This window comes from Euleptes europaea, chromosome 1 (genome assembly GCF_029931775.1).
Source record: "Euleptes europaea isolate rEulEur1 chromosome 1, rEulEur1.hap1, whole genome shotgun sequence".
NCBI classification, from domain to species: Eukaryota; Metazoa; Chordata; class Lepidosauria; order Squamata; family Sphaerodactylidae; genus Euleptes; species Euleptes europaea.
In genome coordinates this window covers 12030209-12101882 of record NC_079312.1, presented here as the reverse complement: position 1 = coordinate 12101882, position 71674 = coordinate 12030209, and the positions used below count along the sequence as shown (strand labels likewise).

Below are 71674 nucleotides of genomic sequence, written 5' to 3'. Positions count from 1 at the left end.
ACAGTACATGTGAAAGAGATCTGGGAGTCTTAGTGGACCACAAACTGAACATGAGTCAACAGTGTGATATGGCGGCTAAGAAGGCCAATGCAATTCTGGGCTGCATCAATAGGAGTATTGTGTCTAGATCAAGGGAAGTAATACTACCACTGTATTCTGCATTGGTCAGACCTCACTTGGAATACTGTGTCCAGTTTTGGGCTCCACAATTTAAGAAGGATGTTGACAAGTTGGAGCGTGTCCAGAGGAGGGCGACCAGAATGGTCAAAGGTCTGGAATCCATGCCCTATGAGGAGAGACTTAGGGAGTTGGGTTTGTTTAGTTTGGAGAAGAGAAGGTTGAGGGGAGACATGATAGCCATGTTTAAATATTTGAAGGGATGTCATTCTGATGAGGGAACTAGCTTGTTCTCTGTTGCTCCAGAGACTAGGACATGGAGTAATGGATTTAAACTAATAGAAAAGCGATTCCACCTAAACATTGGGAAGAACTTTCTGACGGTGAGGGCTGTTCGATGGTGGAATATGCTTCTTCGGAGGGTGGTGGAGTCCCCGTCTTTGGTCTTTAAGCAGAGGCCATCTGTCGGGAGTGCTTTGATTGTGGGATCCTGCATTGTGGGGGGTTGGGGTCACTGGGGATGTGGGGGGAGGTAGTTGTTAATTTCCTGCATTGTGCAGGGGGTTGGACTAGATGACCCTGGTGATCCCTTCCAACTCTATGATTCTATGAAAGAACCCACAGAGCTGAAAACCCTTTTTAATGCTCAGAGTGTAGAAAGATATTCACTCAGAGTTGCCATCTTCAACATCAAGTGCAGTGATCTTCAACAGCATCAAAGAGCCCACAAGGGAGAGACCTTTTGAATGCTCAGACTGTGGGAAGAGCTTCAAATTGAGTGGCAACCTTCAATGGCATCAAAGAATCCACATGAGGAGAAACCACATGGCTGTGAAACGTGACAAGAGCTCATCTCATCTTTCATTACATTGGCAGCAAGCATAGAGTCCATGCAGAGGTGAAACTATTAAAACTTTTGAAAGAGCTTGTATCTGCACAGAAGCTCTGTCCTCCTTAAGCACTGACTGACTTCATAAATCTCTGCAAGAGCTTGAGGCAGAGAGCAGACAAAAGTTCCTCAGAGAATTCACACAAGGGTACAACTTTCCCCTTGAACCACAGTATGGTTGGTTCTCTGGTGGCTCTTCTTCAGGTTTGGCAGGCTCAGGCTGCTGTGCGCAGGGTCTCACGAGTTGGATTAGTTCAGATTCAAAGGAAAACTCAGTATGTTCAAAGGTTTTCAGAACAGTATCCAGTGTCCTAGAATTGGCAGGTGGGTATCCTTGGATTTTGGAAGTAAATGTTTTGAAATATGAATCCCTCTTGGTTTTTGTAGTGTCCTGAATGCCGGCAGACCTGAGGGCCAGAGGCGGGTAGCATAGCCAAATAGCGGTTTGAGGGTCAGTACTGGGCTGTTTCAGGTCTGGGTCCAAAGTCACTATCAGAAGCAAAGTACAAATTCTAAGTCAAAGTCCATTCCAAGGTCAAGGCCACAAGAGTATTAGGAGATATCAGAGACCAAAGGGAACACAGAGTGATAGTAACACTGGCCTGGATGCAAGTGCCTGCTTTAATAGGCCTAGGGTGAACCAGCTGTTGCTTGTTCCTCTGACTCAGCATCCCCTGTTGGGTGAAGCTCATTTGCCTCAACACTTTCAGCAGGGAGAGCTCTTTGCTGGGCCTGCAGTCTAGCACTCCTTTTATGCTCATGTAGGAGTACTCTGAACCTTTGGTGCCTTTGGTGCCTCTTCTCCGGCAGCTTTGGGAGGCTCTCTGGTTACACTGTCTGTGGCTGGCTGTCAAGAAAGGAAAGCCATTTTTGTGCTTGACCAAAGTTTTGTTCTCCATTTTGAAATGTTAAGTGTTTGCTTCAGTGATTTTCCAGTGAAATGCACCTGCAGCTTATTAGGCTAGCAGATAGCTGCTCAAGGACACCTACATTCCAGCTGAATTGGATGGCACCATGCATCTGTGAGAAAGTTGGGAGTGGGGATGAGATCATTCCTCTGTGCTTGAGAAGAGTGCCAGTCAGAACCGGTCTGATCCATCTAGAGGTTTCTCCCTGACTAATATCCTGATTGGGAGAGAAGGGTAATCTGACCTGGGTTCAGAAATCTGCAAGTGCAATTAGGCCTTACGGTGGTTTCCTTCCTTTGTTTTCTTCTTGCTTGGGACAAAGATATTCAGCACCTCAATGTAACACGTAGACTCTGCAATGCTTTGTGCCCAGCCTGCCGGGCTGAGACCAGAACCAGCTTAAGCAGTGAATTAGAACACCTGCTAAGAAACAGTAAGTATTCTGATTAAGGAAAACAAAACAATGGCCCACAGACTGGAAACAATCAGTTTACATCCCAATTCCCAAGAAAGGAGATGTCAAAGATTGCAGCAACTATCGAACCATCGCATTAATTTTTCATGCAAGTAAAGTGATGCTCAAAATCCTACAACAAAGACTGTTACCATTTATGGAACAAGAAATGCCTGATGTTCAAGCTGGATTCAGAAGAGCAAGAGTCACTAGATCATATTGCAAAGATACGCTGGTTACTGGAGCATATGAGAGAATTTCAGAAGAAAATCAGCTTGTGTTTCATAGATTACAGCAAAGCTTTTGACTGTGTGGATCATGAAAAAGCTATGGCTGGTTTTAAAGGAAATGGGTGTGCCACACCATCTGATCGTTTTGATGCCCAACCAGTATTCTGGACAAGAGGCCACAGTTAGGACAGAATATGGAGAAACAGAATGGTTTCCAATTGGCAAAGGTGTTAGACAACGATTTATCTTATCTCCCTACCTCTTCAATCTATATGCAGAATATATCATTAGGAAAGCTGGATTAGTTTTAGAGGAAGGTGGAGTGAACATTGGGGGGAGGAACATTAACAATTTGAGATATGCCCATGATACTACATTACTGGCAGAAAATAGCGAGGATTTGAAACGACTACTGCTGAAAGTTAAAAGAGAAAGTATCATGGGCAGGGCTACAGCTGAATATCAAGAAGACAAAAGTAATGACTACAGGAGAATAACACAACTTTAAGGTTGACAATGAGGAAATTGAAATTGTTGAAGACTTTTTATTCCTTGGTTCCATCATCAACCAAAAGGGAGACTGCAGCCAAGAAATCAGAAGGAGATTGAGACTGGGAAGGGCAGCCATGAAGGAGCTAGAAAAGATTCTGAAGTGTAAGGATGTGTCACTGGCAACCAAGATCAGGTTAATTCATGCCATCCTATTCCCTATTACTATGTATGGATGTGAGAGCTGGACAATGAAGAAAGCTGATAGGAAGAAAGTAGATTCCTTTGAAATGTGGTGTTGGAGGAGAGTGTTACAGATACCCTGGACCACCAAAAAAACAAATCAGTGGGTTTTAGATCAAATCAAGCCTGAACTGACCTTAGAAGCTAAAATGATTAAACTGAGGCTGTCGTACTTAGGACATATTATGAGAAGACAAGAGTCACTGGAAAAGACAATCATGCTAGGAAAAGTTGAAGGCAGCAGGAAAAGAGGAAGACCCAACAAGAGATGGATTGACTCTATAAATGAAGCCACGGCCCTCAATTTGCAAGAGCTGAGCAAGGCTGTTAAGGATAGGACACTTTGGAGGACATTGATTCATAGGGTTGCCATGAGTCGGAAACGACTTGACGGCACTTAACGCGCACACACACACACACACACACACACACACACACACAGGCCCCTGCCCCTGGAGCCCATCTATGCTCTTTTCCTCCCGGACGGAAAGTGGAAAGCTAGTGGCAGTTAGGCATGCAGGGATCCCCCAGGCGGCTCCCTGACTCAGCCCAGCACACCAGCTGTCAATCACTCAGGGGCAGCCACACTCCTGCTATTTCCCAGCACATGGAACTGTCACTTAGTGGGGAGGGAGAGGGACGCTCTGCACCTCTGCCCTGCGCCTCAGCACCTTGTGAGCTCCCTGCCCATCGGGGCCCCACGCAAGTTCTCTTGGCTGGTGCCAGGCACTTCATGGAGCGAGCTGGAGGTGACAAAATGCATGCAGCTAATGCACCTGGAGCTGTTGCTCAGCAGGGATGGGGGGAGGAATCCCGTGCCTCTGCCCTGCACCTCAGCGTGCTGCTTTGTGAGCTTCCCCCCCATGCCTACCCCCACCCCCCAGGCTCTCCTGGTTGTTGCCAGGCACTACACATTTTGGACAGGGCATTTGCAGCTGCTCTACCTTTCATGTGAAACTCACTTCCCACACAGTTTCATTTGGTGCCAAGCTTGCTGGGGTTCAGTTGCGTGGTAAAATCACTGCTACTTCTCCCAGGCTTTTTATTTATTTCTGCTGTCATTGTCCTTCTTCTGACCTTGTATATATATTTGGTGCCCTGAATAACTATTGTTTTTACTTTTATTTTAAGCAGTTTTCTAGTTTATTTTGTGCTACTTTTAGATGAACTGATTTTTATACTGCTTTCAATGAACTGGATTTGATGTTGCTTGTATGTCTTTAATCTGGGATGTACTAAAATGAATGACAGGATTGCTCATTAGAAACAGTGGGAGAGGATGAACAGCCCATTGAAGATAATGGGAGCCAGGATTGCCAAATGACATTCATGGGCTCCTTTGAAATACATTAAAGCACAAAAAGTGTTGCAAAGAAAATGTGTTATAGATTTTCCATTAAGGCCATCTGCCAGCAACGCCGATTCTATGACCTTAGGCAGTTCATGAGAGGGAGGGCATCTTGGCCATCTTCTCGGCATGTGTCACTGGGGGTGTGTGGGGGAGGTAGTTGTTAAAAATTGGACTTGATGACCCTGATGGTCCCTTCAAACTTTATGATTCTATGATTGTTTCTCAAGGGGACTCTCACAGAGAGTCGGGGCCTAGGAGGACCTGAACTCTACACCTCAGCTCCCAAAGACACACACAGAATCCTTTTTGGTTGAGAGATTGTATGCATTCCTAAATCTTATGTTATATCTTTAATTATTGGGGGGGGGGAACCATAATGACTATCTAAGCGCCTCCAGCCAATGAGTGGAATGGGGACACTGGCACAGCGAGACACACACACGGAAACCTTTCTAGTTGACAGATCATGTGCCTTCTGAAATGTTAGGTTACATGTTTATTTAAATGGTGGGGGAGCAGTAATGGTTAGCTAAGCCCCCTCAAGGTCCCTATCTGGGACACATAGGAGTGTTCTTTGGGTTCTGCTTCCGCATTGTTTCCAGTTTCTGTTCCACTTCCTTAGAGTGGGTCTCCCTCTTCCCAAAGGCTGCCTTTTGCAGCTCAGAAGGGACCAAGGTGACCACCTCACTTGGAGTCACTTGGAGTCCCGTTTGGGGCACCACAATTCAAGGATGCTGAAAAGCTAAAATGTGTTCAGAGGAGGGTAATGAAGATGGTGAGGGGTCTGGAGACCAAATGGTATGAGGAAAGGTTGAAGGAGCTGGGTATGTTTAGCCAGGAGAGGAGACGACTGAGATGTGATATGAAAAACTTCTTCAAGTATTTGAAGGGCTGTCGTATAAAGGATGATGCAGAGTTGTTTTTGGTTATCCCAGAAGGTTAGACCAGAACCAGTGGGCTGAAATTAAAAGAATTTTTGGCTGCACAGCCCACTCACTGCAATAGATATTGTCTTGCCTTGAAGGGTTGTTGTATATTGCACAAAACAGTGTACATAAGAGCCTCTGAATGCTGTTAAGGCTCAGAATTATTAATCTGAAACAAAATGTGTGCTTTTGTTCTTTATAGATTATAAACAGGTATTGGATTTATTGTGCAAACACCAATTTTTAAATTTTTTGATCTGCCTTTACTTTGGCCACCACATTTAAAGAAGGCTCCATTTCCCAATGTGACAATTTTATTATTTTTTAAAAAAACTAACAAATGTGTTTTTAACCACGTATAAAGTACAATTTCTAAAGGATACAGAAACGAGCTCTATATTCAAAGTAAACACATTTACACATAGACCACTGGAGGCAAACAGGTAATTGAGCCTTCTACAAAATTTATGTAGAACATAAACAGAATTTGTACGTTGTAGACTCTGCGTTCAACAAACATCGGAAGAGCTTGATTCTTTTACCGGTGAAGACATCATCCCTGAGGTCAAGGGGGTTTGCAAAGAGGACAAACTTCACACATATAAGGTGAAAGTTTATCTCCCTAGCATCTCACGTGAAAGTGTCTCAGGATGTAGCTGTTGAGAAAAGACCCTTTCTTTGCCCAAAAAATTATTTTTCATGAGCCATTACCTCTTTATACAGTAAATAACTGCCATATAGCATTAATCATGGTGATGGTTGATATCTTTAGGGGGGGAGGTTAACCACTGGAGTGAATTTATTTTGTATTAGGAGGAAACCTCAATAACGACCATTAGCCATAACAACAAAGTGGAGCCTCCATGTTAAAGGACAGTCTACCTTCGAACATCAAGATGCTGGGGACAAATACAGAGGAAGGCGTTTGTCTCCCTGTCCTTCTCTGCGAGCTTTCCAGAAGCATCCGGCTGGCCATGGGTGGAAACAGGATGCTGGATGAGATGGGTCTTTGATCCGATCCAGCCAGGCAGTTTGGAGTTTGTTCATTCCTCCGTGCAGACAACAATCTGAAGGCACAGGATAAATTCCCCCTGAAACTATCACTTGGGAGTTCCATGTAGCAGAAGGCTGTAGTGGTTAGGGTGGCCAACTACGGTCTGGGAAAACCAAGGTTCAACTCCCCATTTAACCATGACGCTTGCAGGGGAAGGGCTGTGGCTCAACGGAAGAGCCTCTGCCTGGCATGCAGAAGGTCCCAGGTTCAATCCCCAGCACCTCCAGTAAAGAAAGAAAGAAAGGATCACACAGTAGGTGATGTGAAAGACCTCCACCAGTGACGCTGGAGAGATGCTGCCAAGCTCAGAAGACAAGGCCAACGTTGACAGATCCAGGGTCTGACTCTGTACAAGGCAGCTTCATGTGGTCACCCCTGAACCAATCCTCTTTCTTTAGCCTAGCTTCCCTCACAGGGTTGTTGTGGGGAGCATCATGTATGCCCCATTGTGCTCCTTGGAAAACATAAGAAGAGCCCTGCTGGATCAGACCAGTGGTCCATCTAGTCCAGCATCCTGTCTCACACAGAGCAGCCAACCAGTTCCTCTAGCAGATTGGCTGTTAATGGAGTAATACATTTTGCAATTAGGGAAATACAGGGTTGTTCTAATACCCAACATTTGCCTTCATTTATCTTCATTTTTTTCCCTGCATCTTACATACATGAGTGCCGTCAAGTCACAATCAACTTATGGCAGCCCTGGCAAGTGGCTTTCAAAGCAAGTGAGGAGCAGAGGTGGTTTGCCCTTGCCTTCCTCTGCAGTGTCTTCTTTGACAGTGTCCAATCCCAATTACTGACCTGCTTAGCTTCTGAGTATGGGCCAGTTCTGCATACCTTTCTGCATATTGGCTCTTCTTAATTTTTACTGCTATGATTGAGCAAGCATGGTGTAGTGGTTAAGAGCTGTGGTTTGGAGCAGTGGACTCTGATCTGGAGAACCGGGTTTGATTCCCCACTCCTCCACATGAGCGGCAGAGGCTAATCTGGTGAACTGGATTTGTTTCCTCACTCCTACGCATGAAGCCTGCTGGGTGACCTTGGGCTAGACACACTCTCTCAGCCCCACCTGCCTCACAGGGTGTCTCTTGTGGAGAGGGCAAGGGAAGGTGATTGTAAGCTGGTTTGAGTCTCCCTTATGTGGTACAGAAAGTCAGCATCTAAATACCAGCTCTTCTTCAAGCCCTGACCTGGGTGGCCCAGGCCAGCCTGATCCCATCAAATCTCGGAAGCTAAGCAGGGTGGGCCCTGGTTAGTTCTTGCATGGGAGACCACAAAGGAAGTCCAGGGTTGCTACACAGAGGCAGGCAATGGGCAAACCACCTCTGTTAGTCTCTTGCCTTGAAAACCCTACTGGGTTGCCATACGTTAGCTGTAACTTGATGGCACTTTACATACAAACACACACATACACAATTGAGCAAAACGGGACTCTGTTCTTTTCCCTCGAGTCATACATACCTTTTCTTAATGGATTTTGTGAAGCCTACTGAGTCTGCATTTATCAGTTTATTTCCATAGCTGGGCCATATTTTTGTGTATGGCCATTTTACAGCTAAGAGAAGGTGTCAACTAGATCAGACTATCTGCTCGGGGGATCTGCAGTTATCTTTACTTGCAGTTGCTGCCCTCCCCCCAGAACTGGTGCTCAGAGGTAGTTTGGGGAGGGATCAAGACTCAGCCCTGCAGAATAGGGGGCATGATGGTTTGAAAGAAGAAAGAAGAAAGTCATCTCTTCAGGAAGGCACCTTCCCACAACTGCAGGAGGGCTGTATATATACTGCCTTCCTGCACCCTTCCTTATGCCCCATGGATCAATGCATGAAGAAACAGAAACTGCCAGGATAACCTTCAACTGTAGAGTGAACTTTATTGTGGGGATGGGCAGTGATTCCATAACCCCCGATCAAGGCAGTGAGGGTTATGCCATACCTCACAGGGCCTTGTTGCCAGCTCCAAAGGGCTTGGTGAGGAATGCTAGGAACAGGAAAGAAGGCATTCCCTCATATTGTGCTTCTGGGTAATTTATCAAGGTATACAATACAGCTAAAACCCTGCTACAATGAGAACACGCCTACCATTTCTCTACTGTGCGAATTCTCTGATGCCCAAGCAAGCTTGGGACCAGACTGTTGGTTTCACCACAGTCTGAGTAGTAGTGTGTTTTCTCTTCTGGGTGAACATCCTGATTTCTTTTAAGATCAGGTTTACCATGTAAGGATTCCACACGGTCTGGGCATTTGTGTGGCGCTGCACCAGTGTGAACCCTTCGGTGTCTAATGAGGGTGGAGCTCTGACTGAAGCTTTCGCCACAGTCCAGGCATGTATAGGGCTTCTCTCCTGTGTGGATTCTCTGATGCCTAATACGGCTCGACTTATCACGGAAGCTCACACCACAGTCTGCACACTGGTACGGTTTCTCTCCTGTGTGGATTCTCTGGTGCCTGATGTGGCTTGACTTGTCCCGAAAGCTTTCGCCGCAATCTGAGCACCGATACGGTTTCTCTCCTGTGTGGATCCGCTGGTGCGAGATTAGGATCGTACGCTGGTTGAAGCTTTCCCCACAATCAAAGCACTGGTATGGTTTCTCACCCGTGTGGATCCTTTGATGCCGGATAAGTGTTGAGTTCACACTGAAACTTTTCCCACACGTGAAACATTTATATGGTTTTTCCCCCGTGTGGATTCTCTGGTGAACAATAAGGCTAGCTCTCCGAGTGAATTTTTCGCCACAGTGTGGGCATTTATGTGGGTTCTCCGCTGTGTGTGCTACCTGATGTCTATTAAGGCTTGATTTGCAGGTGAAGCATTTTCCACAGACACTGCATGAAAAATATATTCTTTTTCCTTCGTGTAACCTCTGCTTGACTTTAAATTCAGTGGGAAATATATTAGATTTCTCCTTCCACTTCTCTGCTTTGTTCTTCTGTTGCCTTTTCGGTCCATCAAGTTTCCCAACATATTCTTCTGTATCTTGAAGCTTGCTTCTTTCCAGCAATGATCCATGTGGGTCCCCATCAATTGCTCTCTCATAGCCACTGCCTAATGGGATAAAGAGAAAATCCTGATTGGAAAAAGAAGATTTGAGAACTGTCAAATACAGAACAAACAAAATTAACTGTTGTGGAGGATGACAGAGTCAGAACAGCCATTCTGTATAAGGCCATGGCTCAGTAGAAGAACATCTGTTTGGCATGAAATAAAAGGTCTCAGGTTCAGTCCTTTGGCAGCTCCAGCTGAAAAGAGCAGGTAATGTCAGATTAAAAGGGGATTAATCTGTCTTTACCTGCTCTTTTAAAATGAAAGCTGGGACTTTAGAGGAACTACCATCATGGCAACAGATTGTTTGTGTCATTTTGGGTGCTTCAATAAATGGTATTACATTATCCCCCCATTTCTGTATTTGTGTGGGCCAACACAGCTGTTTACACAACTTCTTAAGATACTTATTTATTTCACGTACACCCCACCTTTCTCCTCAGTGGTGACCCTAGGTGGCTTATATAATTCTCCTCCATTTTATCCTCACAACAACCCTGCGACATAAGTCAAGCTGAGAGTGTGCAGCTAGCCCAAGATCACCCAGGAAGTTTCCACAGAAGAGTGGGGATTCGAACCTGGGATGTTCAAGATCCTAGTCTGACACTCTAACCACTACACATATTGCCAGGGTCAGCGAGGGACTCCTTCCCCCCCACTGCCTGTGCCCATATTCAGATCCAGCAGAGAGCCTTCCCCACATCCCAATTCCAACATGCCTGCATGCCATTTCATTCATAGATGTTGGATTCGTCCGTCTCCCGACATTTTTTGTTTTGTCTGGCATACCCTGAATAGTGGTTACTGGCCCTCCTTCCATTTTTGTTTGCTTACGTGTTTTTTTAATAAAATTATTTTATAATTTTAATCCTATTATTAAATAATATTTAATCTTATTTTTAAATAATAATAATATGCTGCACTTATGTTTTCGGGATAATTATGTCTTAGAGCTAGGGTTTCCAGGTCCTCCCTAGCCACTAGTGGGGATGGGGAGGTTAGGTTGCCAGATCCAGGTTGGGAAACTCCTGGAGATTTGGGGTGGAGCCTGGGGAGAACAAGGCCCCAGTGTGGTACAGTGCCATAGAGTCCACCCTCCAAAGCATCCGTTTTCTCCGGGAGAAGTGATCTCTGTCGTCTGGAAACAAGTTGTACTTCTAGTGGATTCCCACGTCCCACCGAAAGGCTGGCATCCCTACTTAGAGCCAAACTAAACATAACGGAACTGCTGGCCACTCGCTCATAAATCACTTGCAAGAATGCCGATTCTTAAAAAGCAGCATGTGCGCACCACAAATATATAAAGAGGTTGAACTAATATGCCCCCCTTTCTCACACACACACAGACACACACATGTCCCAGATTTCTGGCATCAGAGAGAAAGAGAGAAGCAAATGGAAACTGAGGAGCCAAGAAAAGCCATCTTTACCCAGCAAGGCATCATCCCCATCATTTTCCTGCTTGATCTCTCGGCAGGGATATCTCTCCACAGCATCCGACAACATCCGGTCTGCTTCAAAGACGCTCACTGCAACCTCCTCCAATGTTCCCAGAGCCTGAAACAGTGACCAAGGTTCCCATGTAGGGCAGAGGGGAGAGGATCAGGAGCTAAAACTTGCAAGTTAAGTTCTACAGATAATTACTTGGAAGCTGCAGCCAAAACAGGCCAAGGTACTGGATTAAGACTGAAGCCCCCAAACTAGGATTGTAGGTCCCCCCTAGCTGCTGGTGGGGGGGGGGTAGGGTTGCCAGTTCCAGGTTAGGAAACTCCTGGAGGTTTGGTGGTGGAGCCTGGGGAGGACAGGGGCCTCAGCAGGATACAATGCCATAGAGTTCAACCTCCAAAGCATCCATTTTCTCCAGGAAACTGATTTCTGCAGTCTGGGGATGAGCTGCAATTCCAGGGGATCCCTGGGTCCCACCTGGAGGCTGGCATCCCTAACCGCAACCCAGATAACACCACAGGGATATAATTAATAAGGTTTATTAAAAGAAATGTGCAAAAGTATACAAATATAGAAGCAGTCCAAAGCAGAGAAGAATAAAGACGAATAAAACTAAATAAAGAATAAAGAAGAATAAAACTAAGTAACTGTCCTAGAATATTTATTCAGGCTTTAGTCCTCTGACCCATGCATTAACCTGGTCAGACTGAAAGTACAAAGTCCAGATAAAACTCCAAAATTCAAAATCTAAGAAGCAGGTATCCCAGCAGCACAAGGCCTAACCTACAGTCAAAACGATGGCGGTAATGGAGAAAGGGCCAAAGGAAGGTGCAAACTAGAATGAGTGCTTTATGCCAGACTGCCTGCAGCTGGCCTGATCCTGCTTGGCCAATCAGTAGGGCTGCCAATCTCCAGGTGGAGGCTGGAGATCTCACAGAATCATAGAGTTGGAAGGGGCCATACAGGCCATCTAGTCCAACCCCCTGCTCAATGCAGGACCGGCCTAGACTCAGAGCATCCCTGACAAGTGTTTGTCCGGCCTCTGCTTAAAGACTGCCAGTGAGGGGGAGCTCGCCTCCTCAACCGCCTCTTCTCCAGACTAAACATTCCTGATTCCCTCAGCCTTTCCTCATGGTCTGGCAGGACGTTTTGGGCACAAATCTCCTGAGATTACAACTGATCTCCAAGCAACTAAATATATTTTAAAAACAAATGCTCCCACCTGCTGCTCTGGCCTCCTGGACGCGCATCGCCTCAGCAGGAAATCCTCAGCCAGGGCCACTGCCTGAGCGCAGGTCTCCGGCCTGCCTTCCCGGACCCAGTCCTGGCTCTCCGGTGGCAGGATGGCCAGGAACTGTTCCAGAATGACCAGCTCTAGAATCTGCTCCTTGGTGTGTTTCTCCGGCTTCAGCCACAAATGGCAGAGATACCACAGCCGGCTGCAGATCTCGCGGGGTCCCCTGGCCTCCTGGTAGCACAACTGCCGGAAGCGTTGGCGTTGGGCCTCGTTGCCAAGAAACCCCTCTCTAGGGGTCTCATCCTTTGCTTCCCCGCAAGCTTGGGGGTCTGGGGTGACAGAGGTCTGGAGGGCTCCGTTTTGGTGGCTCGGTAGGAGTCCGGCCAAACCCTGCCCTTCCGAGCATCCAGAGACCTCGGCTGCCTCTTCAGATTTGGCCTCACGTTCTTTATTGGCCTCCGAGGACTTAGCCTGTGGCGACTGGAGAGCCTTGAGGACTTCTGGCCACCGGGCTTCCCGCAGCTGTTCGTCTGGTTCCTGCTTAATGCAGTCAGGTTTCGCCCAGCTCTGAAATTCTCCCAGGGTTGTCCCAACCTTGGACAACGTAGCCTCGACAAAAGAACCCCAGGTGGGAACAACGCGGTGACCCTTTATGGAACTTTCTGTCCCCTCGTCACTTGGTACAAGGCCTGTCAGCTCTGGTGCCTCCATTTTGATTATGAGACTTTTGCCGGTATCGACTACGGCCTCAAGCTGGGGAACCTCGGCTGCTGTCGCTCCCTGATCGGCTGCCATCCCCTCTGGCGGGAGAGGGCAATAACTCAGCCCCTGTTATGCACACACTTTCCGTGGATCAGGCAGGCTTCAGAGTTACCAGCTGTTTGGGTGAGCCAGAGACTATACTGGAGCAGAGGGAGTTGTCCTCGATTCAGAAAGTGCTCTCTCCTGAAGAGAAAGGGAGGGAAGGAGAGAGATAGGGAGTTAACAGTTGGGCAACAGCTACATTGGCTCCCCGTCAGTTTCCAAGTTCAATTCAAAGTGCTGGTTATGACCTTTGAAGCCCTTCATGACCGTTTTGGTGGCTCGGTAGGAGTCCAGTATTTGATTAACCTTCTCCTATATGTCCCTGCGGGCCAACTATGGTTATCAGGCAGCTGTCTGTTGGCTTTCCCACCACTTAGAGTGGCCCGTCTGGCATCAACCAGGGAACTCGGAATCATAGTCTGTTTATCTTCGCAACAACCCTGTGAGGTAGGCTGCAATGTCAGCAGACGGCCCGGAGTTACCCAGCGAGTTTCACACCAGAGTGGGGAGTTGAACCCAGGTCTGGTACTCTAACCACGACAACCATGCTGACCCAAGAGAAACAGGATGGAGACAACAAGCCCCTCCTGTTGTCTGCCTGGAAACCACAGACAGAGAAACTCCCATTTTCAGAAGCACTCTATCTTCTCCCCCACCCCGCCCATCTGTCAGGGTCCTGACTGTCTCATACCTGGTTATGTCATGTGGCAAGTCATGAATTATGCTTCTCTCAGTTCACGTGTGTCATGTGGGTTCTCTGGGTGGCGTCAAGCAGTCAAACAGGCTCTTGACATGAGTTAGGCCCACTGCTGTTCTCACGTCTCTTTTAGGTTTCGTTTCCTTTAACTGTTCAAGCAGCCCTTTCTCTCATTCTCCCTCCCTGCACCGACCTTGAGCCCTTAGATGGCCTCTCTGTATTGTGGCTAGCTCACTCCCCCGCTCCCTACCAGGCGTCCTTATCTGTTAGTTCCCAAGCCGCTGTGCTTTGCACCTGGGATGGTGTCATGCTTAAAGTTATGCTTTGTCGTTTAGCCCGCCATTAGCAGCTTTGACTCCGTGGATTGCTTACGCTGTATACCTTCATGCACCTCAATAAAGATTTACCGGAAACCCTCCTGTCCTGAAAACCTCCAGACTAACAAAGACTACAGTCAACAATAGCCATGCAGATTAGCTTTGGATTTCACACATTAACAGATCACTTCAGGATACAATGGTTCCATATTAACATACCACACCCTCATTAGAACATTATCTGGATACTTACAGGACAATGATTAGCACATTACCTTGGATACTTTTTGCAGGACAATGACTCAGCTCAAACCCAACCCCCTTCTGACTATATATTACTCTTCCTACACACTTGACACTGAGAGACGCCGTCCTTCAGTGTGACTCCTCTGAAGATACCTGCCACAGCTGCGGGCGAAACGTCGGGAAATAAAATACCAAGACCGCGGCCACACAGCCCGGATAACCAAAAGAACCAAAGATTTACCTGCTTCTGATTCTACCTGTCTGAGCAAGTGACTTTTTGGGATTGCTGAGGGCAGCTGAAGAACTCCACATTATCGGCTTAATTAACCACAGATCAGAGAATCGCTTTGTTGGAGTGGACCAAACTGTAGCCCGATCAGATGCCCCCACTGGTGGGGAAACACACACACAGCCATCCTCCCTCGCTTGCCCGACCCCCAGCCCCAGCATGGAAGCAAAAAGAAAAATCCTCCCCCCTCTTGCTCTTTTGCAAAATCGCCCCCCAAATGCCCCCCTCCCCCCTTTGACTCACTGCTTTCCCACTTGCTGTTTCCACCAGCCCAACTTCTTCTGGCCAAAGCCACTGCACAGCTCCAGCATGGGAGGACCCAGCTTCTCCCCGGACTTCCCCCTCCTCCTCCTCCTCCTCTTCCTCCTCCAAGCCCTCACCCATTCATTCCCAAGCCTTTCCAGACTCTGTTGGTTTTAACCCCTTCGGTGGCCAACAAGCATTCTTTGTTCCCATTCTCTCTCTTTCCCCTCATTGGCACTGATTCTTTTTAACTAACATAAGTGAAACGGGAGCGAAAGAATTACAAACCATTCAAGAGGAAAAGTTGGTTCCCACCCTCAGAAAAACACAGAGGCTGTGATATCGGGGGATCAACAACCAAATAATATTTGTAAATTCATTTCCTTGTCCTTTGCTTCCTTTTGAGGTATACAAAAATGCTACGCCTTCCAGTGTTACAGAGCATCGTCGCTGCTTTAATTTCAGTGGGCTGAAAGTAGGGTTGCCAACCTCCAGGTGGGGCCTCCTAGAATCCTAGAGTTGGAAGGGACCACCAGGGTCATCTAGTCCAACCCCCTGCATAATGCAGGAAATTTACAACTACCCTCCCCCACACCCCCAGTGACCCCTACTCCATGCCCAGAAGATGACCAAGATATGTTCCATCTCATCATCTGTTTAAAGTTATAGAATCAGCATTGCTGACAGATGGCCATCTAACCTCTTCTTAAAAACCTCCAGGGAAGGAGCGCTTACCACCTTCTGAGGAAGCCTGTTCCACTGAGGAACCGCTGTAACTGTTAGAAAATTCTTCCTAATATCTAGATGGAAACTCTTTTGATTTAATTTTAACCCGTTAGTTCTGGCCCAACCTTCTGGGGCAACACAAAAACACTCGGCACCCTCCTCTATGTGACAGCCCTTCAAGTACTTCAAGATGGTTATCATATCCCCTCTCAGTCTTCTCCTCTTAAAGATAAATGTACCCACACACATACATACACATACCTTTATTGGCATAATTACAATACATAAGAACATAAGAAAGGCCCTGCTGGGTCAGACCCAGGCCCATCAAGTCCAGCAGTCTGTTCACACAGTGGCCAACCAGGTGCCTCTAGGAAGCCCCCAAACAAGACGACGGCAGCAGCACCGTCCTGCCTGTGTTCCACCACACCCAATATAATAGGCATGCTCCTCTGATACTAGAGAGAATAGGTATGCAGCATAACTAGTATCCATTCTAACTAATAGCCATGAATACCCCTCTCCTCCATGAATATGTCCACTCCCCTCTTAAAGCCCTCCAAGCTGGCAGCCATCACCACATCCTGGGGCAGGGAGTTCCACAAATTAACTATGCGTTGTGTGAAAAAATCCTTCCTTTTATCTGTTTTGAATCTCTCACCCTCCAGCTTCAGCAGATGACCCCGCGTTCTAGTATTATGGGAGAAGATTTTCTCCCTGTCCACTTTCTCCATACCATGCATAATTTTATAGACCTCTATCATGTCTCCCCTTAGCCGCCTTCTTTCCAAGCTAAACAGCCCTAAGCATCTTAACCGCTCCCCATAGGACAGTTGCTCTAGTCCCCTAATCATTTCGGTTGCTCTTTTCTGCACCTTCTCAAGCTCTGTAATAGCCTTTTTTAGGTGTGGTGACCAGAACTGTACACAGTATTCCAAGTGTGGTCTCACCATAGATTTGTACAAGGGCAGTATGATATCAGCAGTTTTATTCTCTATTCCTCATCTAATTACAGCCAGCATGGAATTTGCCTTTTTTACAGCAGCCGCACACTGGGTTGACATCTTCATCGAGCTATCCACTACCACCCCAAAATCCCTTTCTTGGTCTGTTGCTGCCAACAGATCCCATCAGTGTATATGTGAAGTTGGGATTTTTTGCCCCAATATGCATCACTTTACACTTACTCATATTGAATCTCATTTGCCATTTTAGTGCCCATTCTTCCAGTAAGTAGAGATCCTTTTGGAGCTCTTCACAGTCCGATTTTGTTTTCACCATCCTAAATAATTTGGTGTCATCTGCAAACTTGGCTACTTTGCTGTTCAACCTCAACTCCAGGTAATTAATGAACAGGTTGAAAAGCATTGGTCCCAACACAGATCCCTGAGGCACCCCACTGATCACATCCCGCCATTGGGAGAACTGACCATTGACTCCTACTCTCTGCTTCCTATTTTTCAGCCAACTCACAATCCATAAGGACTCGTCCTCTTATCCCATGACTATGAAGTTTGCTTAGCAGTCTTTGGTGGGGGACTTTGTCAAAAGCTTTTTGGAAATCCAAATACACAATATCCACAGGCTCATTCCTTTGCTAAACATACACAGCTCCTTCAACCTTTCCTCATATGATTTGATCTCCAGACTGCAGAGATCAGTTCCACCAGAGGAAATGGCAGCTTGTGAGGGTGTGTTACAGCATTCCCACGAACATGTGAACATACATTCAGGTTAACATGGGGAATTAGCTTACGTGTTTGTGCGTTGCAGCAAACTGGGATCTTTTACCTAAAGAGGTGGCTGTGAGTAGCAAGTCTTTAGTAGGAAAAGGATGACAGAGACCTGATTTAAAAGAAATAATACAGAGTTTATTGAGGGATTTGGTACAATGGGAGGGGGGGTTACCCTATGCAAATACTAGCCTTACTAAATCAAGGCACAAACACATTCCTTATCCCAATTAATATAACAATTTATGAATGTTTAGCAGAGCTACTCCAAGCTGGATCAGGAGTTAATCTTTGAGCTAAATGTGTGACAAACGGGGAATAGTGGTTTGGAAAATTGGGGGGGTGTAGATCAAGGGGAGAGCAAAGATTACCTGTCCTATTCTGCAAAGAAATCAGATGAAAAAAAGAGGGATCCAGTGTGTGTTGGGAATCTATTGCAGTTCAGCTGGTATCCAGGATGAGACAGACTCTCTTTCCTGGTTCCAAAGTCTGGTTAAAAAGGTAGTCCCCTGTGCAAGCACCGGGTCATTCCTGACCCATGGGGTGATGTCACATCCCGACGTTTTCTAAGCAGACTTTGTTTGCTGGGTGGTTTGCAAGTGCCTTCCCCAGTCATCTTCCCTTTACCCCCAGCAAGCCGGGTACTCATTTTACCGACCTCGGAAGGATGGAAGGCTGAGTCAACCTTGAGCCGGCTACCTGAAACCAACTTCCATTGGGATCGAACTCAGGTCATGAGCAAAGCTTGGACTGCAGTTTACCACTCTGCACCACGGGGCTTCTCAAAGGCTGGTTAGTAATATACTTTTGGGCCCATAGCATAAAATGGGTTTATTTCAGGGATCAAAAGATTAAGACAGAGGATTAGGGAATACTTGAGAGTAATCAAGAGAAAACTATAGAACTAATTTAAAAGGCACCAGGAAGGGCAGTTTTTGATTGAATTATAATTCAGGATTACAAAAACTGGAGATATTAAGGCGAGTCATGTATTGGGCAGGAGCTTTGGGGACAATGGGAAGCTTTGAATCGGAGGTTCCAGGCTGTCACAGGGCACTTAACATCCTAATTGTGTTAATGGTCAGTGATTGCACATCAGGTAAGACAATACAGGAAGAGGCATCTTTGTCTTCTTGCCTGGTGGGGCTTAATTGCTGTTGGCAAGCCCTGATTTGTCCCAGAGAGGCATCCTTGGAAGCAGCTGCTATGGTTGTCGTCTCAGGATGTTCTGCCCTGTTCATCACTGCAGGGTTCCCTATGAGATACAAAACATGGCGGTGCTCCCCATGTTTGGTGTGTGCACCTCATGGTGTTACTCTGGCAGTACATTCATTTGGGCTGGGAGGGAGGGTGTGTAGATGAAAGGGGGGCTGGCAACAGGTGGACTCTATGGCATCACATCCTTGCTGAGCTCCAGCCCTCCCCTCCCCAGGTACCACCCCGAAATCTCCAGGAATTTCCCAAACTGCAGTTGGCAACTGCAACCTACACCACACTGGCTCCCCACTTACCTCACAAGTTGCCTGTTGTAGGGAGGGGAAGGCGACTGTAAGCCACTTTGAGACTTCTTAAAGGTAGAAAAAAGTGGGGTATGAAAAACAACCTTCTATTTTAGATTTTAGTCTTTTCTCTCATGTGAAAATGTCTCAGGATGCAGCTATTAAGACCCTTTCTTTGCCGAATAAATTATTTTTCGTGAGCCATTACCTCTTTATACACTAAATAACTGCCATATAGGATTCATCATGGTGATGGCTGATGTCTTTGGGGGTTGGGGTTAAGCAATGGAGTGAATTTATTTTTGTTAGGAAGAGACCTCTATTAGCCATAACAACAAAGTGGAGTCTCCATGTTAAAGGACAGTCTACTTTCAAATACTAAGATGCTGGGGACAGAGGAAAGCTTTTGTATCCCTGTCCTCCTCTGTGGGCTTTCTAGAAGCATCCGGTTGGCCATGGGCGGAAACAGGATGCTGGATGAGATGGGTCTTTGATCTGATCCAGCCAGGCAGTTTGGAGTTTGTTCATTCCTCCATGCAGACAACAATCAGAAGGCACAGGATAAATTCCCCCTGGTTGAAGCTAAGCAGGCCTGGCTCACAGTCTTGAAACTATCACTTGAGAGTTCCATGTAGCAGAAGGCTGTAGTGGTTACATACAGAAGTGCCATCAGGTCGCAACAAACATACGGCAGCCCCAATCCAAGTATTGACCCTGCTTAGCTTTTGAGCTCAGGCCCATTCTGCATGTTGGTTTATCTTAATTTTTACTGCTATGATTGAGCAAGCCCTGATCTGGGTGGCCCAGGCTAGCCTGATCTCGGAAGCTAAGCACGGTGGGCCCCGGTTAGTACTTTCATGGGAGGCCATAAAGAAAGTCCAGGGTTGCTACACAGAGGCAGGCAATGGGCAAACCACCTCTGTTAGTCTCTTGGCTTGAAAACCCTACCTGGTTGCCATAGGTTAGCTGTGACTCAATGGCACTTTACATACAAACACACAGAAAGGGTAACTCTATTCTTTTCCCTCGAGTCATACATCCCTTTACTTAATGGATTTTGTGAAGCCTATTGAGTGTACATTTATCAGCTTATTTCCATAGCTGGGCCATGTTGTTGTGTATGTGGCCATTTTATGGCTAAGAGAAGAAGGTTCATATAGATCAGACCATCTGCTAGGGCCTGTGGGGATCTGCAGCTATCTTTACTTGCTGTTGCTGCCCCCCCTCCCACCGCCCAGGAACTGGTGCTCAGAGGTAGTTTGGGGAGGGATCAAGACTCAGCCCTGCAGAATAGGGGGAATGATGGTTTGAAAGAACAAACAGCCCACTTTCTTCCATGAGTCACCTCTTGCAGAAGGCACCTTCCCACAACTGCAGGAGGGCTGTATATATACTGCAATTCTGCACCCTTCCTTATGCCCCGTGGATCAATGCATGAAGAAACAGAAACTGCCAGGATAACCTTCAACTGTAGAGTGAACTTTATTGTGGGGATGGGCAGTAATTCCATAACCCCCGATCAAAGCAGTGAGGGTTATTTCATACCTCACAGGGTCTTGTTGCCAGATCCAAGGGGCTTCGTGAGGAAAGCTAGGAACAGGAAGGAAGGCATTCCCTCACATTGTGCTTCTGGGTAATTTATCAAGGTATACAATACAGCTAAAACCCTGACACAATGAGAACATGGTTACTGTTTCTCTACTGTACGAATTCTCTGATGTCCAAGCAAGCTTGGGACCAGACTGTTGGTTTCATCACAGTCTGGGTAGTAGTGTGTTCTCTCTTCTTGGTGAACATCCGGATTTCTTTTAAGATCAGGTTTACCATGTAAGGATTCCACATGGTCTGGGCATTTGTGTGCCATTGCACCAGTGTGAACCCTTCGGTGTCTAATGAGGGTGGTGCTCTGACTGAAGCTTTCGCCACAGTCCAGACATTTATAGGGTTTCTCTCCAGTGTGGATTCTCTGGTGCCTGTTGTAGCTTGACTTGTCCCGAAAGCTTTCGCCGCAATCTGAGCACCAATACGGTCTCTCTCCCGTGTGGATCCGCTGGTGCGAGATCAGGATCGTTCGCTGGTTGAAGCTTTCCCCACAATCGAAGCACTGGTACGGTTTCTCACCTGTGTGGATCCTTTGATGCCGGATAAGAGTCGAGTTCAAGCCGAAACATTTCCCACACGTGAAACATTTATATGGTTTTTCCCCTGTGTGGATTCTCTGGTGGACAATAAGGCTAGCTCTCCGAGTGAATTTTTCGCCACAATGTGGGCATTTATGTGGATTTTCCTCTGTGTGAGTTACCTGATGTCTATTAAGGCTTGATTTGCTAGTGAAGCTTTTCCCACAAACACTGCATGAAAAATACCTTCCTTTTCCTTCATGTAACTTCTGCTTGACTTTAAATTCAGTGGGAAACATATTAGATTTCTCCTTCGACTTCTCTGCTTTGTTCTTCTGTTGCCTCTTCGGTCCATCAAGTTTCCCAACATATTCTTCCGTATCTTGAAGCTTGCTTCTTTCCAGCAATGCTCCATGTGGGTCCCCATCAATTGCTCTCTCACAGCCAATGCCTAATGGGATAAAGAGAAAATCCTGATTGGAAAAAGAAGACTTGAGAACTGTCAAATACAGAACAAACAAAATTAACTGTTGTGGAGGATGACAGAGTCAGAACAGCCATTTTGTATAAGGCCATGGCTCAGTAGAAGAACATCTGTTTTGCATGAAATAAAAGGTCTCAGGTTCAGTCCTTTGGCAGCTCCAGCTGAAAAGAGCAGGTAATGACAGCTTAACAGGGGATTAGACAGATTCACAGAGGATAGGTCTTTGAGTGGCAACTAGCCATGGTGACTAAAGGGAACCTCCACATTCAGAGGCAGTCAATCTCTGAATACCACTGCTGGGAGGCAACATCAGGGGAGGGCCTCGGCCTCTCTACCTTGTTGCTGGACTTCCAGAGGAACTGCTTGACCACTGTGTGAAACAGGATGCTGGACTAGACGGACCACTGGTCCGATACAGCAGGGCTCTTCTTATGTTCTTAATGGCAAAGACCTTGACCATAGACTTTGGAAAGACAGCAACAGAGTTGACAATATTGTCCTCGACAGAGCAAGGGTCTGACTTGGCATAAGGCAGCTTTATATATAAACTACTCATGCGTCCATGCCTTGAATCTGACTGGGGCCATGATGGGGCACCCTTGGGAGTTTTCCTCCAGCTGCCATTTTCCACGCACTTACCTTGCTGAGCCACCAGAGGGCTTTAAAAAAGGTAAAGATTTTTAAAGCGCAATAATGTTATAACTATCTGTTACCATGATCAACTAGCTCCTCCAAATTCCCAACATTCAGTTTTTTAAAAATACACACCTATAGGCCCTGAATAGGATAGTCCCAGGCCAGCCTTGTCAGATCTCAGAAGCTAAGTAGGGTTGACCATGGCTAGTATTTGGATGGGCGACCTCCAAGGAAAACCAGGGAGGTGACGCAGAGGCAGACAATGGCAAACCACCGCCGAAGGTCTCTTTCCTTGAAAACCTTGCGGGGTTGCTAAAAGTCAGCTGTGACTTGACGGCAAAAAGAAGAGTCCCTTGTGGAGCTATAAAGGGAAAGGGTCTCTGCACAAAGAAAGGGGAGCTAGAGACTTACTTTTTTTGAGATGAAAGCTGGGACTTCAAAGGAACTACCATCATGGCAACAGATTGTTTGTGTCATTTTGGGTGCTTCAATAAATTGTATTACATTATCCCCACATTTCTGGATTTTGTGTGGGCCGACACAGCTGTTTACACAACTTTTTATTTATTTCAGGTACACCCCACCTTTCTCCCCAGTGGTGACCCAAGGTGGCTTATATAATTCTCCTCTCCTCCATTTTATCCTCACAACAACCCTGTGACATTAGTTAAGCTCAGAGTGTGCAGCTAGCCCAAGATCACCCAGGAAGTTTCCACAAAAGAGTGGGGATTCGAACCTGGGATGTTCAAGATCCTAATCTGACACTCTAGTACACATACTGCCAGGATCAGTGAGGGACTCCTTCCCCCCACTTCCTGTGCCCAAATTCAGATCCAGCAGAGAGCCTCCCCACGATCCCAATTCCAACATGCCTGCATGCCATTCCATTCATAGATGTTGGATTCGTCCGTCTCCCTCTATCGTGTCTTTCACCAGCAGGTGTTTTGTCTGGCATACCCTGAATAGTGGTTACTGGCCCTCCTTCCATTTTTGTTTGCCTTCGTGTTTTTTAAATAACATTATTTTATAATTTTAACTGTGTTTAATTGTTTGAATGTTTGAATGTTTTTATGATTGCCACCTTGTGGGCCTAGATAGGGTGGAAAGGCAGTATTAAAATGTATAACAACAACAATAGGAGCCCCATGGCGCAGAGTGGTAAGCTGCAGTACTGCAGTCCAAGCTCTGCTCACGACCTGAGTTCAATCCCAAATGAAGTTGGTTTCAGGTAGCTGGCTCAAGGTCGACTCAGCCTTCCATCCTTCTGAGGTGAGTAAAATGAGTACCCAGCTTGCTGGGGATATAGGGAAGGTGACTGGGGAAGGCACTGGCAAACCACCCCTTAAACAAAGTCAGCCTAGTAAATGTCAGGATGTGACGTCACCCCATGGCTCAGGAATGACCCTGTGCTTGCACAGGGGACTACCTTTACTACTACTAATAATAATAATATGCTGTACTTATGTTTCCGGGATAATGATTATGACTTAGAGCTAGGGTTTCCAGGTTTTTCCTAGCCACTAGTGGGGATGGGGAGGTTAGATTGCCAGATTCAGGTTGGGAAACTCCTGGAGATTTGGGGATGGAGCCTGGGGAAGACAAGGACCTCTGTGTGGTACAATGCCATAGAGTCCACCCTCCAAAGCATCCGTTTTCTCTGGGAGAACTGATCTCTGTCATCTGGAAATGAATTGTACTTCTAGTGGATCCAGGTCCCACTTAAAAGGCTGGCATCCCTACTTACAGCCAAACTAAGCATAACAGGGAACTGCTGGCCACTCTCTCATATATTCACTTGGAGAATGCTGATTCTTAAAAAGCAGCATGTGCGCATCACAAATATATATAGAGGTTGAACAAATACGCCCCCCTTTCTCTCTCTCTCTCTCTCTCACACACACACACACACACACACACACGTCCTAGATTTCTGGCATCAGAAAGAAAGAGATAAGCAAATGGAAACTGAGGAGCCAAGAAAATATATCTTTACCTAGCACAACATCATCCCCATCATTTTCCTGCTTGATCTCTCGGCAGGGATATCTCTCCGCAGCATCCGACAACATCCGGTCTGCTTCAAAGACGCTCACTGCAACTTCCTCCAATGTTCCCAGAGCCTGAAACAGTGACCAAGGTTGACCATGTAGGGCAGAGGGGAGAGGATCAGGAATGAAAACTTTCAAGTTAAGTTCTACAGATAATTACTTGGAAGCTGCAGCCAAAACAGGCCAAGGTACTGGATTAAGACTGAAGCCCCCAAATTAGGATTGTCAGGTCCCCCCTAGCCACGGGTGGGGGGTAGGGTTGCCAGTTCCAGGTTATATACTTCTTTGAAACCCTTCCCACTCCCCAAACCTCATTCCCCTCATGCTCCATTCTCAAAATCTTCAGGTTTTTCCAAATTCTAGGGAGCTGAGACAGGGGGAGGTTTGGCCTCTGTGCCCCATTTCTGGGGATGGCCAGTGTTGGAAACAGGATGCTGGACAATATGGACCTTTGGTCTAATCCAGTATGTGAACAGGAATTTTGTGTGTATTTATTTGTTTATTCCATTTAAAACATTTATTAGCCGTATTAATTACAGGGCTCAAGGCGGCTTACGATGTAAATCAAATACATAAAAATACATAAAACCAACATTTAAAATCACAGTTCAGGACTGCTTTAATCAAATGCTGCCTCCTAAACATTGGAAGTGAGTGGGCAGGCGCTCTTCCCTGGGGAGGTTGTTCCACAAGCGTGGAGCTGCCACCGAAAAGGCCCTCTCTCATGTACACACAAAGCAAGCATCTATAATTGGTGGGACAGTTAGGAGGGCCTCTCTCCCTGTGAGCTTAATTCCCAGGCAGGAACGTATGAGAGAAGACAGTGCTTCAGATACCCTGGTCCCAAGCTATTTAAATGCGATTACCTCAGTGTGTCCCTTTGTGCTCTATAACGTGAACTGACTAAAAATATTTTAAAAACAAATGCTCCCACCTGCTGCTCTGGCCTGGACTCGCATCGCCTCAGCAGGAAATCCTCAGCCAGGGCCACTGCCTGAGCGCAGGTCTCTGGCCTGCCTTCCCGGACCCAGTCCTGGCTCTCTGGTGGCAGAATGGCCAGGAACTGTTCCAGAATGACGAGCTCTAGGATCTGCTCCTTGGTGTGTTTCTCCGGCTTCAACCACCGATGGCAGAGATACCACAGCCGGCTGCAGATCTCGTGGGGTCCCTTGGCGTCCTGGTAGCACAACTGCCGGAAGCGTTGGCGTTCGGCCTCATCGCCAAGAAACCCCTCTCTAGGGGTCTCATCCTTTGCTTTTCCGCAAGCTTGGGGGTCTGGGGTGACAGAGGTCTGGAGGGCTCCGTTTTGGTGGCTTGGTAGGAGTCCAATCAACCCCTGCCCTTCCGAGAATTCAGAGACATCGGCTGCCTCTTCAGATTTGGCCTCACATTCTTTAGTAGCCTCAAGCTGGGGAACCTCAGCTGCTGTCGCTCCCTGATCGGCTGCCATCCCCTCTGGCTGGAGAGGGCAATAACTCAGCCCCTGTTATGCACACACTTTCCGTGGATCAGGCAGACTTCAGAGTTACCAGCTGTTTGGGTGAGCCAGAGACTATACTGGAGCAGAGGGAGTTGTCCTCGATTCAGAAAGTGCTCTCTCCTGAAGAGAAAGGGAGGGAAGGAGAGAGAGAGGGAGTTAACAGTTGGGTATCAGCTACATTGGCTCCCCGTCTGTTTCCAAGTTCAATTCAAAGTGCTGGTTATGACCTTTAAAGCCCTTCATGACCTGGGACCCACATATTTGATGAACCTTCTCCTATATGACCCTGTGGGCCAACTATGGTTAACAGGCAGCTATCTGTTGGCTTTCCCACCACTTAGAGTGCCCGTCTGGCATCAACCAGGGAATTACCTAGGGTTGATATCTGTAACCACATACCAAATGCGTTTCGGTGAACTGGGCCTTCATCAGTGGTCAATTAAAACCCATGTTAAGCCGGCACACATTTACAATGTTTGAATAATTGGTAATAGATTTTGTAAGTATTTTTCAAACATCTCTTTCAAACTTATATAATGGGCTCTTTTATAGATAGAAACTAACCCACCATTATTATTCTATCTTTTCAGACAACCTATACACATGCCTGGTTTGATCTGAACTGTTTGTATATGTATTCATTTATTCATTCTGTAAATGTGTGCAGGCGTAGCATGGGTTTTAATTGACCACTGATGAAGGCCCAATTGGCCGAAATGCGTTTGGTATGTTGGTTACAAATATCAACCCTAAGTAATGCCATTGTGCTATTTTAATGTTTTAAAATATTTTTAACCTTTACATAGCACTTCGAATAAATTATATTTTCAGTGTGTGTGTGTGTGTGTGTGTGTGTGTGTGTGTGTATGTGTGTGTGTGTGTGTGTGTATATATATATACACACACACACACACACACACACTTTTATTTTCTACCCAACCTCGGGTACCCAGCCTCCGTTTTAAGGTTGGGTCTTATTCCCCTCTTTTTTCTTCCATCAACCAGAGAACTCAGAATCATAGTCTGTTTATCTTCACAACAACCCTGTGAGGCAGGCTACGACGACAGCAGACGGCCCAGAGTCACCCAGCGAGTTTCACACCAGAGTGGGGAGTTGTACCCAGGTCTGGTACTCTAACCACTACACCCATGCTGACCCAAGAGAAACAGGATGGAGACCACAAGCCCCTCCTGTTGCCTGCCTGGAAACCACAGACAGAGAAGCTCCCATCTTCAGAAGCACTCTATCTTCTCCCCCGCCCCGCCCATCTGCTTAATTAACCACGGATCAGAGAATCGCTTTGTTGGAGTGGACCAAACTGTAGCCCGATCAGATGCCCCCACTGGTGGGGAAACACACACACAGCCGTCCTCCCTCCCTCGCTTGCCCGACCCCCAGCCCCAGCATGGAAGCAGAAAGAAAAATCCTCCCCCCTCTTGCTCTTTTGCAAAATCGCCCCCCAAATGCCCCCCTCCCTCCCCCCTTTGACTCACTGCTTTCCCACGTGCTGTTCCCACCAGCCCAACTTCTTCTGGCCAAAGCCACTGCACAGCTCCAGCATGGGAGGACCCAGCTTCTCCCCGGACTTCCTCTTCCTCCTCCAAGCCCTCACCCGTTCATTCCCGAGCCTTTCCAGGATTCGCGACTCTGTTGGTTTTAACCCCTTCGGTGGCCAACAAGCCTTCTTTGCCTCATTCTCTCTCTCTCTGTAGTCAAAAAGGGCCAGAGTCCAGTAGCACCTTAAAGACTAACAAAAATATTTTCTGGTAGGGTAGGAGCTTTCGTGAGCCACAGCTCACTTCTTCAGATACAGCTAGAATGTGAATCCATCTGTCTTTTAAGTAGAGGAGAGTGAATTCAGACAAGCATCAGTATGTAAATGTTAACAGTATGTCAATGTGACTAGCAGGCGTGATGGGATGAGGTGTGGTCTGCAGAACAGATATGTGATGGATTCACATTCTAGCTGTATCTGAAGAAGTGAGCTGTGGCTCACGAAAGCTCATACCCTACCAGAAAATATTTTTGTTAGTCTTTAAGGTGCTACTGGACTCTTGCTCTTTTCTGAAGAAGGGAGCTGTGGCTCATGAAAGCTCATACCCTACCAGAAAATATGTTTGTTAGTCTTTAAGGTGCTACTGAACTCTTGCCCTTTTTGACTACTGCAAACAGACTAACACGGCTACCCACTGTGAATTATCTCTCTCTTTGGCACTGATTCTTTCTAACTTCGCATAAGTGAGTGAAAGAACTACCAGAGGAAAAGTTGGTTTCTGCCCTTACAACATACAGACAAGCACAGAGGTCGTGATCCTGGGGAATCAACAACCAAATAATATTTGTACATTCATTTCCTTGTCCTTTACTTCCTTTTGAGGGAGGGTTGTTACAGTGCACTCTAGTGCAGAGGCACTGCTTTGATTTCAGTGGCCTTAACGTAGGGTTGCCAACCTCCAGGTTCTAATGGTCGAAACAGGGAATATCCGGCACCCCGTATTATATATACGTGATCTACTATTGCCACTCGTTCTACTTAGGAGTCAATATACTCCGAACATCAGCAACAGAAGATACCTGCTATTTCCACTACCAAGTCTGGACGTTATTGAGAGTATATCCACGTCACCTTGGTGCAAGTTTGGCGAGATATTCGCACAAAGACTCTTTGAATGGGATTCAGACATTTGTAATTACAAGTTGTTTATGATTTATCCTGCATAATATTGCACAGACAATGATTATATAATTGTATGTTAACTATATGCCCAAATTGAACAAAGACATACTTTGCATTTATTGAATGCTTGTTTTTCTGCTATTTTGTATTTGCTAACCTCCAGGTTCTAGCTGGAGATCTCCTGCTATTACAACTGATCTCCAGCCGATAGAGATCAGTTCACCTAGAGAAAATGGCCGCTTTGGCAATTGGACTCTATGGCATTGAAGTCCCTCCCCAAAGCCTGCCCTCCTAAGGCTCTGCCCCCAAAACCTCCCGCCGACAGCAAAGAGGGACTTGGCAATCCTATCTTAAAGTAGGGTTGCCAACCTCCAGCTTTGCAAGTGATCCCCAGATTGCAGAGATAAGTTCCACCAGAGAAAATGGCAACTTGGTGTGTGTGTGTGTGGGTGTGTGTGTGTTACTACACTCCCGCAAACACATGAACATGTGTGTGTGTGTTAAGTGCCATCAAGTCATTTCCAACTCATGGCGACCCTATGAATCAATGTTCTCCAAAGTGTCCTATCCTTAACAGCCTTGCTCAGATCTTGCAAACTGAGGGCTGTGGCTTCCTTTATAGAGTCAATCCATCTCTACACTACACTCCTGCAAACACATGAACATACATTCAGATTAAAATGAGGAATTAGCTTGCAAGTTTGTGCAGGGGGCAGCAAACCTGGATCTTTTACCAAAAGAGGTGGCTGTGAGTAGCAAGTCTTTAGTAGGAAAAGCATGACAGAGACCTGATTTAAAAGGAATAATATAGAGTTTATTGACAGATTTGGTACAATGGGAGGGGGGGTTACCCTATGCAAATACTAGCCTTACTAAATCAAGGCACAAACACGTTCCTTATCCCAATTCATATAACAACAGTTTACGAATGTTTAGCAAAGCTACTTCAATCTGGAGAAGGAGTTAATCTTTGAGCTAAATGGGGAATAGTGGTTTGGAAAATAGGGGGGTAGATTAAGGGGTCATACTTTGGAAATATTATGAGAAGACAAGAATCACTGGAAAAGACAATCATCTAGGGAAAGTTGAAGGCAGCAGGAAAAGAGGAAGACCCAACAAGAGATGGATTGACTCTATAAAGGAAGCCACTGACCTCAGTTTGTTTGCAAGATCTGAGCAAGGTTGTTAAGGACAGGACATTTTGGAGGACATTGATTCATGGGGTCGCCATGAGTCGGAAACGACTTGACGGCACTTAACACACACAGATCAAGGGGAGAGAAAAGATTACCTGTCTTATTCTGCTAAGAAATCAGATAAAAAAAGAGGGATCCAGTGTGTGCTGGGAGTCTGTTGCAGTTCAGCTGGTATCCAGGATGAGAGAGGCTGTCTTTCCTGGTTCCAAAGTCTGGTTAGTTATACGGTTTTGGGCCCATAGCATAAAATGGGTTTGTTTCAGGAAACAAAAGATGAAGACAGAGGATAAAGGAACACTTGAGAGTAATCAAGAGAAAACTATAGAACTAACTTAAAAGGCACCAGGAAGGGCAGTTTTTGATTGAATTCTAATTCAGGATTACAAAAACTGGAGCTATTAAGGCGAGTCATGTATTGGGCAGGAGCTTTGGGGACAATGGGAAGCTTTGAATCGGAGGTTCCAGGCTGTCACAGGGTACTTAACGTCCTGATTGTGTTAATGGTCAGTGATTGCACATCAGGTAAAAGACAATACAGGAAGAGGCATCTTTGTCTTCTTGCCTTGTGGGGCTTAATTGCTGCTGGCAAGCCCTGATTTGTCCCAGAGAGGCATCCTTGGAAGCAGCTGCTGTGGTTGTCGTTTCAGGATGTTCTGCCCTGTTCACCGCTGCAAGGTTCTCTGTGAGATACAAAACATGGCGGTGCTCCCCATGTTTGGCGTGTGCACCTCATAGGACTTGCTCATGGCGTTACTCTGGCAGTACATCCATTTGAGCTGGGAGGGAGGGTGTGCAGATGAAAGGGGGGCTGGCAACAGGTGGACTATATGGCATCACATCCCTGCTGAGCTCCAGCCCTCCCTTCCCCAGGTACCACCCCGAAATCTCCAGGAATTTCCCAAACTGCAGTTGGCAACTGCAAACTCTGGAATCTCATCCAAGAAAATAGGGATCAGTTTTACACCTTAAGAAGGGAGGGATCTCCAAAAGGCTTTGGACAGAGTTCCAAACCAGACCACTGCTAGGAGAAAGCATAGTTGGGAGGTGTCTGATTCCCACAGCAGGTGGGGGCTTACATTCAGTTACAAGGATTCCCATTGTGGCAAGGGGCATATGACGGTAGAGGCCTATCAAAGAGCAGCTTCATACACAAAATACTTGGTGTCCCTGGGATCAGCCCTTTTGACACAGGAAGTAGGGATGCCAGCCTCAATGAGGGATCTGGGGATCGCTTGGAATCACAGCTCATCTCCGGTCTACAGAGGCTGGAGAAAAGGCAAGTTTGGAGACTGAACCCTATGGGTGGGTGAACATTTCAACCTTCCAGGACATTCTGTTGCAGATTTAAGAGTAGCAGTTCTCTTACAAAGGAATTTTAAAGGGAGATTGGAAAGAGAAACTGCTGAATTACAGTTGATATTCAAACTAAAGTCAATGCATTTACCTGGGCTGAATAAAGACCTTGCATTCATGGCCCATTACCAATGCTGATTTCTCCACACCCATCTCTCCCCTGGACATCACAGACTCTTCTGCATATCACACCTAATCCAATCAAGCCTGCTATTCACATTTGCATACTGTTCCTCTACTTAAAGACCGATGGATTCACATTCTAGCTGTATCAGAAGAAGTGAGCTGTGGCTCACGAAAGCTCATACCCTACCAGAAAATATTTTTGTTAGTCTTTAAGGTGCTACTGGACTCTTGCCCTTTTTGACTACTGCAAACAGACTAACACGGCTACCCACTGTGATGAACCCTATGACTGTGTACCCCACTGTCATATTGCGAGTCCTATCCTCTGCTGCCAACAGGAATAGCTCCCTGCCCTCCTCTAAGTGACAGCCCCTCCCTTTTCCCTCCCAGGGCTAGTCACCGGGCTAGTCACGGTTCTCTCCAAACTCTCTCATCCTCCCCTTGAAGAAGAGTTGGTTTTTACATGCCGACTTTCTCTACCACTTAAGGCAGAATTATACTGGCTTACAATAACCTTCCCTTCCCCTCCCCACAACAGACACCCTGTGAGGTAGATGGAACTGAGTGTGACTAGCCCAAGGTCACCCAGCTGGCTTCATTTGTAGGAGTGGGGAAACAAATCCAGTTCACCAGATTAGCCTCGGCAGCTCATGTGGAGGAGTGGGGAACAAACCCGGTTCTCCAGATCAGAGTCCACTGCTCCAAACCACCGCTCTTAACCACTACACCACGCTGACGCCCCACCTACCTCACAAGTTGCCCTTTGTGGGGAGGGGAAGGTGATTGTAAGCCACTTTCAGACTTCTTAAAGGTAGAAAAAAGTGGGGTATAAAAACTAACCTTCTATTTTATATTTTAGTCTTTTATGCGATTGTGATTGGTGTTTGCAGCCCTTCAAATGTAGCCTAGTTTTGTGTATTTTAGTAATCTACTTAAAACTAATAAGTTAAAAAGCAGTATAAGGTAGAAGAGGAAGATTTTAGTATCTGGGAGGCCCAGGTTCAAATTTCCACTCGTGCCATGGAAGTTCACTGGGTGACCTGGGACCAGTCATACTCTCTCATCCTAACCTACTTCACAGGGTGGTTGCAAGGACAAAATGGAGGAGATGAGAATTATGTATGCTGGTTTGGGTCCCCATTAGGGAGAAAGGCAGAAATGATCAGTACTAGCAGGGATTTTGCATATTTCTTTGTCTATGTACATAGACTCAGCATGTTGCCAGGGAATGTGCAGACCATCTAATTATCAGCTGCATATTTCAAACTATGTTAGCATACATAATCTCTGCTTGGAGACTGCATATTCAATGGTCAACATCTGAGGTTTATATCAGCCAACGTATCCAACTGCTGTCTTAATCATTGGCTGGAAGATCGCTTATCAGGGATTATTTGCTCTGCAAGGCCAATGGAAGACTTACTGCTGATGAATTCATAAACCATATGGCAAACCTGATGCAAAGTACACATGAACACATGAAGCTGGCTTATATTGAATCAATAGACCTACTGCCTATCAAGGTCAGTCTTGTTTACTCAGACTAGTAGCAGCTCCCCAGGGTCTCAGGTAGAGGTCTTTCTCATCACCTTCTTGCCAGGTCCCTTGAACTGGAAATGTCGGGGATTGAACCTGAGACCTTCTGCCTGCCAAGCAGATGCTCTATCACTGAGCCACAGCCCCTCCCCTCAAGTAATGCAGAGATCCATCTTCTTAGTACCTTGTGCCTAGTTATTACAGTGGTAGGGTTGCCTGCTTTTAACAGGAGATGCCGTTCTGCATGCCAAATAGATGCTCTATCATGAAGCCATGGCCCCTCCCCTCAAGTAATGCAGAGATACATCTTCTTAGTACTTTGTGCATAGTTATTACAGTGGTACGGTTGCCTGCTCGGGGTTGAGAAATTCCTCGAGGTTTGAGGGGGGGTGACACCTAAGGAGAGCAGGGTTTGGGAAGGGACCGCAGGAGGGTCTAATGCCATAGAATCCACCCTCCAAAACATCCGTTTTTTTGATATCTGGTCTGGAGATCAGTTGTAATTCTAGGAGATCTCCAGGCTCCACCTTGAGGTTGACAACCACACAAGAGGTTGACAACCCTAGAAGAGTATGGGGGCATGGGTTATAAGCACTGTGCTTTCAGTGAGGTCATACAGGAGAAAAAGCATCATTTAGTAGACATGAGGAACACTGATAGTAATTTGCTTTCATTGTATCCATTATCATTCCCGACAACTTTCACAATTACATCCCACCCCCCCATGGAAAAGCTTTTGTCTCCATTCCTTGTCTCTTGCTTCCCCTGACTCTCTTGTCCTCCCTCTCCTCTCGAACCTCTGGAACCTCTTCTCTTGCCAGATCTGTTTGGCTTTGCTGACTGGAAAGCTTTCATGTCAGTTTCTTATCACCTGGTTTCTTTTTCTGACATCCTTGAATTCTCTAACCAGGCACCAGGAAAAAATAAAATGAACTAATAATTAGGGATTTACCAGTTGGTTTGTTAGGAAATGAATGCACATCTGTAGTTACACTTCACTGTTACAAACAAGCAAGAGGATGCATCTCTAACTAAAACTGTCCTGCTATCCCAAATGTTTTACAAATGTCTCCCGCCTCACATCTGTTCATTTTTAAATAAGGCTTGAACTCCAGAGGAGGATTTTCCTGTAATGTCAGAATAAATACTGTTTCTGTCCTCTGTGTGTCCTCTCATGTTTAACAAGGTGTGCGGTCTGACGAAAGCTCTTTCCACAGGCTGAACAGGTATAGGGTTTCTCTCCCGTGTGGATTCTCTGATGTCTGAGAAGATGCGACCGGCAACTGAAGGTATAATCACAATCCAAGCACGGGTACGGCTTCTTCCCTGTGCTACTTCTCTTGTGACTATTAAGTTTGAGAGGAGGTATTTTCTCACACTTAAAGCATTTATATGCTTTCTCTCCTGGGGGTCTTCTACAGTCGGGCACCTGGCCCAGATTCTTCCCACAATCTGAACACAAAAGAGACGGTGCTTCCGGATGGTGGATTCTCTGATGTCTATTAAGGCTTGACTGGTGCATAAATATTTTCCCGCAAAAGGGACATGAATTCTTTTGTGTCCCTTCATCTTCCACTTGTGGGACAGAGATCTCAAAGAAATCACCGTTCTGGCTAGTGACAGATCTTTGCCTCCGATTCTCTGTTTGGCTTCTGTCATCCTTTTCCCGTCTACCTTGATTTACAGAGGTCTCTTCTGCCTTCAGGGATGTCCAAAGGTTTTCCCCTTCATTCTCGATCACCCATCCATCACCTGCTGGAATAAACAGATAAATTTAGTGAGGGAGCAAAGGAGAACATAGAGATGAGATACAAGAAATAAATGCCTGGGAGAACAAAGAGCAGACCAAGCAGCCCCAATCCAGCATGCTATTGAAACAATGAGGGCTGGATGTTGGTCACATGCAAAAACCTGCAGGGGGTCAGACTAGATGGCTTGTATAGCCCCTTCCAACTCTATGATTCTGTGAGGAGAAATCGTGCTCCATGAGCGGAAATCCTTGTGCCTGTATTGTCGATGTAGACAACACTGAAAGTATCAGACTGACTGGTTTGGTAAACGTGGAATTCCCTGCCAGAGACTGTATTGATGGCCACAGGCACAGATGGCTTAGTTAGACAGGAGGAGAGGTCTGTCAGTGGCTAGTAGCTATGGTGACTAAAGAGGACCACCACATTCAGAGGCAGTGTACTTCTGAATCTCAGTACCAGGAGGAAACATCAGGAGAAGCCCTCGGTCTCTCTGCCCAGTGCCAAGAGGCAACCTTACAGGGCTGTCCAGCAGAGCTCTTCTCATGTGCTTATGTTATAATAAGGCAAGACCATATGTTTCTCAGAAACACCTACAGCTCAGAGGCAGCTGGAAAGACCCTTCTCTGCCCAAAACCAAGCTTGACGGATGAAGGGCAACGCAGCTTCAGACATTCATCAAACCTGCCTCTCAATGGTGATGCAGCCACAGAAGGTCCCCAATTCCATCTCTGGCATTTCCAAGTAGGGTTGCCAGCTCCAGGTTGAGAAATATCTGGAGATTTTGGGGGTGGAGCCAAACCCCTTTGGATTTGTGGAGGGGAGAGACTTCAATGGGGTATAATACCATAGAGTCCACCTTCCAAAGTGGCCATTTTCTCCAGGTGAACTGATCTCTGTCGCCTGGAGATCAGTCGTAATAACGGGAGATCTCCAGCCACCACCTGGAGGTTGGCAAACCTAACTTCAAGGTATTCAAGTGCGGAGAAAGAAAGACCTTCCTCTGTCCTGAGGAGCTGCCAATCAGGAGGGAACAAAGCTGAGCTAGAGAAACCCACAATGTATTTTATTTACTTCATTCTTAACCCACTATTCTTCCCAAAGGGTGGCCTGATGCAGCTTCTGTTTCCCCTCCATCTCCATTTTATCCTCACAACAACACAATGAGGTAAATTAGACTGAGAGTGTGTGACAGGGCCAAAGTCAGCCAGCAAGTTTCCATGCACAGAGGGGATTTGAACCTGGGTCTCACATAGCCTTGTTAGTCACACTAACTACTACACCATGCTGGCTCATGGTGTAAGGCAGCTTTGTATGTTTATACGCCTGGCCAACACCATGAAACTGTTTTTCCATATATATTTGTGTAGTCTTAAGCTGCTCTACAATGAGAACAAGCATATCAATTTTTCAACTTTTTTCCCTTTTTACTTTCATGTACCGTACATCTTTTTTCCTTCGCACTTCCGGCTCATTCTGACGCCTCCCCTTCTTTCTCTCACCTGTGTGGATCTTCAAGTGACGGATCAGGTTCTCTCGCCGCGTGAAGCTTCGGCCACAATCTGTGCAGAGGTGTGCCCTCAACCCCGTATGGAGTGTCTGATGCCGGAAAAGGTTCGCTTTCCGGGTGAAGGACTGCCCGCACTCAGTGCATTTGTGGGGCTTCAGCCCTGCATGGATCCTCTGACGTCTACTGAGACTGAGTTTAGGGGCAAAGCGTTTCCGGAAGATGGTGTTCTCTCTTGTCCCTGGGAATGGAACAGCAGTCTCAGAGTGATCTTCCTGACTACTAGGAATCACTAAATTCCTCCATGCCTCAGCTGGGCTTTCTTCCTGCCTCTCTGGTTCGTCAGGCTCTTCAAAGTCCACATCCAGTTCTTCCCACTTGGTTCTTTCCACGCCATCCACATTCAGTAGGTCATCACCTCCTGGAATAGAGAAGGAAAGAGAAAACCATCAAAAGAGAGAATCCAACAGCCAGCCTCAAAATGTGCCATGGCACCCTGACTGGAGAACTCTTTCTCTACAGAAGCTCACCCAGCACTAAGTCTGTCGAGATCGAGCCTTCTGATGTGAGAACATTTCTCTAGTCTAGCCCGTAGGTCGATTTTGCTCTCAGTTAGCTGTTGTTTTTAAATTTCTATTATTCAATCTTAAAATCCCTTCCCTCTCACTGAATGTTAACGTAGTGTAGTGGTTAGAATCTCTGACTAGGATCTTGGAGACTCAGGTTCAAATCTCCACTCTGCTATGGAAGCTCGCTGGATGGCCTCGAGCCAGTCACGTTATCTCAGCCTAACCTAGCTAACAGGTTGGTTGAGAGGATACAATGGAAGACAGGAGAACGAGAGAGAACAATGTATAGGGCTTGGGTCCCATTGGGGAGAAGAGCGAAGTACCAATAAATAAATAAATATTGCAGAGCCTGGGACAATTATTAACTGGCTTTTTAAAAAACTATTGGTTTTCCAATTTTTCTCAGCATTTTTGTTACAGGTAGACAAAAAGAATATTTCCATCTCTCCACAACTATTTGAGGAGCTACAACACCTGCTTCGGGTGCCCCCACCTTCGGAGGTTAGAGGGGTGGCAACCTGAGAAAGGGACTTCTCGGTCATGGCCCCAAAACGATCCAGTTCCCTCCCCGTGGAGATTTTTCTGTACCCTTTTGTCACTGTCTTCCCCCAGTGGATGAAGACTTTCTTATTTCATCTGGTGTTTCCTCCATGACCTCTCCTTCCCTCCTAATGCTTTAACTGCTGTCTTAGCATTTTATAGATATATTTCAGCTTTGTTTTTTAAAGGGTTGTATGATGTATTTTGTACTGTACTCTTTTAATGGTTAGCCACTTTAGAGGCCCTTGATGGGGCAGAATGGAGGGATATTAATTTTGTAAATAATAAATATTATTAACAAAATATTATCATGTACAAAATTAAAAAATTGTAAATAAAATAATTATAAAAATGCCATGTATCGCGGGGGAGCAGAACTACATCAGGTATGTTAATTGTAGTGGTTGACTAGTCAAGTTGACTCGTGGAGATCCCTCAAGGGATTTTCAAGAGAGAAACAGAGGTGGCTTGCTATCGCCTGCCTCTGCGTGGCCACTCTGGACTTCCTTGGTGGGGTCCCATCGAAGGACTCTTAACAGAACGAAAAACCTATGCTGTAATCTGAGAGCCTCTATGAAACACAACAGCCGGCTAATCTCTAATTGTTGTAACAGTAGCAGATTCAAATAGGTCATAGAATAGATAATAACTATATAACACTAAAATAAACAATAGCAAACCAGCTCAATTGCTGGTGGGCAAAATACATCACAAGTCCACAATCTAAATAAGCGACAGGGAATAAAGTCAGCCACTGAGAAGATGCTTTCTTCTTCAAATGAAATATCTTTTCTTTCATCCACCTGAGCTGGTTTGCTATTGTTTATTTTAGTGTTATATTGTAATTAGTAATCTATTCTGTGACCTATTTGAATCTGCTACTATTACAACAATTAGAGATTAGCCAGCGCGCAGTTGTGTTTCATAGAGGCCATCGGACTCACCAGGGGACCAACCCTGCTTAGCTTCCAAGATCTGACAAGATTGGCCCATCCAGGTCAGGTGGATTGGCCCATCCAGGTGGAGTGTATGTCCTAGTTAACATACACTCCACCTGTAGATTAAATTCCTAGTTAACATACACTCCACCTGTAGATTAAATTCCCAGAGTTTGACATTCCTTTCTTTAAAAGAAAAAAAGACACTGAACCGTTGCTCACAGGTGATCTATTCTGGCCAATTTTTTAAAAATCTGTGGGTTGTCTACAGGGGGGAGGCAGAGACACCCCATCCCAAAGAAAGAACTATTTTGCTATGGGGAATTCTTACTGTTAGTTTGTTTTTAAAATAGGGATTCAGTGGACTTAGAAAGGTGTATTGCACTATATTATTTTGGGCTGTTTTTTGTGTGACTGTTCTCACCAGTTCTGAGTACTGGCATCTTTTTTCGGGGCTCTCCCAAGTCCCGATCCTCATGCACAGGCCCACCCCACTCAACCAGAGAAAGAAAGAGTGGACGGACCATTGGGAACAGCCTAGTGAGGATCCGTACAGGAAGCGGCGGGACTGGGGAAAGTCATGGCAAACTGGCACCTTTTTTAAAACAAAAAAAGCACTGTATATCGAAGGTGGAGGCAAGGATTGTCCTGTCCTCAATCTCTCTCTGGTTGAAAATTAACTTCAACCCTAATGGTCTTCTCCCACTGATCCTTTGTGACTCCTTTAGATCCAGATGGGTGATAGCCATAGATGTCAAATTAAACAACTTGGGTTTTACACCCCTAGCTTTACTTCAGTTGGGTTGGGAACAAGCTAAGTTAATTATATCCCAAACGATCAAAGACATCGAGAGACAAACAGATCTAGCAAGGGCGCCTCTATTCACTGCACCCCTCCATACTAAATACATCTTAGCACCAGCAGCCTATCTCCACTATTTAGAGATAAATAATTACAGAAGGGCCTTTACCCTGGCCAGATGTGCAGCCTTACCATCTGCTTTGCTTGAGGGGAAATATAAGAAGACACCCTGGGAAGAGAGATTCTGCCCCTGCAAATCAGGGGACTTAGAAACGGTTGAGCATGCCCTCCTGAACTGCAATTTCTATACATTACCCCGTTCAAAGTTTATTGAGCCCCTCTTATCGAGACTGAGACCTGACAGGGCAGGTGAAAAGTTTGAGATGCTCCTACAAGGGGGTAATCCTTCAACCACTCTTCAGGTTGCGAAATTTTGTTTAGCAGCAATTAAAATTCGTCGCCTTAGAACAGCACAATCGACAGATGTGTCCCAGCTGTAATTATTTTTAAAAATGTTTTTAAAATGTTTTAAGACTCAGACTGTAATTCTTTGATTGTAAGAATCTATTAGTCCGTGCTTTCCATTTTATCATGTTTTGACTGGCTAAGTGCCGCAAATAAATTATCTATCTAGCACTGTATATTTATGTGAGATATTTATATTTTAAACTAAGCAAATCAGTTTGCAGAGTCTGTCAGATCAGCCAGAGAATTCTGACATGGGAAAAGCAGGACATGAACATTTACATACACATGAAGCTGCCATACTCTGAATCTGTAGAAAAGAGCAAGAGTCCAGTAGAAGCTTAACAACTAACAAAATTTCTTGCAGGGAATGAGCTTGCGTGAGTCATGTTCATGGAGGAGAGGGGTATTCATGGCTACTAGTTAAAATAGATACTAGTCATGATGCATACCTATTCAGGATCAGAGGAGCATGCCGAATATATTAGGTGCTGTGGAACACAGGCAGGATAATGCAACTGCAGTTGTCTTGTCTGTGGGCTTCCTAGAGGCACCTGGTTGGCCACTGTGTGAACAGACTGGTGGACTTGATGGGCCTTTGGTCTGATCCAGCAGGGCTTTTCTTATGTTCTTATGAGTTACAGCTCAAATGAGCTTGCTCTTTTCTACTGCTGCAGATAGGCTAACACTGCTACCCATTGCGATTTATTCTGAATCAGACCATCAGTCCATCAAGGTCAGTATTGTCTACTCAGACTGGCATCAGCTCTCTGGGATCTCAGGTGGAGGTCTTTCACATTACCTATTGCACTGACTTTTTTAATTGGAGTGCCGGGGTACTGAACCTGGGACTTTCAACATGCCAAGCAGAAGCTCTACCACTAAGCCACCATGGCTCCCTTCCTAAATGAACCTGCCTTTTCCAGAGTTAGACCCTGCATCTAACTCATTCTTTCAACTGCAGATACCCAGGGATTGAACCCGGGACCTACTGCATGCCACACAGATGCTCTACCACTGAGTCATGGCCTCTCCCCAAATAAACCAGGTCAGCTCTTTGGCAAAGGAAAAAGGGGTTCTGTACCCAGCCAGCTGGCATTTCGGTCACCCTCGTGCTTCACCTCCCTGTACAGGTCCAGGAGAACTTGGTCCGTGCTGGACAAACCAACAGCCACCTCCATGGATGGGTCCAACACCTGGAACGGCAGAAAAGGGCGTCATTCAGGGCATAGGAAAAAACCTGTGGCTCAGAAGGGCTGCTCAAGGATCGCTGTGCTCACCTGCAGCCCCCATCCCCCAGCCTCCTGTTGCCCCATCAGGAAATCCTCAGCTCGGGCCACTGCCTGGAAGCAACTCTCTGGGTGGCCTTCTCTGACCCAGCTCTGTATCTCCGGTGGCAGGATGGCCAGGAACTGCTCCAAGACCAACAGCTCCAGGATCTGCTCCTTGGTGCGTCGCTCCGGCTGCAACCAGTGACAGCAAAGTTCCCACAGGCGAATGTAAACCTCTCTGGGACCTTCAGCCTCCTGGTAGCGGAACTGCCTGAAGTTTTGGCGTTGCACCTCTCCGATGGCAACACCCTTGTTTGGGATATCCCCCTCCACTTCTGCACCATCTCCTCTTTCCCCAGAGTCTACGCTGCTTGAGGCAGCATTTAGGGCTCCCTCACTGAGGCCTGAAGAAAGGCCGAGAGTCCCCTCTCCTCCAAGCCAGCCACCAGAACTATCCCCTGCTTCTGAAGGAACCAGAGAGGACCTGGTTACTTCCCACCGCATAGTCTTCGGCAACTCCTGGTTCCTGCAATGAGGGGCATGAACTGATTTCAGGAACTCCTGCCATTGGACTTCCCAGGTCTGGGCCAATCCCTCCTCTGACTCCTGGCTCCCCTGCTCTGAAGAGACCCAATTCACAAACTGGCTGATAGTCCCATCCTGGGCCACATGTAGGGTCCTCCCAGCTATTTTTATCCCCTCATCTTCCACAGACTCCAAGAGGAGACCCACGGTTGTCACTGCTTCCTGCTCTGTGGACATTTCTTCTTGTTGCAGACAATCTCAGTCCAATTCTGCACAAATATTTTAAAAGCCCCAATCACTTCCTGCATCCAAGCAGTGGGTGGGGGGCAGGACACTTCCCTCTCTAGGCCATAATTAGTCCATTTCAGCAGACTGGGCTCAAAGGAAGCAGGTCTGGAAGGAGTCGAGAAACCAGGGGCGACCCAGGAGCTCACAATCCATTTGCTCCACCCCAATAAAAATCCACTTCACCCTGGAAAAGAGAAAGAGGAACCAATTGAAACACACTATCCAAAATGCACCTTTTGGTTGCTTGGAAACTGCAATGGGTCCAAATCAGTCACAATGTTAAGGGGAATACGGGGGTTACCGCACTTGTATTCCCAGCAATGTATTAAGAGTTTGAAAATGTTATAAAAAGTACTGTTTGCACTTACTATGTATTCCCACCGATGTATTAAGAGTTTGAAAACGTTATAAAAAATACTGTTCACACTTTGTTTGGCCCCTTTAGCTGTGACGACGTCTTCCAACCATTTATAAGCCGTGGTATCCAAAAACCCTTTTAAAGCGATGTTTTTTATAACATTTCCAAACTCTTGATACATCGCTGGGAATACCTAGTGTGGTAACAGCCTACATCTCAAAGATCCCATCTTTTCAGTTTTTGCAAGGTCTGCTGTGGTTTTTGGAGGGGAGACACACTAGTTGCTGCAGCAGCACCCCCCCCCCCCAAAAACCCACCTGGGAATCTTGTGGCACCAAAAAGATTAGCAAGCGTTCATTGTGGCATCACTAAAATATCCCGTTTAAACAGAATAAAATAACAAACCCCAGATCCTTCCCCCTCTTAAAAGATGCCTCCCATTCAAACCCCTGCCAAAACCCTGGCATACAGGTGCCTCTTGAAGAGCTCCAAGGAAGCCCCCCACCATACACACACACTTCAGGGGTCCCAGTGCACAGAGCTGGGAGTCATGATGGAAAAGGCCCTGGCTAAGTTTATTCTAGCAACACATTTGCAGGTTGGAACCAGCATCTTGTCACATGTAATCGAAAGTGGTGGGAAAACCCTCAAAGTTGAGGTAAGCAACTCTCACCACACATCCCAAACAGCAGCACACCAAACCATTTTGATTGCGTGTGGGATTTGTTCTCCACACAAACAACCTAGGTGAATCCCAAGGGGCTAGAAAGAATGCTGGGGGCAACAGGTGTGGTTTATGCCCCTTGCATCCTCCAGCCTGGGCTGAGGTGGAGCCCTGAGTTGCTGGTGACAGCCAGCGTGGTGTAATGGCTAAGAGCAGCAGGCTCTAATCTGGAGAACCGGGTTCGATTCCCCCACTCCTCCACACGAAGCCTGCTGGGTGGCCTTGGGCCGGTCACAGTTCTCTCAGAACTCTCTCAGCCTCTCCTACCTCACAAGGTGCCTCTTGTGGGGAGAAGAGGGGAAGGCGATTGTAAGCTGCTTTGAGACTCTTCTTCTTGGTGGCATACCGCTAGGGCTTGGCACGCACCCAGTTCATCCATCCCAATACATTTTCCCACTCACCTTTTGTTCGGTAGCACTTGGACCCCAGGCCAACGTCTGCTTTTAATGGTCCATAATCCACACAGCTGATGAACCATCTCCCTCCACTGAACCCTGCTCCTTCAGTTTCTCAAGAATCCCTCCGGCCGAGCTGGGGATAGTGGCATATCTTTGTGCAGTGCCATAACATTTATGCACAGCCCCCCTCCCCCGAGAGTTTCCCTTGGGGCCCTCTAAGATGGCGTTTAGACTAACAGGCAAAGATGGACCTTTTTGTTTCATTCGACTTCTGGTGAAGCTGATCAGTACTTGTCGATTCTCACCACCTCATGATCACAGTTAACCCCAATGTGTTCTCCTGGCTTTAATGTTGTGATAGACCAGGCTAGCCCAATTTCTTCAGATCTTGGAAACTTGCAGGGGTGGCCCTTGTTAGTACCTGGACGGGAGGCCACCAAGGAAGTCCAGGGGTTGCTACGCAGAGGCAGGCAATGGCAATCCACCTCTGAACGTCTCTTGCCTTGAAAACTTTATGGTGTCGCCATAAGTTGGCTGTGACTTGACGGCACTCTCCAAGTCCCCCACCATCAGCAATTGCTATTTATTTTTAAAAAACAGGACAGCTTTTATTTTATGGTTCTGACAATCACTAGGCTTCCTTGAACAGAACTGGAAAGACAGAATGGGAATGCCTTTGATAAACAAAAACCTGCTATTTGCACTGACAGAACAATGTACTTGTACAAAGGTTTGTTTTGAAAAGATTGGTAAACCTGTAGGCAGCGCCTTGTTAAAAGATCAGTAGAGCATTTAATGATTTTTAGGTACATTACCAATGAATTGCTTTAGGCCAAGTACTAAAGAAAAACTAAGGGTGGATTTTTGGCAGGTTTTCTGGACTCATTGGTTACATTAAATACTTTTGCGCTGCCTGACAGAAAAGTGTCTCCAATTAGTCAAGTAACAGATATTGATTTTGAAAAAAAATAATACTGAAAATACTATTTTAAAAGATTCAAGTCCAGTATCACCTTATAGACCAATAAGATTTTCCAGGGTTTAAGCTTTTAAGAGTCAAAGTTTCCTTTGTCAGATAAGAGGAGAAGGAAGGTTTGACTCTTTGAAGCTTATATCCCAAAAATCTTGTTGGTCTGTGCTACTGGACTCGAATCTAGCTGTTCTACTGCAGGCCAGCACGGCTACCCACCTGAAACCGATTTAAAAAGATGTTGCCTACCTACCCTGACCCATACTGAGACGGGGGAATTAGGGGTCTAAGGAAGAAACCTTCATTTCACTCACCGCACAAAGCTTCAGTAAGGAAGACGCCGTCCGCACTGCAGAAGGAGGCGAGTTCTAGTCCACAAAGCCTTTTGTCAGAACAAAATCGGTTAATCTTTTAAGGTGCCGCACAAAAGACCCCAGCATATACCCCCTCCCCTTTATCACCTGCAGATCTAAAACAGAAGGAGAAATGCTAGGGGGAAGCTAGAGGGACCAGATTGCAAACAAATAAAAATAAATCAAGGAATCCAAACAGCTCCATATCCTCTCAGATCTAGGTGCACCCTTGGGGGACTCACTCTTGCAAGCCTGCGACCCCCCCCCCAGCCCCCCAATATCCCTGGTTTCTTATTTCTGCCGTTTTCTTGCGTAGAACTTGGTTCTCCTCCTCCACCCCACCCCAAATAATCCCCCCACCCCTTATTTTTAAAACTCACGGCTCCCACGTGGACGCCAGCCAGGATCCCTGTGCTGAGAAATTCAAAATGCAATGCCTGGGGAAGAGGAGGAGCGAGTCTATGGTCCTGGAGGCAGGAAAGGAGCGGCCCGCCTGCAATACATGCAGGAACCCTCCGCGTTTCCCACGCCCGTCTAGGAATCCCTGGAATCTCCCATTTTAACCCTTAGGGGCCCGGCTCGGCTCGAAGGAGGCTTGCATTGCCTTCCCCAAGGGAAAGCCTCCAGCGAGGGAACCCCCTTACCCCACCCCACCCCACCCCACCCCATGCAAACATTTCCTTTCCTTTCTCCTGACAACTCTTCCTTTTAAGAGGCCACAATCCTGCAGGGTTGTGTTTTGCTTCGGACCAGGGTTGCCAACCTCCAGTCGGGACCATATCACATGGCAGCGCCGTGGCTTCAAAAATAATATGCTGTGAAATATAACAACTGGAAGAGGAAACAATGTTATATAATATAATAATGCTGTTATTTTGGGGAAATCCAAAACGCAACATATATTCATAAACACTGTGTTGAAAGCCACACAGAAACCTCACTGGGTCTGAAATAACAAAAAAAATGTATATATGCAGATTGCTTTTAACAACAAAACATGAACAACATAAATTCAAGAATTTTTTCTGTGGCCTTAACTCCAGTCCAGTTGGGGACTGGAGTTCTCCCGGAATTATAACTGGAGTCCAGACTACAGAGATCAGGTTTCCTGGATGGTGATGTTGGGGGCATCCCTCTCACCTCTTCTGGGAAGCTGACTTGCCCAAGGCCGCCCAGCAAGCTTCCATGGCAGAGCAGGGATTCGAATCTGGGTCGCCCAGATTCTAATCACTACACCACTCTGGAAGGCTGGGTAAAGGCACAGCATAATTAACCACCCTCAGAGGCGGCTACCTGTTGCTTCTCTGCGAGAGTTACTGATCTGGACCTGTTTCTTCCATCCAGTGCAATGACTTGTTCAGAAAACTGACTCTTCTGTCTCAAAGGCTGAATAGCCTTTTGTTTTGTTTCCCTTTGGTGCCTCTTGAGACCAGATTTGCACCCAACACCATCTAAACCAAACAGGTCTGCAATGTGCCTCATTTTAGAGAGCTACCGATTCCAAACTACAGATATAGCCATCTTGCCTTGAAACAGCTTTCTCTTCCCCACCCATTTCTGTGCGTGTTCTGAATACCCAGCCTGATAAAGAATTCAGTGGAAATATTTTGTGGTATTTTTGTTGCACCTAATTTACCGACCAAACAACAAAAAAGATTGCACGTGTGTCATTTTTGGAACTTTAATTTGGATTTTTTTAAAATTAAAAATGCCACCACTTTCAGAAGTTTTAGGAACATCATTCTGTCATCTCTCTACTGCATGAATCCAATTGTTGAGAATGTGAGCTTTTTAAACAAAATATTCATGCAGAATCTCTTCCAGATGGATTTGCCGATGGCTTTGAAGTCTCGATTTCTGCCTGTAGCTTATCCTGCAGTATGATCAGCTGGAAGCTTTCTGTTCTGAATAGATTAGGGAGTGGCTCAAAAATTGCGGTTCCGACTGAAGCTTTTCTCACAGTGCTAACATGTGTACAGCTTCTCTCTTGTGTGGATTCTCTGGGTCAATTTCTGAGTGAAGCTTTCCCCACAAACTGGGCAGAGATTATTTCCCATCCCTTTGCATGATCTTTCAAGGTCTGTGATTTTGTAAAAATGGCCATCTGGACTGGGAACAGATTCATTCTTCTGCTTTTCTGTTTGGTTCCCCCTATGCCTCTCTGGTCCAGTTGGGTGATTGTGTGAGTCCTTTGTTAATCCTTATGGTACACATTCAATGGTAGAGTGCCTCCTCGGACAGAAGTAGGGTCGTCAGGCCCCTCTTTGCCACTGGCGGGAGGTTTTTGGGGTTGAGCCTTAGGGGGGTGGGGTTTGGGAGGGGAGGGACTTCAATGCCATAGAGTCCAATTGCCGAGGCGGCCACTTTCTCCAGGTGAACCGATCTCTATCAGCTGGAGATCAGTTGTAATAGCAGGAGATCTCCAGCTACTACCTGAAGGTTGGCAACCCTAGACAGAAGGGAAACTCAAAAAGTGAAAATGAATCCAGAAAACAAGGGAAAAGATGATGGCAAGTGGGCCCAAAGGTGGTTACAAAGAATTGGAAGATAATGTTGTTTTGTGTAAAAGATTTATGTCCTGCCTTTAACTGGGAGGGCCCTAAGAATCTGATGACAAACATGTGCCTAACCTACCTCACAGGGTTGTTGTGAGGACAAAAGGGAGCAGAGCAGAACCCTGTATGTTGCCTTGAGTTCTTCAAAGGAAGGATGGGTTAAAAACAGACAGACAATGTATGATAAATGGAATCCCCCTGATCAAATGCAGGCTACCTCAGATCTCAAGATGCTGGGGATGAAGAATAGAGGGAGTCAATCATCTTCATGCTTTGTTTTGTGTGCTTCCCAGACTCTTTTGGTTGACCACTGTCAAAATCAGGGTGCTGGGTACCACGAACCCTTGGGTGCGATTCAGCAGGGCTCTTCTTGAGCCACGTTGTTGGGCAGAAAGGCAGGATATAAAGGTTGTAAATAGATATAATAAAATAAATTCTTAGGTTCAGAAATAATAATTCAGGTGAGAATTCAATGGTACGTTCCATTTTCGTGCTAACATTATGGCCACCAACATCCAATACTCAATTGCTCTAATGTTGAGTTGGCAACTCCAAGTTGGCAAATTCCAGATATTTGGGGGGTGGATTCTGGGGGGGGGTTTCGGGAGGAAAGGGACCACAGTGGAGTAAAATATCATCTTAGTCCACCCTCCAAAGCAGCCTTTTTCTCCAGGGGAACTGATCTCTGTAGTCTGGAAATCAGTTGCAATTCCAAGAGATCTCTACTCCTCACCTGGAGGTTGGCAACGGTAAAACCAAAGCATTTGGGAACCTGGAAGAGAAGTTTCTTTGCTCTTTTGGGGCTGGGTGGGGCAACTTCCTAGAAGGGCCCCACTGCAGGAGAGACCAGCTGGAGAGATGCTGAAAAAGAGACAGTAGTAGTTGGAAGAAGAAGAGTTGGTTTTTATATGCCGACTTTCTTTACCACTTAAGGAATAATCAAACCAGCTTACACAACAGACACCTTATGAGGTAGGTGCGGCTGAGCAAGTTCAGAGAGAACTGTGATTTGCCCAAGGTCACCCAGCTGGCTTCATGTGTAGGAGTGGGGAAACCAACCCAGTTCACCTGATTAGCATCCACTGCTCATGTGGAGGAGTGGGGAATCAAACCCGGTTCTCCAGATTAGAACCCATCGCTCCAAACCACCATTCTTAACCACTACATCATGCTCTACAGTGCCAACAGTGATTACTAATCACATTATATGTTCTGGCCAAGAGTGCAGGCATAAGAAGCCATTGAAGTAGCATCTTAATGGCATTTTCCCTTAAGCTTAGTCTAATGGAAAAAGATAGGCCAGAACACAAGATAAATGTCCAAACATAGTCATATACCTCATATACCCGAGTGCCTGCTTCCATTTTCTTACATAACTTTGAGTAGAACCCCAGATAAGTACACATAGCATGTAATTCATGATCGATACATAATTAATCTAATAAACAATCATTGCCTCAAAGGGGGTCAGTTTCCTGTTAAGCTCTCCTTGTTGCAATCTTGCGATGAGTAGGTTCCAGATTTGCTTGAACTGAAAGACTGGAATTCCTTCACCGATCTCGTCAGCCACTTCCACCGCCAGGGCTTCTTCCAGAGCTGAGTTGAAGGTGACGGCTTCACTTGTGAACAGGCATCTCTGTACCTTCTTGTTTTAGAGGATGCAGACTAGCTGATCCTGGAGCATGGTGTCAAGGTTGGTGAAGTTGCAGCAGCGGGCGGCCTTTCGCAGGGCTGCAATGAACATTGCAGCGGACTTGTCTGGGCCTTGGTTTCGCTGGTAGAACGCGTGCTGCCTGGCAAGCTCCCACGGTTGCAGTGCAAAATGGTTCCTCGGGGCCTCCACGATGTTGTCATAGGGCGTCTCTTCCAGCGTGGCGGGGGACAGAAGGACCTGGGCCAGCTCGAATGTGTCTGCCCCACACACATGAGGAAGGTCGCTCGTTTCAGATCAGCATCTGTGATCTTGTTCGCTTGCAGGTAGAAAGTGAGCTGTGTCGCGTAGCTCTCCCACCTCTCTGGAGTGACCGTGTTGAATTCCTCGATGTGGCCCTGACTAGCCATAGCAAGTTGCATTGCGTCTCCCTTTTGTGGAGATTCAGAAAGGTTAGCCAGGCTGCCTACCAGCTACTGCAGTGATTTCAGCAGAGATGAGCCGGGCTGTCTACCAGCTCAGAATCCCATCCTCATCACCAATATTATGTATGCAGTCCCTCTGGCCACCTTTTTTCCCCTCCGTTCACACGTGTTTTCTCTTCTATCCCCTACTCTTGCCCACTATACAATTCTCAACTCACATCTCCTGCAGATAGGCAAAAGCCAGATTCCCCCCTCCAGCCATGGGGAGAGAGAAAGAGGCACTGCAGGAGTAGTTGGGGAAACCTTTTCAGCCCTAATCTTCAGGGTTTGTTGTGGCATTTTGTTCTCCAGCTGCAAACTACACTTTTCCAGGCATTCACATGTTAAAGGGTCTGAAAGGTTTTCCAAGAGAGGGCAAGAAAGATTCTGTATTTCTCTCCCCTTCATGTAAATGAGGAGACCTTGAGGAATGTGGGGACTGGGTTAAAGTTGGATCTAGATTATTTAAATGGATCCTTATGTATATATGATTTTTATACTGAAACAAAATAAAACCACCATCAGATTGTAGCTCATGTATTAGTCTATAGGCAGTACCACAAAGACCACACATATACCACTTCCCAGCATTGCCATGGTGCAAAAACGTAGTTCCAAAGCATAGATCTCATGGATCTTCCCTCAGTAGTTTTGCTTTGGGGTCACCCCAAATTCATGATCAAATAACATATCTTGCCCATAACCACAGTTTGCACCACAAAAATCACTGACCCACCGCTTTGTGGTGTTGCCACGGTACAAAAACATAGTTCCAACATGGATCCTCATGAATCTTCACGATTTTTCCGTTGGGTCACCTGGGGGGGGGGCTTTTCAGCAGGGTTGGGGCAACCCCCAAGAAAAGCCTGTGATTCAGCAGCCACAGTTCAAATCTTTGCAGGGGTCAGAAGACCTAAGAAATGCTTTGGTAATAAATAACTGTATTCTGCATGAGCTGTAGTTTTAAAGTCATAGAATTTGGGATGGTCACTCAGTGATATTGATGGGCAGTAGACTCAGGGCAGATACTTCTTCCCCTAAAGCAAAAATCATCTTTGAGAATTCATTGTGACAAGGAATACCAGGGTCATGATATGGAGGCAGGCAATGACAAACCACCTCTGAAGGTCTCTTGCCTTGAAAACCCTACGGGATTGCTGTGACTTGACAGCAAAACAAAACAAAAACCAGGGTCTATTAATGGTTACTAGCCATGATGTTAAAAGGAACTTAACGGGGTGTTTTCAGTGGTGACACCTGATTTTTGGAATACACCCCCTCCTGACACTTTTCTGGGGCATATATTACTTTCCTTTAGGCACCAGGCCTTTCTTTTCAAACACAGGCTTTTACTAAGGGGGTTCGATCTTATCCTTATCTGTGTTTCATGGTCTTCTTCTGACCTGAAGACCATTCTATGGATAGTATTTTACAATGCACAGAGAGAATTTTAGGCTGCTTCAAGGGCCTGTTATTTTTTTATTTGTGAGCTGCTTTCATCAGGTCTCTGGAGAGGAATATATACATTTTCTAAATACATATATATACCTCTAAATATTGGTTGCTGCAGGATGGGGTGGGGGCAAGTCAAGACATGCTATTTCTTCACATGTCCACTTAGGGGAGGGGCTGTGGCTCAATGGTAGAGCATCTGCTCAGCATGTATGAGGTCCCAGGTTCAATCCCCAGCACCTCCAGTTGAAAGGATAAGTATACCAAGAGTCTGATCCTTGAGCAGTTCCTGGCCATCCTGCTCCTGGAGATCCAGAGCTGGGTCAGGGAAGGATGTCCAGAGAATTGCTTCCAGGCGGTGGCTTAGTGGTAGCGCTTCTGCTTGGCATTCCTCTTAAAAAAGGACCAGGCAATGGGTGATGTGAAAGGCCTATGCCTGAGACCTGGAGAGCTGCTTCCAGTCTGAGTAGACAATATTGACCTTGATGGACAAGGGTCTGACTCTGTGTAAGGCAGCTTTATGTTATGTGGGGCTTTCCAGAAGCCAGCTATAATTTTACGACTGTGGGGAAAAAAGAGAGCAAATGCCTCATTAATACCCATACAGTGATCATTTAATTGGTTTCATTAAACACCACTTACCACCTCTACGCCTTAGAAGCACCAATCATTCAAACAAACATACCTCCATTTGCAGTATAAAATCCGATAACATGAATGGTGGAAAATATGATATTTTTATGCATTTTACTTACAGGAGAAACTGTTGAAGAAGATATTTCTTTCCAAGATTAAAACACACATCAACACAAAGCTGGAGGAGGGGGAGAGAGAAACCACAATGTTTAAATGTGGCACAAAGTCACAAGACAAGTTTCCACTGGACTCAACTGCATTTTTAAAAAAAAGGACTGTTTGAAGAGTTTATTCAGATATAGCATAATACATTCAAGAAGCTTCAAAAATGGGTACCCACATCAATGTGAGAGGCGAGTTCCCCATTTCTGTCCATTGTGTGGTTACTGGATTGTTGTCTCCCTTTCCCTGGGTTTTAAACACTGTGTTTCAGGGAATGCAGTTCTTTGGGAGCTTTCCAAAGGTTTCCCACTTGAGATGGAGTGACTGACAAGTGTCCCTGAACTGACCCACCACAAATTGTCATCGGTCACCATGTAGAACTCCAAGGGGCAGAGTTAGGTATGTGTCAAGATGTAGCCTACTGCTCAGATTCCAGAGAGGTCACCATTTAAAATCTAAATAGGATTCTTGCGGCATCTAAACTAACACGTCTTTATTGTTGCTTATGTCCTTGCCTGAAATATGTCCTACCAGAATTGTGGGAAGGAGGAAATTTGTTAACCACCCCTCCAAATGTTCTCCTCCAGGATCATGTAGGTCTACATTTCACATGCAAGCTGCTCTTCCCTCCTTGCTTTCCCCCCCTTAAGTTAGCTGCTCTTAACATTTCACTCCTCCTGGAGCACGCTCAGTTTTGCTTAAGACTTTTTAGTTTTCCTTTGTCTTGGTTAATGTACTAAGTCATATCCTTCTGCACACCAGAAGCCCCCGTGTTGTCTTTCGATAATCTGGTTTTGCTGCTTTTGTGAAGAAAATTAACCCCTGGAGCACAGAGGAACGCAAAATCACAAATGAGCCCAAATTGGATGGCATCAAGCTTCCTGATAAATTCTTAATGCATCAGTTTCACCCAAGATTCTCCCTTCACGGAATGTTAGGTCAGTGACATACACAACTGGTCATTAAAAATGGCAATGTTCAGAAACCTGTGGGAGAACACTGCAGGCTCACAGGATCCTTTGCTGCCGACCAAATGGCACCATTCTTCAGCAAAGGAATGTCAAAGGGTGACTCCATATGAAACTGCTGCATTAGAATTAATCCCCCCAGGGCACACTCAACACTGACCCATTCACTTTTCTTGCTAGGTGGCATGACCTGCATTTTTACTGAAATGTCTTACTTGGCCCATGGATTCAAAAGGTTTGTACATGGAAAAGAACCAAAATTTGAACTTAAGTTTTCCCTGCAATACAAACATTTTCCTTTTTGCACTGTGTATCTTTGGCTGAGACACTGCGAGCTCCAAAAGGAAGTTTTTCTGTAGCATCGGCATCTCTATTCTTTCTTCTCCTCACAGGTATGGGTCCTCTGATGTCTGATAAGGTTTGATCTCTGGCAGAAACCTTGCCCACAGTCTGTGCACTTGTGTGGCTTCTCCCCTGTGTGGATTCTCTGGTGTACAATGAGGTGTGCTCTTTGACTGAAACCTTGGCCACACTCGGAGCATATATGCGGCTTCTCCCCTGTATGGATTCTCTGGTGTACCACAAGGTGTGTTCTCTGACTGAAACTCTGGCCACAGTCCAAGCATTTGTAGGGCTTCTCGCCTGTGTGGATTCGCTGGTGTCGGATAAGGTTGGATCTCTGACTGAAGCTCTGCCCACATTCAGTGCATTTATGGGGTTTCTCTCCTGTGTGGATTCTTTGATGGATGACCAGGTGTGCTTCCCATGCAAAGCTCAGCCCACAGTCTGAACATTTAAAAGGCTTCTCTCTCATGTGGACTTTCTGGTGAGCAATGAGGTTTTTTCTCCGATTGAACTTTTCCCCACAGGTGGAGCATTTATGAGGCTCCTCACCAACATGGATTTTCTGATGCCTGATAAAGTTTGATTGCCAGTGAAAGATTTTACCACACGTGAGACATTCGTAAGGGTCCTCTCCTGTATTGATTCCCTCGTGTCTACTATGAATTGATTCCTCATGGAGTTCTTCCCCATCATCTGAAATTGTATGAGATGTCTTCCCTTCTGTATGTACCTTTTGATGTTTAATAAGGTGCGGACTCTGACGAAAGCTCTTCCCACAGTCAGAGCATTTGAAAGGTTTCTCCCCCGTGTGGATTCTCTGGTGGCTAATGAGGTTAGTTCTTTGATTGAATCTTTTCCCACAATCTGAGCATTTGTGTGGCTTCTCTCTGGTGTGGATGCTCTGATGTCTAAGTAGGTTCCCCCTTCGGGAGAATATTTTACCACACCTGAAACATGGGAATGGATTTTCTCCTGGGAGGACTCTCTCGCATCTAATATGATTTGGCATTTGATTGAATATGTTCTCCTCTGTGTGAATCCTCTGGTGTTTAATGAGGTTGGATTTCTGACCGAAGCTTTTCCCACAGTCAGAGCAGTTATACGGCTTTTCTCCCGTGTGGATTCTATGGTGTCTGACAAGGTTGGATCTCTGACTGAAGCTCTGCCCACATTCTGCACATCTGTGTGGCTTCTCTCCTGTGTGCAACCTCTTGTGTATGATGAGATGCGCTCTCCACCTGAAGCTTTTCCCACAATCTGGACATTTATAAGGTTTCTCTCCTGTGTGGATTCTCTGATGTGCATTAAGGTTTGTCCTCTGGTTGAACCGTTTCCCACATTCTGTGCATTTATGAGGTTTATCTTTTGTGTGGATGCTCTGGTGCCGGAGAAGATTGCCTCTCCGAGAAAAGATTTTCCCACACTTAAAACATGTACACGGGTTTTCTCCTGCTTGGATTCTCTCAAGTTTACTGAGGTTCAACCTCTGATTGAATTGCTTCACACAAGCTGACCGTCTGTATGGCTTGTCGCTCAAATGGACACTCTGATGTTTGATAAGGTTTGATTTCTGCGTGAATCTCTTCCCACACTCTAGGCATTTGTAAGGCTTCTCTCCCGTGTGAATCCTCTGGTGCCTGACGAGATTGGAGATCTGGCTAAAGCTCTGCCCGCAGTCTACACAGCAATGCGGTTTCTCCCCTGTGTGAATTCGCTGATGGATCATAAGGTTTGCACTCCTGCTAAAGCTCTTCCCACAATCTGTGCACAGATAAGGCTTCTCCCCAGTATGGAAACTCTGGTGTCTGATAAAGCTTGTTTCCCAGTTAAAACTTTTCCCACATTTAAAACACTGGTACTTCTTTTCTCCTGTGTGGGTCCTCTGGTGCCTATTTAAGTTTGATTTTTGGGTAAAAGCTTTTCCACACATATTGCACACGTGCCTTCTTTTTCCTTTACATATTTCGCCCAGATTGCCACTCTGGCAAAGGACAGGCTTGTTCTTTCTCTTATCAATTTGGCTCCTCTCCTCCCACCTTGGTCCCTCCAAGTTCCCAAAGTTGTCTGCCATGTCTCGAGGCTTGATTCTTTCCAATGGAACGTCAAACGAAGCTCTTTCAGTCTCACTGTCCCACCCGTCACCTGCTAGAACAGAGAGAGAGAGAAGAAGAGTTGGTTTATCTACCCCACTTTTATCTACCTTTAAGGAGTCTCAACACAGCTTACAATCGTCTTCCCTTCCCCTCCCCACAACAGACACCTTGTGAGGTAAGTGAGGCTGAGAGAGCTCTGAGAGAACTGAAACTAGCCCAAAGTCTCCCAGCAGGCTTCATATGAGGAGTGGGGAATCACACCCAATTCTCCAGATTAGAGTCCACTGCTCTTAACCACTACACCACAGATACTATCTTTCCCCCACACACCCAAAAGCACCCCAGCTGAGAGTTCTTCTAAGTTTGTGTACCCTCAAGTCACAGCTGAGTTATAGTGACCGAGTAGGATTTTCAAAGCAAGAGACATTTCAGAGGTGGTTTGCCATTGCCTGCCTCCACCTGGGATGAGAGTTCTGAGAGAACTGTGACTGGCCCAAGGTCACCCAGCAGGCTTCATGTGGAGGAGCAGGCAAACACACTTGGTTCTCCAGATAAGAGTCTGCCGCTTTTAACCACTATGCTAGAGAATATCTTGTAAGGTGTTTTTTTTTTAGGTGAAATGAAATCTGAAAATGAGAGAAAGAGCATATTTATTGCTCTGGAGAAACCATAAGAACACCAGAAGAGTCCTGCTGGATAAGACCAGGGGTCCATCTAGTCCAGCATCCCGTCTCACAAAGTGGCCGGCCGGTTCTATTGGAGGTCCAACAAACAGGGCATAGAGGCTGAGGCCTTCCTTGATGTTGCCTCCTGGAACTGCTATTCAGAGGCTGACTGCCTCTGAGATTCCCTTTAGTCACTATGACTAGTAGCCACTGACAGACCTCTCCTCCATGAATCTGTCTATTCCCCTTTAAAAGCCATATATGCCTGTAGCCATCACTACATCCTCTGGCAGCAAATTCCACATTTTAATCACTCGCTGTGTAAAGAAGTATTTCCTTTCATTCATCCTGAATCTACTGCCCATTAACTTCATTGGAAGCCAAAGCAATTCATCCTGAGTTTATTTAACATATTTATACCTCACCTCTTGCCATAACTGCTCTTGACTCAACAAGATCAATCACATTTTTATTCCCTCCAATGAGCATGGCTTACATGGATCTCTTCTCCCACTTTTTATCTTCACAACAACCCTTTGAGGTAGGCTAAGCAGAAGGAGAATGCTTAACTAGCTCAAAGTAACTCAGGGAGCTTCCTGGCCGAGTGGAGGTTTGAATGCAGTCTTCTCTAGTCCTATACTGACGTGCTAACTACTATACCACATTGTCTCTCAAAGCTTTAGCTGTGTCCTTTACCTATGACACATGCGGTCGATGCTGGATAGTTGTAATTTCCTCCATGTATCTGATCTGTTCCTCTAAAGAGCTCAGAGAAGCAAGCAATATTCTCCCCCTTTCCACTTTATTCTCACAACCACCCTGAAAGGTAGACTATGTGGGGAGGCAGTGAGAGGGGAAGGGACAGGAGGAAAGGTCCATACCCCATTCAGCCCTGACCTCAAGCCAACCTCCTCCCTTCATTCTTGAATCAGATTCTATGGGAATCAGGGGAGCACTTCACTTACAACACAGCGCACCTAACGGGATCACTGTGAGGAAAAATATGGTATAAGAACCACATGCACCACCCTGAGAAACAGTGAGATAAAAAAAAGTGATAGAGGCAAAAGATGGGATGTTAGTGCCAAATGACTTACACGGCTTTCAGATCAGGATGAGAGAAGTTTGATCTGTCACTGGCTATTGGCTAAGATAGCTGAACAGAACCTCTGTGTTCCAGCACAAAAGTTTGCTCCTCTCCTTGTGACATTTGAGTGAGTCTGGATAAAAAATGTTCTGCTACTCTGTTGCTTTTGGATCTATTCTCTCATGGACCAGCAGAGCTACCTGAGATTTTTGAGAAATGTTACTGTAGACCAGGGCTCTCCAACCTTTTTGAGCCTGCAGGCACCTTTGGGATTTTGAGAGGAATGATGAGTGCCATCCCAAAATGGCTGCCACAGTGCCACAGGAGGCAAAGCCAAGCCCAAAATGGCTGCCACAGGAGCCACAGCCAAACCCAAAATGGCTGCCACAGGAGGCACAGCCAAACCCAAAATGGCTGCCACAGGAGGCACAGCCAAACCCAAAATGGCTGCCACAGGGGTCAGAGCAAATGGAATACCTCCTTTCCTCATACCCCCCAGGAGGAAAGAAAGCCTGAATGGGGGGATGGAACTACACAATGACTAAGGAAAGACCATGTGCTCACCAGTCCTCTTGATGCACCAGTGGAAAACCCTTTCATTTGAATGAGGGCAGCCAGTAACAAGCCCTGCCTTACAATGGCCACACCCACTTTTTGAAAAGCTCAGCAGGCCCCAGGGGAAGTAGTGGTGGGCACCTTGTCGGAGAACCCCGCCACAGAACATCCAAACTTGGGATATCAAAGCATGTGAGGCACAGAGAATTCTCCTTACCTAGCAAGCTGACTTCTTCTGAGCCCTCCTGTTTGATCTCTTGGGAGGGGTTTCTGTCCACCGCGCCCGATGGAGCTTTGTCTTCTCTTGAGAAACTCATGGCCACCTCCTCAAATTCTCCCAGAACCTGCAAAACAAGAAACAAAAAGCACAGATGGTAGACACTTTCGTGGCCTGGCCCTCAGATCTCTCATAAGAACATAAGAAAGGCCCTGCTGGATCAGACCAAGGCCCATCAAGTCCAGCAGTCTGTTCACACAGTGGCCAACCAGGTGCCTCTAGGAAGCAACAAACAAGATGAGTGCAGCAGCACCATCCTGCCTGTGTTCCACCGCACCCAAAATAATAGGCATGCTCCTCTGATACTAGAGAGAATAGGTATGCAGCATGACCAGTATCCATTTTAACTAAGATGGTGTCTTTGAGCAGGAGGGCCCCGCCCCAGAAGTCTCCTGCAGCCAAAACTCACCTGAGAGGGACTCTGAGGGGGAAGTCGCTAGTCCACTTTGAGGAGAACGATAGCTCATCAGCTTAAGTTTGGCTCAGATTCTGTGGGAAAGATCACTACCACACAAGCCCAGTAGTTCATTCCCTGACTGAGGGGACAATGGGTCCAAATGGGGGCCAGCCAACAGCATGAGAACCAGCGTGGCCTACTGGATAGAGTGTCAGACTAAGACCCTGGCAAAACTGGGTCTGAATCCCCACTGCTAACATGGCCACTTGCTGGTGACCTTGGGCCCGTCACAAACTCTCAGCCTGCCTCACAGGGTTGTTGCTGTGAGAGTGGAGGAGGGGAGAACAATGTTCTAAGTCACTTACGAGTTCCAACCGGGGTGGAAAAAGGGAGGGCCATGGCTCAGTGGCAGAGCATCTGCTTGGCATGCAGAAGGTCCCAGGTTCAATCCCTGGCATCTCCAGTTAAAGGGACTAGGCAAGTAGGTGATGTGAAAGACCTCCGTCTGAGACCCTGGAGAGCCGCTGCTGGTCTGAGTAGACAATACTGACTTTGATGGACCAAGGGGGGTCTGATTTAGTATAAGGCAGCTTCATGAGTCCAACTGCAAATGCAAAGACAGTGTGCAGCCCCCTCTCCCTCAAAATGGCGCTCCAGCCTTCAAATTCTTCCAAGTTTTGGTTTAGGTACTGGGGCTCTGGGAACAAGCAAGTCCATCCCAGAATATCTGTGGGGATGAACTGAAACGTGTCAGTGGTCTTTTGCAGTACCCCACTTTGGGCCGGCCTCTGTGAAACGGGCAGAAACATCCATCCTTTCAGAGTGTTCGCCAAATATCCCGCTCACACTTTTGATAAGCATCTATGACATCACCATGTAGCAGAATCCCATTGGCTCTTTAGTGTCATCCTGCCCCCAATCTGATTGGGCTTAATTACTGCTACTCATGTTTATATCCCACCAATCCTCCAAGGAGCTCAGGGCATCACAGAATCATAGAGTTGGAAGGGACCCATACAGGCCATCTAGTCCAAACCCCCTCCTCAATGCAAGATCAGCCTATAGTATCCCTGACAGTTTGTCCAGCTGCTGCTTAAAAACTGCCAGTGAGGGGGAGCTCACCACCTCCCTAGGTAGCTGGTTCCACTGTCTTACTCTTACTGTAAAAACATTTTTCCAATACCTTTCCGCCTGCAATTTAAACTCATTATTGCAAGTCCTATCCTCTGCTGCCCCTGCTCTAAGTGACAGCCCTTCAAATACTTAAAGAGAGCAGTCATGTCCCCCCTTAGCCTCCTCCAGACTAAAATTTCCCAAATCCCTCAGCCTTTCCTCATAGGGCTTGGTCTCCTCACAGGGCTTGCAGGCTTGTCCTGGTTCATGTTCGCAGTAACCCTGCGAGGTAGGTTAGGCTGAGCGAGTGTGACTCACTCAGTTGGCAGAGTCCAGGCAGGACTCATCAGGCCAAGTTGCAGAACAAGTATGCTGTTCCAGACCACTTGTGACCTTGTCCTGAAGCCAAATTGGGATATATAGCAATAGGATCCCTGCCAACAGGATCCCTGATTGGCTGGGATCACCTAAAGAAGAATACCATTTAAGTAGATAAACTGTTGTTTCAGATCAGCAGCAGAACCAGCCACAACCAATCGTGAGTGGGGAACATAAGAAAATGGTGGGCTGTGCAACTGTTCTACCTCCTGTCTTTTTAATCTTACCTGTCCTCTGAGAAGCTCAAGTACAGTATAAATTATTATCCCCTTCTCCATGTTATCCTCACAACAACCCTGGCAGACAGTGTGTGTGTGTGTGTGTGTGTCTGGCCCAAGGTCACCCAGTAAGTATCACTGCTAGGTGATTTGCACCTCGGCCTCCACAATACAAGATTCTAACCACTGTACCACGTTGGAGCTCTTTGGCTTCCCTTTGCTCCCTCCTTAAAATGCTCAGCAGCAAACGGTTGATGCAGCGGTCAGATTCCTTTGAAACGTAGTTTTGGTCAATGCAATTTCGCTGCTGTTGCCAGAGAGATTCCTGGTTTTGCAAGCTCAGGTCACACCTGCCACTTGGTTACCTGCTTGCCCAGTCACCTCAGCTAATCCTGAGCTACAACTACTTCCTGTCTCTTCCACAGTACAACACGGCCATTTGAGGTCCCACACTGTACCCATTAGATGACACAAGGAAAGCCTCAGACTCCTGAATCTGTTCACCACCCCTCAGTTTTACATAAGAAAATCACTGCTGGATCAGAGCAGTGGCCCATCTAGGCCATCATCCTGTCTCGCACCGAGGGCAACCAGTTGCTCTGGAGGGTAAACAGGGCAAAAGAGTCCCGGGCCTTTTCCTGATATTGCCTCCTGGAACAGGGCATAGAGGCCCGAGCCTTCCCCTAATGTTGCCTCCTGGCACTGGGACTCAGAGGTTTGCTGCCTCTGTAGAGAGAGGCTCTCTTCAGTCACCATGGCTAGTAGCCACTGACGTTCTAACCCCCTTTTAAAGCTATCTATGCCTGGACATCACTACATCCTCTGGCAGCTAATTCCACATTTTAATCAGCTGTTGCATAAAGAAGTATTTCCTTTTGTCTGTCCTGAATCTACTGCCCATCAGCTTCACTGGGTGCCCTCGAGTTCTAGTAGTTTGGGAGAGGGAGAAAACATTCCATCTGTCCACTCTTTCTATCCCATGTATAATTTTATAAACCTCCATCATTTTTCCCCCTTAGCCATAGTTTTTCTAAACTGGAAAGTCCCAGACTCTTCAGCTATTCTCCAAAGAGAAGGTGCTCCAACCCCCTCGTTGTCTTGGTTGCCCTCTTCAGTACTCCTTCAGCTGCCCTCTTCAGACCCCAAATGCCCTCACCTCCTGCTTCCACTGTTCTTGCTGCTGCAGCAGGAACTCTTCCGCCAGGGCCACAGCCTGGGCACAGGTCTCCGGACTGCCTTCTCCCACCCAGCTCTGGATCTCCTCTGGCAAAATGGCGAGGAACTGCTCCAAGACGATCAGGTCCACGATCTGCTCCTTGGTGCGCGTCTCGGGCCTCAGCCACTTCAGGCAGAGCTCCTGGAGCTGGACGCAAACTTCCCGAGGCCCGTCGGCCTCCTGGTAGCAGAACCAGCGGAAGCACTGGCGCCGCATCTCTGTGCTGAGGTCCTGGTCGCCTGAGGCCTCTCCTTTCATGTCCCCGTGTTCTGCATTCTCTCCAGTCACATCGGTCTTTGGGGATCCTTCCCTCAGGCCCGAAGTAAGTCCACTCTCCACCTCCTGCGTGGACCCGTGGCAGACGCTGGTGGGCATTTCAGGGGGAACCAGGAAGGCGGCCCCTGAGAGCTGTGAGTGGCCCCACCCTGAATAAGGAGACTGGACCATCTTCAGAGATTCCTGACACGGGGCTTCCCAGCACTGCGACAACAACCTGTCACCTGTCTCCCGTTCAGCCTGCTTTGCTGTTACCCAGTTCAGATGCTCTCTGACAGTTCCAGCCTGAGAAATGTGAGGGGCCTTCCTGGATCTTCTCGGACCCCTAGATGGAGAGGGGCCAGGAGAGTCTGTAGCTTCCATTTCCACTCCTTTCTCTATAGCAGCCTCAAGGCCCACTAAGTCCACCTCTCTTTGCTTGGTGGCCATTTCTGGTTTCACTCAGTTCAAGCGCCTCGCCTTCTTAATACCACTCCCTGCCCCTTTCTGCACAGGAGGCAAAAGCGTCCATCTGCCAAGGCTTGGGCTGTTCTGACGGGTCGTTTTGAGGATGTTGCAAAGTATCAGAGGTCTTTTGACAAATCAGGAGCTACCCAAACACTGGTAGTGTTCCCTCACCTTCCCTGGATCAAGAAGATGTTTGGCTTCCTGAAAGGCAAAGACACAAACCAAATGGAAGAGTCCAGGTACAAAAACTCACAGTTCACACAGCTTGGAACCGCCTCTGCTCCAGCAATGAATTACTCCCTGTCCAATATTACAGTGGGAGAGAAGGACCAGCCAGATGGGTGCAAATGCTCAGATATCCCCCCCCATTCCCACTCCAAATACCCTGACCTGGGATTTGGTGATGAGGTAAGGCAAGAGAAGGAGCTGTGATGTGGACAGCCCTTGGCTCAAATCACAGCCACAAACCCAATCGGAGAGGCTTTAGACCAGTGGTCCCCAACATAGTGCCCATGGGCCCTATGGTGTCCACCAAACTTTTCTATCACCCACCAAATTATTTCAAAAAGTGGGCAGGGCCAGGAGGGGCTTTTGCCCAGCAGGGCTTCTGATTGGCTGTGAAGATTTTTAAAAATGTTGCTTTGGCAGCAGCTGCCACCACAACACAAGGATCTTCACTGCGTGACTGAAGAAAAGATGAGTGTAAGCAAGAAAATATTTTAAAACATGTTCTTTAAAAAGGCATGTTGTTAATAAGAGTTTCTTAGAATTTTCTTACAAGAGTTACTATTAGAATTTTGCACAACCCTGACATTTTGTAGTTAGTTCTGCCTCCTACAGCAGCCATTTTTCGGTTAGCTCCACCTCTTGAGGCAGCCATTTTTTGGTTGCGCACATCACCCTGTGTCAGAATTTCAAAGGTGCCCCCCCACAATATGCAGATAATCCTAATGGCCTACCTTACAGGAGTCCATCAAAATCTTACAGAAACGGAGTCCATCAAAATCTTGACAAGAATATGCCAACAGATATGGAAAACAAAACAATGGCCCACAGACTGGAAACAATCCATTTACATTCCAATTCCCAAGAAAGGAGACATCAAAGATTGCAACAACTATCGGACCATTGAATTAGTTTCTCATGCAAGTAAAGTGATGCTCAAAATCTTACAGCAAAGGCTGTTACCATATATGGAACGAGAAATGCCTGATGTTCAAGCTGGTTTCAGAAAAGGAAGAGGCACTAGAGATCATATTGCAAATATACGCTGGTTACTGGAGCGTACGAGAGAATTTCAGAAGAAAATCAGCTTGTGTTTCATAGATTACAGCAAAGCTTTTGACTGTGTGGATCATGAAAAGCTATGGCTGGTTTTAAAGGAAATGGGTGTGCCACTACATCTGATCGTTTTGATGCGCAACCTGTACTCTGGACAAGAGGCCTCAGTTAGAACAGAATATGGAGAAACGGAATGGTTTCCAATTGGCAAAGGTGTCAGACAAGGATGTATTTTATCTCCCTATCTCTTCAATCTATATGCAGAACATATAATTAGGAAAGCTGGATTAGATTTAGATGAAGGTGGAGTGAAAATTGGAGGGAGGAACATTAATAATTTGAGATATGCTGATGACACTACATTATTGGCAGAAAATAGTGAAGATTTGAAACAACTATTGCTGAAAGTTAAAAGAGAAAGTGCCAAAGCAGGACTACAGCTGAACATCAAGAAAACAAAAGTAATGACTACAGGAGAATTACACAACTTTAAGGTTGATAATGAGGAAATTGAAATTGTTCAAGACTTTCTATTCCTTGGCTCCACCATCAACCAAAAGGGAGACTGCAGCCAAGAAATTAGAAGGAGATTGAGACTGGGAAGGGCAGCCATGAAGGAGCTAGAAAAGATTTTGAAGTGTAAGGATGTGACTCTGGCCACCAAGACTAGATTAATTCATGCCATCATATTCCCTATTACTATGTATGGGTGTGAAAGCTGGACAGTGAAGAAAGCTGATAGGAAGAAAATAGATTCCTTTGAAATGTGGTGTTGGAGAAGAGTGTTACGGATTCCGTGGACTGCCAAAAAAACAAATCAGTGGGTTATAGATCAAATCAAGCCTGAACTGACCCTAGAAGCTAAAATGACTAAACTGAGGCTGTCGTATTTTGGTCACGTCATGAGACGACAAGAGTCACTGGAAAAGACCGTCATGATAGGAAAAGTTGAGGGCAGCAGGAAAAGAGGAAGACCCAACAAGAGATGGATTGACTCAATAAAGGAAGCCACAGCCTTCAATTTGCAAGATCTGAGCAAGGCTGTCAAAGATAGGACATTTTGGAGGACTTTCATTCATAGGGTCGCCATGAGTCGGAAGCGACTTGACAGCACTTAACACACACACACAGGAGTGTCATAAAGATTACAAGAAGAGCGTTGAAAGCACCACAAAAATGTGCACTACTGTGTGCTTTAAGAGGAAATTTTGGCAGGCGTGTGACACATTAAATCTTTTTTTCTATACCAAGGGCACGTTATTGAAGACATTCTCCAAAAGAGGGACTCGCAGCAGTTTTGCAGCTGGACTCCTACCACCGCCAAGCTCCCTTCTCTTCCCAACCCCAAATTTCACCATCAAAGCACTGGCAACCGCCTCTCCTGACTTTACAATCATACACATAAGTACACATATCTGTGTCACCTATCTGTATCAACCCACCCAAAGGGGACAAAGAGCACGGCCTGTCAGAGAACTTGCCATGAGTGAGGGGAAAGGACTGTCCACCCGCTCCGCAAACTCTATGGTTGAGAATCATGGCTGCCACCCATGAATTTTTTAGTCTACAAGAAGGGGAACACCTTGGCTGTTTTCCCTTCCTGGGTTTTGGAGTCAGGATGAATCAACACACATAAATCCAGCAGGGTTTAGGGGATGACAGCCAGTGTGGTATAGTGGTTAAGAGCTGTGGACTCTAGTCTGGAGAACTGGGTTTGATTCCCCACTCCTCCATGTGAAGCCTGCTGTAAGACCTTGGGCCAGTCACAATTCTCTCTGAACACTCCTAGCCCCACCTACCTGACATGGTGTCTGTTGTGTGTGGGGAAAGACAAGGCAATTGTAAGGTGCTTTGAGACTCCTTACTGTTGAAAAAACCAACTCTTCTCCTAACAGTGCAGACCTCAAAACCCTCTTCCTGGGGGCAGGCTCCACTAAATAGTCCTGAGAAGGCTTCTGTCTGCTTAGGGTTGCTCTTCCTCTTCACTTCCTACCTGCTCCCTTTTAACTGGAGATGCTATGGATTGAACTTGGGACCCTCTGAATGCCAAGCAGGTCTACCACTGAGCCACGGCCACCTCTGTTTTAGGCACCAGACAAAACAATTTTTAAAAACCCAGGCTTTTATTTATTAGCTTTATTTACAGCTTGCCTTTCTTGCTGAGACTCAAGGCAAATTACAATTGTAAATAATAATTCTATTTATTTATTTGTTAGTTACTTAACTTCATTTATCTCCCACCTTTCTCCCTAGTGGGGACCCAAGGTAGCTTACATAATTCTCCTCTCCTCCATTTCAACCTCAGAATAACCATACAAATTAAGTTAGGCTGAGTGTGGGTGCCCAGCCCTAGGTCACCCAATATGCTCCCATGGCAGAGTGGGGATTCGAATGTGGTACTCCCAGATCCTAGTCTGACACTCTAACCACTACACCATGCTGGCTTTAACTCATTACCTGGGTTAGGGCCTGCTCCTGGTCTGAAGGTTCTTTTAAGGATTTATTTTTATGGTGCATAGTGGATGTTTAATGTTGTCATTGTGCCTATGGCTTATCTTTATTTTTGGGTGATAATTTGTATGATTTTTAAATATATATTTTTTCCACTTGTGAGCTATCTGGAGCAGCACCCTGGAGAAATGACGGACGGACGGAAGGAAGGAAGGAAGGAAGGAAGGAAGGAAGGAAGGAAGGAAGGAAGGAAGGAAGGAAGGGGGAAAGGAAGAGGAAAGAGGTCTTCATCACTTTCCTCAGGACACCAGAGCCAACTCGGCTTTAAATAGCTACCTGAAGGTTAACTCAGCCTTCCATCCTTCCGAGCTTGCTGGGGGTAAAGTGTAGATGACTGGGGAAGGCAAACCACCCCGTAAACACAGTCTGCCTAGTAAACGTGACATCACCCCATGGGTCAGTAATGACCTGATGCTTGCACAGGGGACTACCTTTACCTTTAACCCCCATTACCCTGCTAACTCGGGTAGTTCAGAGAGACACCACCACTGTGAGATGTGCAAAAGCAAGGCAGTCTCTCCCCAAATCTGACAGCAAGGAGACAGGCAAGCTAGAGACCAGGAAAGGAGAAACGCAAAAGCAGAACGGCTGAGCTCAGGAAGTGCAACCAGATATTCAGCAGGAGGGGGAGCATCTCCTTCTTTACCCTCCAGTGGCGGCACAAAAAGGGGAATTTTCAGCCAGCTTGTCTGTCGCACAGGGAGAAAACTACCCCCCCCACGCCCTAAGGGACAAGGAGTCCTTGCCCTCTGTTGCATCTTGTCTCCCTGCTAGGGAAGGATTTATTCATCCTCTCCGCCCACAACCCTTTTTCCCCTTGCCTTCGCTCTCCCTCCCCATGACCACATACTCCCCCATCCCGAAGCCCCCCCCCCAACTTACTTTGCCTCCCCCAAAAGCGTCGTGACCATCCCAGCGTCCTCTGCTGAGAAATGAATAAGGGAAGCTTCCCAGTTCTAGAGGAGGAAAGAGGAAGCTGTAGCTTCCTCCCCCCAGCCCGTCCCAATTCCCCAAATTCCCACGCCCCTCTAGGAAGCCGCACTCCCTTGCTTTAACCATTGCACAGCTGCCAGAGAGCTCTTTCCCGTTCTCTCATGACATCCTGGCCTCCGAGGACTGCTTCACACATTACGGGACAGCAAACATGAGTTAGTCACTAGGCGTAGACTGGCTAGGGAGCTGCAGACCATCCGAGCTCTTTCCAAAGGTGTCTGGCCTGAGTATACAACTGCAAATGAGGAAACTGCATAATTAAATTATGCTCCATAGCAAAAAAAAGTTCCCAGTACGTAGAGAAGCAGAAGTGTTCTAGCTTAGCCTTCTCTGTTGACATGCAAGATTTCTATGTCCAGGGGAAAAAATTTTTCATGAAAAAGAACTGTATTTCCCCCTGGTAGAAAACTAGCAGATCTTGGAGAAGGCTTGATAGAAACCTTATCCTTGACATGTAGGTGTTCTACCTGCAGGGGATTTTTGTATTAGAAAGAATTCCCTGCAATAGAAAGCTAGCCTTTCCCTGAGGGTTGCCATTTCCCTGAGAGGCTAGTTTCCAGCATGCGGTGTTTTGAATGGAGGAATATACAGCCACACAAACCTCCCGTCCGTAGTCTAAAGGACTACAGCCCAGGTCTCAGGGTTTGCCCAGAAATTAAAAGGGTTTTAGACTGGGGGAAGAAGCAAATCCTCACAATGAGGGACACAGATCCAGCAGTTCAGGCTATTTTATGCTTGGTTTAAGAGCTTTTGCTCTTTGTTCCAGCCCACCAAAGAATGACCAGGCAGCACCGTCTGCCACCAAATGGCTCCACCCTATTCCTTCGGGCACCACCCCTGGACTGCTAGGATCCACCCCTTGGTTCATGCCTTCTCTCCCCACCCCACCCCAACTCTTAAGGTCCTTTCTCCCACCACCAGGGGTGCATTTCTTATCCTGACACACTCACACACACACCAGGTTCTTGCACCCAATGGACAGACTCCTCCAAATCCAACAGGTGTGGCTTTCCTGATTGTGGAGATGCTCTGCTACCTGTTGAATTTCACCCAACCCTGCAGTTGTGAAAGGCACAGATGCCTTGCCAGGAGATGGGTAGGGGCATTGCTGGGCATGCCCTAAGGAAAAGCAGATCTTTTGGAAGCAGAAACACAAAACTGGAGGCCCCGGGTCAAAATCCAGGCCGCCCCCACCTTTCCTATATAGACGCAAGAGAGCATTTGTGTAGAGTGGAAGTCTTCAGCCCTGTGGAGCTTACAGGCATTTGAGAAAGGGTGGTGGGTACCAGAACAAAATGGCTGCCACGAGGGTAGGTCCAGTCACAAAATGTTAGGAGACTCCATGCCAAGCATCCATCCAAAATGGAGGCAGCTGCTGCTGAAACAGGATTGCCAGCTCCAGGTTGGAAAATTCCTGGAGATTTAGGGGTGAAATCTGGGGACAGTAAGACCTCAGTGGGGCATAATGCTGTAGTGTCCATCATCCCATGCAGCCATTTTCTCCAGGGGAACTGATCTATGCGCTCTGGAGATCAGCTTTAATTCTGGGAGATCGCTAGGCCCCACCTGGAGATTGGCAACTCCTATTCTGGACAGGTGCTCCCTGTAGATGTGAGGGGGCTTCTTCCAAGCATCTCTTGAATGGAAGGATTTTCTCCTGGTTTTACAAAAAACAGATACTGTTTGCCTTATGTTTCCAAAAGGGGGGAGGGTTTGCTCTCTGCACAGCCAGGGAAAAAACCTCCAAGTCCAAAGACATAAGAAAATTCAGGTCCATGACCTAGCTGAGGATGTATGCTGGTAAAATCATCTGGTAGTGGGGCTGCCAACCTCCAGGTGGCACCTGGAGTTCTCCAGACCACATAAGTCAGTTTCCCTGGAGCCAATGGCTGCTTTGGAGAGTGGCCTCTCTGGTATTATACCCTGCTGAGGTCCCTCCCCTCCCCAAAGCCTGCCTTTCCCAGGCTCTACCCCCAAATCTCCAGAAATTTCCAGTTTGGCAATTTTACCTGGTAGGGAGGAAGTGAAAGCACCCCGTGGTTTTTCTGTGTCATTCAATGCATGAACTCATGAAGCTGCCTTATATTGAATCAGACCTTTGGTCCATCAAAGTCAGAACTGGCTACTCAGACTGACAGCAGCTCTCCAGGGTCTTGGGCAGAGGTCTTTCACATCACCTACTGCCTGGTCTTTTAAATGGAGATTCCAGGGATAGAACCTGGGACCTTCTGGATGCCAAGCAGAAGCTCTACCACTGAGCCATGACCCCTCAAGACTCTTTGGATTCTCTTCTCAAGACTTAAGAAGAAACAGTGTGCCAGGAAACACACTGATGGGTTCTGCAGCAACTCTGGGTGCCACACTGGGGATCACCGTTCTAGCAGACTATTTTTTACTCCTCTTGACCAACACCAACTTCCCACACATCGCTCTGTACAGAGATTCCAGGGCTTGAAACCAAGGCTTTTTGCATGCAAAGAAGGTGCGCTCCCTTAACTACCCTCTCAAGTCAGTCATATGCGTTAGGTTGCCTTATGCCAGAGGGTCTATAGTAACAAGCAAACAAACCTATGCTGAAACTTAACGTAGTTGCAAAAACAACAGCACAAGGGCTCATAAATAATTATAATTATTAAAATTAAGAATTGGCAAACATAGGGCATGCTTACGCACGAGGAATTTAGAAGTGCCGCTCACGGCACATTTCCTTCAAAAAGGACATTCGGAAAATGACCTGTTCTTTTTTGCCCTTTGGAAATATAAACCCAAACCATATCACCATCAAGACATTTCTAAAATCTTACATAGGCAAGAAATGAAACTGATTTTTTTGTTCAAAACTCTGACCCCTACTGGTTTAAACAATGAATTTGATTTATCTTGTTTTCTGTAATAGAGTGCCGGTTCCTTTAAGATAAACCTACTAGCACTCCAGCTGGCTCAAACAAAATTGAGGTTTAAGAAATCACTTTGGTGACACAGATCACTGCATTACCTCTCGGTAGGATTGAAGAACCACAGGTCTATGTACCCTCTGCGTCTTACATTAGGAGGATATGGTAAGAAATGTTGTATGTTCATCATAAATATATTATTGTGTACAAGGATGATGATTGTTGCGTGTATGCTGTATGTTAGTTAATTATTATTTTCAACAGAGGCAGTTTGCCTTGGATATTACATTCAACTGAAGAAGCATATGCGAAACGATTACCAATCTACAGGTATTGTTTTGTGGTTTCTGAGGTGAAGCAACCTGACATTGCAAGTAATTTGGAATTTAATTTTGGGCTTCTACATGAGCATTCTTGAGTGAAGCAACCCGACTGCAAGTAACTTATTGTTTTGTGGTTTTGAGATGAAGCAACCTGACATTGCAAGTAATTTGGAATTTAATTTTGGACTTCTACATGAACATTCTTGGGTGAAGCAACCCGACTGCAAGTAACTTGGAATTCATTCTTTCTGTACATTTTTTCTGTTTATCTTGGACTATTGTGTATCCCCGTGGGGGACCGTGTTCAGTGGACTGTATCACATATTAATTGTTGATTTGTTGTTATTGAGATCAGTACAGAATAATTCATAAAGATAACACACCATACGTGTAATTATTTATGAGCCCTTGTGCAGTTGTTTATGCCAGAGGGTGGCTTGTGCCCCCTACCCAAGATCAAGCCAGCAGCAGACAAGGGGACCACTGACTCCTGAAGTGCCACTGGCTGAGCAGTAGCAGCCCTGGAGGAGGAACCGAGCAAGGGTAGGTTGCTTTGGCCTGGCATCACAACCAGTAAAGCCATGACTTGGCTTACTCCCAGCCACCAGATTCTAATCCAGCAGGCTATATAGGGGAGAGGAGGCTGCATGGTATAACCTGATCTCATCAGGTCTCAGAAGCTAAGCAGGGTCAGCCCTGGTTAATATTTGGGTAGGAGACCACCAAGGAATACCAGGGTTGCTATGCAGAGGAAGGCAATGGCAAACCACCTCTGTTAGTCTCTTGAAAATCCCATAAGAGTCGCCATAAGTCGGCTGCGACTTGATGGCACTTTACATACACACACACGACCACATCAACAAGATTTCCAGAGTATAAGCTTTCAAGAGTTAAAGCTCCCTTCATCATATACAAGTAGGACAAATCTTGTATCTGTACTTGTATCTGACAAAGGGGTCTTTGCCTCTTGAAAGTTTATACCAGGACTCCCCAGTGTGATGCCCCTGGGCACCGTGACACCCACCAGCACCTTTCCTGGCGCCTGCCCATTTTTCCCATTTTAGAAAATGGGAGGGACTAGGTGGGGCTATTGCCCACCAGGACTTCTGATTGGCTGGGCACCCTGTTAAAGAGAGCTTCTGCCTGCAATGTTGAAGAGTTATTATTAGTTATATAGAACCTCTCTCCTTGACATTCTGCAGTTGGCTCCACCCCGTGTGGTGGCCATTTTGTGTTTGAACTTCCCCCCCATGTCAGAATGCCAAAGCTGCCTGCAGGTTCAAAAAAGCTGAGGACCCCTGGCTTATACCCTGGAAAATGGTCTCTAAGGTGTTACTGGACTCGAATATTACTCTTCTACTACAGACCAAACCCGGCTACCCACCTAAAACTATACTAGCCACCAGCTGCCTCCAAAGCCGCTGCCCGTTCCTGTTAAGTCAAGGGCTGATCTGCCACAGCCTTTAGATGGAGTCTGAGTGTTGGTTACTCTAGCTCAGCACTGCCTACTCCAGCAGGCAAAACGACTCCAGGGTTTCAGGAAGTCTTCCCTAACATTTATTGATTTGTTTTCATTCCACCTTTGTCACTGGGACCCCAGGCAGATTACAAGCATGATTTTTTAAAACACTTTTCAAACAATTAATGAGCGGGTTACCATACAGCAAAATATCTGAAACTAACCGCAAAGGTAAGATAAAATAATGCATTTGGGCTGAGATTGTTGAATGGGGGTGTGGGGGACAAGTACAATGCATGCAAGCAAATCTTTTTTAAGATAACCAGAAAATCTGTGTGGTGATGGAAAGTGCTGCCAACTTGCAGCTTATTTATGACAACCCCAAGGATTTTCAAAACAAGAGATGAACATAGGTGGTTTGCCGAAGGCTTTCACGGTCAGAGTTCATTGGTTCTTGTAGGTTATCCGGGCCACGGTCACACAGGGTTCCCTGGAGAAACCCTTATCCAAGACCACGGTCACACAGCCCGGATAACCTATAAGAACCAATAGGTGGTTTGCCATTGCCTGCCTCTGAGTAGCAACCCTGCGTTTTGTTGGTGGTCTCCCATCCAAGAACTAACCAGGGACTATCCCTGCCAAGCTTCCAAGATCAGAGATTAGGCGAGCTTTGGACACCTGGGTCAGAGCAACAGTGTAGGGAAGATGTTATTCCTCATAATAGTCACCTCCTGAGCTGACCTATTACACCCAAACTCTGCCATGGAGCCATGTGTGTGTAAAGCCATAAGCCCCTCTAAAAGGTACAGGCCTCTTCTTCTCAGCCAGAACAGGCTTGCCTTAGATTTGAACTCAGTCCCTCAGACCAAAAACAAAATACCTGTCCTTAGACCAACCGCATTTGTACTTAAGAATTAGCAGAGTGTGTCAGAAGAATGATAACAAGACAGCCTGGATTTCTTCTTATTTTAACTAAACCACTATTGCTAGGTTGCCAAGCTCCAGGTGGAGCTTGGGGTTGTCCCTGAATTACAACTGATCTCCAGACTACCGAGCCCCATTCCCCTGGAGAAAATGCCTGCTGTGATGGATGGACTCTATAGCATTATGTCCTATTGAAGTCTCACAAGAACATAAGAGAGGCCACGCTGGATCAGATCAAGGCCCATCAAGTCCAGCAGTCTGTTCACATAGTGGCCAACCAGGTGCCT

General features: G+C 46.4%; 2 protein-coding genes across 2 annotated transcripts; both read right to left on the bottom strand.

The window, feature by feature from the left end:
* Positions 1-13308: 13308 nt before the first annotated feature.
* Positions 13309-25672, bottom strand: LOC130493218 (zinc finger and SCAN domain-containing protein 12-like). Its single transcript, XM_056866920.1, has 5 exons — positions 25157-25672; positions 24168-24294; positions 21301-21505; positions 20759-21066; positions 13309-13325 (listed from the first exon to the last, which is right to left on the bottom strand). The coding sequence occupies exons 1-5, from the start codon at positions 25670-25672 to the stop codon at positions 13309-13311; spliced, it is 1173 nt and encodes a 390-aa protein (XP_056722898.1).
* Positions 25673-48253: 22581 nt separating this feature from the next.
* On the bottom strand, positions 48254-54351 carry LOC130493207 (zinc finger protein OZF-like). Its single transcript, XM_056866909.1, has 2 exons — positions 53223-54351; positions 48254-48513 (listed from the first exon to the last, which is right to left on the bottom strand). The coding sequence occupies exons 1-2, from the start codon at positions 54349-54351 to the stop codon at positions 48254-48256; spliced, it is 1389 nt and encodes a 462-aa protein (XP_056722887.1).
* Positions 54352-71674: the final 17323 nt, after the last annotated feature.

What these genes read in the sequence shown, in the direction of transcription:
- LOC130493218 (XM_056866920.1), bottom strand. Translation starts at nt 25,672, where the DNA reads ATGGCAGCCGATCAGGGAGCGACAGCAGCTGAGGTTCCCCAGCTTGAG. An exon ending in TGGGGATGATGTTGTGCTAG is followed by an intron (nt 21,506 to 24,167) that starts GTAAAGATATAT and finishes TTATCCCATTAG; the next exon opens with GCATTGGCTGTGAGAGAGCA. An exon ending in TTACATGAAGGAAAAGGAAG is followed by an intron (nt 21,067 to 21,300) that starts GTATTTTTCATG and finishes CCGGCATCAAAG; the next exon opens with GATCCACACAGGTGAGAAAC.
- LOC130493207 (XM_056866909.1), bottom strand. Translation starts at nt 54,351, where the DNA reads ATGGCAGACAACTTTGGGAACTTGGAGGGACCAAGGTGGGAGGAGAGG. An exon ending in ATTCCCATGTTTCAGGTGTG is followed by an intron (nt 48,514 to 53,222) that starts GTAAAATATTCT and finishes TGTGTGGGGCAG; the next exon opens with ACACATTCGAGCTGGCCCAG.